The sequence below is a fragment of the Camellia sinensis genome, chromosome 2, assembly GCF_055761805.1.
Source record: "Camellia sinensis isolate YWXY chromosome 2, ASM5576180v1, whole genome shotgun sequence".
NCBI lineage: Eukaryota > Viridiplantae > Streptophyta > Magnoliopsida > Ericales > Theaceae > Camellia > Camellia sinensis.
Genome location: NC_138962.1, coordinates 19,408,793 through 19,480,881, shown reverse-complemented (window position 1 = coordinate 19,480,881; position 72,089 = coordinate 19,408,793). Strand labels below are relative to the sequence as shown.

At 36.0% G+C, this 72,089-nt stretch overlaps 2 protein-coding genes and 2 long non-coding RNA genes across 12 annotated transcripts; 2 read left to right on the top strand and 2 right to left on the bottom strand.

Annotated features, from left to right (window-relative positions):
- Window positions 1–25,334: 25,334 nt before the first annotated feature.
- LOC114320654 (endo-1,3;1,4-beta-D-glucanase-like) lies at window positions 25,335–33,599 on the top strand. Of its 9 annotated transcripts, none has more exons than XM_082913873.1 (9): window positions 25,335–25,512; window positions 25,713–25,932; window positions 26,415–26,591; window positions 26,710–26,832; window positions 32,027–32,153; window positions 32,555–32,645; window positions 32,776–32,865; window positions 32,935–33,035; window positions 33,315–33,599. In XM_082913873.1, exons 4-9 carry the CDS (start codon window positions 26,804–26,806, stop codon window positions 33,453–33,455), a joined length of 579 nt encoding a protein of 192 aa, XP_082769999.1. In that variant the 5' UTR covers window positions 25,335–25,512; window positions 25,713–25,932; window positions 26,415–26,591; window positions 26,710–26,803; the 3' UTR covers window positions 33,456–33,599. The 9 variants fall into 9 exon arrangements, with proteins under 9 accessions (XP_082769999.1, XP_082769998.1, XP_082769996.1 ...); XM_082913872.1 differs by having other exon boundaries at window positions 26,313–26,591; XM_082913870.1 differs by having other exon boundaries at window positions 26,309–26,591.
- A 13,554-nt stretch (window positions 33,600–47,153) lies between these two features.
- LOC145819502 (uncharacterized) lies at window positions 47,154–48,373 on the bottom strand. The gene is made up of 3 exons (XR_014360251.1): window positions 48,274–48,373; window positions 47,971–48,018; window positions 47,154–47,315 (listed from the first exon to the last, which is right to left on the bottom strand). It is a non-coding gene; the product is annotated as an uncharacterized LOC145819502 (long non-coding RNA).
- Window positions 48,374–53,773: 5,400 nt separating this feature from the next.
- Window positions 53,774–57,746, top strand: LOC114320689 (protein FAR-RED IMPAIRED RESPONSE 1). Its single transcript, XM_082913869.1, has 3 exons — window positions 53,774–57,032; window positions 57,122–57,214; window positions 57,308–57,746. The coding sequence occupies exons 1-3, from the start codon at window positions 55,884–55,886 to the stop codon at window positions 57,452–57,454; spliced, it is 1,389 nt and encodes a 462-aa protein (XP_082769995.1). The 5' UTR covers window positions 53,774–55,883; the 3' UTR covers window positions 57,455–57,746.
- Window positions 57,747–59,239: 1,493 nt separating this feature from the next.
- Window positions 59,240–69,169, bottom strand: LOC145819501 (uncharacterized). Its single transcript, XR_014360250.1, has 2 exons — window positions 68,952–69,169; window positions 59,240–59,804 (listed from the first exon to the last, which is right to left on the bottom strand). It is a non-coding gene; the product is annotated as an uncharacterized LOC145819501 (long non-coding RNA).
- Between the last annotated feature and the right edge of the window lie 2,920 nt (window positions 69,170–72,089).

The following is a 72,089-nucleotide window of genomic DNA, read 5'->3' as shown; positions in this document are numbered from 1 at the left end:
AAACAAATAATTTGGTAATACAAATATTAATATTGTTGGTGCAAGTCTTCCACCACCTCCACCTACGAATAATAATAGTAGAAAGCATTAAAGAGAATGAAAGAAAACAGATAATTGTAATTTTTTTTTTACTCTTAAGAAATTGGCATCAAAGCCAGTTGACTAAAAGTGAAGACATATGAAACTAACTGGGTTGCATTTGGATCTGAGATTTAGAAAGAAAATGAAAAGGAAAAGGATTTCAAGAAAAAACAAAAAATCACATTTTGTTTCATTCACAAATTACTTTCTTGATGAAGTCCCATCCACTTGCTCGAAATAATTTATTCAAACCAACAAAAATCAGGCTTTGACAATCGAATTAATTTTGAATAAATCTAAGGCTGATAATGACGCTGGTAATGACACTGAAATTTTCAATATGAAGCTGTTAGCAAGTGGGAATATATCATATGGCCTTCTCTCCTATTTTATTTTCTTACGATTAACTAGTTTGTTTGTTTTTTCCTCAAGAAATTGGCATCAAAAGCCAGTTGACTAAATGTAAAGACGAGATAAAAATATATAAATAAAGGCTCTTCAATGTGTCTTCATTTGTCACACAAACATCATGGGGAAGCTGGTGCGTGCAATTGTGATCCTTTTTTCAATGGTCATGGCCACGGCGGCGGTTCATGGCATAGCCGAAGATCCAAAAGCGGTTGAAAAGTGGTTCGAGAAGCTAACCCATTTAAAACAAAAGTTAACAAAGTTTCACTTCTACTACCACGACATACTCAGCGGGAAGAACCCGACTTCCATTCAAGTCGCTGGATTCAACGTCTCCGCAAAATCACCCTTTTTGTTTGGCCTAATCAACATGTTTGATGATAAATTGACACTCGTGTTGAATTCATCCCATGTGAAGGAGGTGATGCTCTTCCATGGGAACACACCTTGGTCAACAATGGAAGGCCACCAACCATCTTGAAGAGTCAAGGATGGAGGCTGCCCAAAGGCTCTCCCACCTACTCCCTCACCTATAAATGGAGGTTGAGAGGAGAGAGCAAAATGTGAGCAAACCGTGAGACAACAAAGAGAGTGAGAGATGTGAGGCGGAGAGACCGTCTCTCTCGGTGTGAGCGAGGGAGACGGGTGAGTGGCTGAGTGAGGAGAGTGTGAGCTCCTCCTCTATTGTAATCTTTCTGTAATCTCCTCATTGGTATAGTGATAACCGGTTACTCTCCCGTGGACGTAGGCATTGGGCCGAACCACGTAAAATATTGTGTCTCCTTGTGTGTGGGTGTGTTTTTCTGCTTGTTTTGATTTCTATAAGGTCTTGGGCGGGATCCCAGATCCCAACAAGTGGTATCAGAGCCTCGTCGGTGGCGTTTCGGAACAAAAACAGCGTGGTGTTCGAAACTGCCCAGAAATCAAGTTGCTCGAAATCAGGTTTTGAGCATACCAGGAGCAAGGGCTCGAGAAGAGGAGTCCAACCATATAAAGCAGACACCCAGAGGAGGTCCCACGCGCCCTCACGCGCTACCTGAAGAAGGAGAGTGAGTCCCAGTCGCCGCACGCGCCGCCACGCGCCGTTCAGGCAACCGGCGCGTGGTCCCAGTCTCAAGCACGCGCTCCACGCGCGGCTGAAGGAAGAAGGCAAGTGGGGAGAGGCGCGTGTATGGCACGCGCGTGCCACGTCAGCAGCCACGTCAGCAGCCACGTCATCCGCAGGAGGAAGAATCCTGTGTTTCGCGGCGAAGGTGCAGCCGCAGATCTGAGGCGTACAAAATGTTTTGGCTAGATCAGAGCCATTTGGAGTCCGTTTTTGGTGATCCAATAGTGGTTTCCGACTATTTGGAGTATTCCGGACACATCCGTACGGTCAGATTTTGGAGATGGAGTTTCTGTAAAAAGAAGGCAGATTAAAGTGGCAGACGGCGTCAGGGGCAGTGGACGGAATATTCTATTGGTACACGGAATATTCCCTGAACTTCTGAAAATTGCAATTTGGCCCAACATTTTCAGAAAATTGTGGTGTGGCCCAGCTTTCGGGGATAGTTTTCAGTGAGGTCCCTGGAAATGCAGCGAAGGTTGGTTCTAGCTAAACGGACCGCTCCGGACGCAACCGCGAGGTCAGAATAGTGAAATTCTGAACGGTTTTGAAAGATTGTCAAAACATGGGAGTTTGTCATCTTCAATACTCGAAGGAAGGTTGCCGGATATTGTGGAACGCTGCGGATTCACTAAAGAGGTTAGAATGGGCAGATTCTGACCCGATTGGACAACCAGATACAGATTGAGATAGATCATTGAAGACCAGAGGAGATCAGGCTTGATCAAATGGCAGATCGAGGGAGATCAGGATTGGTCAGGGGCGATCAGAGGATTGCAGACATGATTATCTCAAGATCAAAGGTCTAGGAAAGTTCTGTCAAAAAGACACTGTCTAAGGAGACTGGTTCTTAAGTGGGACCGGTTGTGACCCCACCAGTCTTTCCTGGGAACTTTCCTGGTTGTTGAGGTGATCGGAGGATCTGGTTCAATCAAAAGAGAAGACCATTCATCGACGGATAGATGATTTGGCAACCAGTACAGGCTCAGGGAAATACTGTGGCTGTTGGAGCTACTGTATACGAGAAGGTACTAATGGTATGTGGACATGTAGAACAATAGTTGCAGAGGAGCATACTAAGCGCAGAAGTACAATTGCAGACGTGCAACAGTGCAAGGGTACGCTAGAGTGTCGTACAGAGGCGCGAGAAGAGTGTGCAGCAGCGGGTTGTTGACAGTTCACAGGAATTTCCAGACAGAGAAATTGAGACAGGTAAAACGCAAGAGTGCGTGCCAAGGAGTGGCAAGTCTTATTTCTCTATGGTGGTTTCTTTAGTTCCATGGCAGCAGATGATAGAGTTGATGCAGATCTCTCAAGCAAGCTTGACGCAGGGAGACCAGAAGCCATGGGTGCGAGCACTATGCACGGAGTTGCATAGTGGTAACTTGTACAGACCGGTGGAAGTTGTCTTGACAGAAGGGCTAACTGTCAAACATCAGTACGGACAAGTGAGACAGAACCGAACATCAGGGATTGCAGCACAGACAACAAGCGTATGTGGAAACGCCAGGAGGTTGTTCAGAAGTGCAGAAGGGCAAAGGCTGGTTGTTCAGAAATAAGCTCCGAGCAAGGAAACTTGAAGATGTTGATGTGTCAAACTCTGAAGTTTTCTAGTTGCTCCAGTGTTCATCATGTAAGGAGTTGCATGATAGTCAAGGGCATCCAAGCAGGGGGTGCAGGACATCCAATCAGGGGGTGTCGGATATCTTGGTTGCGCAAGTTCAAGCATAGCAGGTGAAGACATCCGAGACAGGAAGCATGGAAGAGATCTGTGGGAGATAGGAGCAGTGGCTCTCTCCAAATCAGAGAGTGGTGTGAGTTGAGTTGAGGATGTCGGATTCCCTCCTCCTCTTGTATCTCTGGTGTTTTATCTCTAGCTTCAGGGGATGCAGCGTCCCAGTGAAGAGATGCAGACTATGTTGAATTTGGGCGTGACAAGATTAGCAGCAGTGTGTGCAGTGGATCACCTCACATGGGTTGAGGGGGTGATTTGTTGAATTCATTCCATGTGAAGGAGGTGATGCTCTTCTATGGGAACACACCTTGGTCAACAATGGAAGGCCACCAACCATCTTGAAGAGTCAAGGATGGAGGCTGCCCAAAGGCTCTCCCACCTACTCCCTCACCTATAAATGGAGGTTGAGAGGAGAGAGCAAAATGTGAGCAAACCGTGAGACAACAAAGAGAGTGAGAGATGTGAGGCGGAGAGACCGTCTCTCTCGGTGTGAGCGAGGGAGACGGGTGAGTGGCTGAGTGAGGAGAGTGTGAGCTCCTCCTCTATTGTAATCTTTCTGTAATCTCCTCATTGGTATAGTGATAACCGGTTACTCTCCCGTGGACGTAGGCATTGGGCCGAACCACGTAAAATATTGTGTCTCCTTGTGTGTGGGTGTGTTTTTCTGCTTGTTTTGATTTCTATAAGGTCTTGGGCGGGATCCCAGATCCCAACAAGTGGTATCAGAGCCTCGTCGGTGGCGTTTCGGAACAAAAACAGCGTGGTGTTCGAAACTGCCCAGAAATCAAGTTGCTCGAAATCAGGTTTTGAGCATACCAGGAGCAAGGGCTCGAGAAGAGGAGTCCAACCATATAAAGCAGACACCCAGAGGAGGTCCCACGCGCCCTCACGCGCTACCTGAAGAAGGAGAGTGAGTCCCAGTCGCCGCACGCGCCGCCACGCGCCGTTCAGGCAACCGGCGCGTGGTCCCAGTCTCAAGCACGCGCTCCACGCGCGGCTGAAGGAAGAAGGCAAGTGGGGAGAGGCGCGTGTATGGCACGCGCGTGCCACGTCAGCAGCCACGTCATCCGCAGGAGGAAGAATCCTGTGTTTCGCGGCGAAGGTGCAGCCGCAGATCTGAGGCGTACAAAATGTTTTGGCTAGATCAGAGCCATTTGGAGTCCGTTTTTGGTGATCCAATAGTGGTTTCCGACTATTTGGAGTATTCCGGACACATCCGTACGGTCAGATTTTGGAGATGGAGTTTCTGTAAAAAGAAGGCAGATTAAAGTGGCAGACGGCGTCAGGGGCAGTGGACGGAATATTCTATTGGTACACGGAATATTCCCTGAACTTCTGAAAATTGCAATTTGGCCCAACATTTTCAGAAAATTGTGGTGTGGCCCAGCTTTCGGGGATAGTTTTCAGTGAGGTCCCTGGAAATGCAGCGAAGGTTGGTTCTAGCTAAACGGACCGCTCCGGACGCAACCGCGAGGTCAGAATAGTGAAATTCTGAACGGTTTTGAAAGATTGTCAAAACATGGGAGTTTGTCATCTTCAATACTCGAAGGAAGGTTGCCGGATATTGTGGAACGCTGCGGATTCACTAAAGAGGTTAGAATGGGCAGATTCTGACCCGATTGGACAACCAGATACAGATTGAGATAGATCATTGAAGACCAGAGGAGATCAGGCTTGATCAAATGGCAGATCGAGGGAGATCAGGATTGGTCAGGGGCGATCAGAGGATTGCAGACATGATTATCTCAAGATCAAAGGTCTAGGAAAGTTCTGTCAAAAAGACACTGTCTAAGGAGACTGGTTCTTAAGTGGGACCGGTTGTGACCCCACCAGTCTTTCCTGGGAACTTTCCTGGTTGTTGAGGTGATCGGAGGATCTGGTTCAATCAAAAGAGAAGACCATTCATCGACGGATAGATGATTTGGCAACCAGTACAGGCTCAGGGAAATACTGTGGCTGTTGGAGCTACTGTATACGAGAAGGTACTAATGGTATGTGGACATGTAGAATAATAGTTGCAGAGGAGCATACTAAGCGCAGAAGTACAATTGCAGACGTGCAACAGTGCAAGGGTACGCTAGAGTGTCGTACAGAGGCGCGAGAAGAGTGTGCAGCAGCGGGTTGTTGACAGTTCACAGGAATTTCCAGACAGAGAAATTGAGACAGGTAAAACGCAAGAGTGCGTGCCAAGGAGTGGCAAGTCTTATTTCTCTATGGTGGTTTCTTTAGTTCCATGGCAGCAGATGATAGAGTTGATGCAGATCTCTCAAGCAAGCTTGACGCAGGGAGACCAGAAGCCATGGGTGCGAGCACTATGCACGGAGTTGCATAGTGGTAACTTGTACAGACCGGTGGAAGTTGTCTTGACAGAAGGGCTAACTGTCAAACATCAGTACGGACAAGTGAGACAGAACCGAACATCAGGGATTGCAGCACAGACAACAAGCGTATGTGGAAACGCCAGGAGGTTGTTCAGAAGTGCAGAAGGGCAAAGGCTGGTTGTTCAGAAATAAGCTCCGAGCAAGGAAACTTGAAGATGTTGATGTGTCAAACTCTGAAGTTTTCTAGTTGCTCCAGTGTTCATCATGTAAGGAGTTGCATGATAGTCAAGGGCATCCAAGCAGGGGGTGCAGGACATCCAATCAGGGGGTGTCGGATATCTTGGTTGCGCAAGTTCAAGCATAGCAGGTGAAGACATCCGAGACAGGAAGCATGGAAGAGATCTGTGGGAGATAGGAGCAGTGGCTCTCTCCAAATCAGAGAGTGGTGTGAGTTGAGTTGAGGATGTCGGATTCCCTCCTCCTCTTGTATCTCTGGTGTTTTATCTCTAGCTTCAGGGGATGCAGCGTCCCAGTGAAGAGATGCAGACTATGTTGAATTTGGGCGTGACAAGATTAGCAGCAGTGTGTGCAGTGGATCACCTCACATGGGTTGAGGGGGTGATTTGTTGAATTCATCCCATGTGAAGGAGGTGATGCTCTTCTATGGGAACACACCTTGGTCAACAATGGAAGGCCACCAACCATCTTGAAGAGTCAAGGATGGAGGCTGCCCAAAGGCTCTCCCACCTACTCCCTCACCTATAAATGGAGGTTGAGAGGAGAGAGCAAAATGTGAGCAAACCGTGAGACAACAAAGAGAGTGAGAGATGTGAGGCGGAGAGACCGTCTCTCTCGGTGTGAGCGAGGGAGACGGGTGAGTGGCTGAGTGAGGAGAGTGTGAGCTCCTCCTCTATTGTAATCTTTCTGTAATCTCCTCATTGGTATAGTGATAACCGGTTACTCTCCCGTGGACGTAGGCATTGGGCCGAACCACGTAAAATATTGTGTCTCCTTGTGTGTGGGTGTGTTTTTCTGCTTGTTTTGATTTCTATAAGGTCTTGGGCGGGATCCCAGATCCCAACAACTCGGGCCTAACATCACTTCAAAACAGCTGGGTCGGGCTCAGGGGATATATGGGGCGTCTTCGTTGGAGGAAGTAAGTAATTTTATAACCATGAATTTGGTTTTCACTGATGAAAAATATAACGGCAGCACTCTGGCTCTTCTAGGCCGCGACCCAGTTTTTGATCGGTATCGTGAGATGTCGATCGTCGGTGGTACCGATTTTTTCCGACTCGCACAAGGAATCGCTACCGCGAGTACTTATTCCTTCAATGCAACCCCGAATAGTGCTGTGCTTGAGTTCCATGTTATAGTTATTCATTACTAAAGCTTAGCTACCTTTGAATAACTAGTTACAATGCACACAAAGTTCTATTATGTGAGTGGACCTCACATTCCATATAAAAGAGATAGTCATTCGAAATTCTTGTATTGTGATAGAATTTTAATAATCATGTACCAATAATATTGTGATAAAATTTTTTTTTTTTGGTGTGCTACTTACGTATAATATTTCTGAAAAGAATTGATAATAAGTCCACTTGTATGGATGTATGATATTAGTTTCAATGATTAATTTGTTTTGATTACACGAACATGATTAATGAAATATATTAGCGAGAATAACAAATTAATTTTAAAGAAATTCGCGGCAAAAGTTACCAACTCCAAAAAAATTATTGGAAGAGTCAATGAGAAATTGGTTGGGGTCGGAAAAGTCACCGATAACTGTGACAAATGACAAACAAATGTGTACGTGGACAAATAAACAGATACATAGAAGTAACTATGCTTGGTTATCATTTTTTAAAAATACTTTTTAGAAAATTTTATTTTTTTATTTTTCGTATTTTTTTATTTTTACTGAATTTTTTTAATATTTTGAGCAATTTTTTTAATTTTTAAACATACCTAATATAAATATACCTAAAAAGTAAAAAAAAATTGAAAAAAACCTTTTAAAAATTCATTAAATATCAAAAATACAAAAAAAATACGAGAATTCAATACATTTTTTATATTTTTATGTATTTATTAATTTTTAAAAATATTTTTTCACAAATTTTTTACTTTTTAGATACATCTAAGTAAGGTGAAAGTAAAAAAAAATGTTTAAAATTTTAAAAATATTCACTAAAAACAAAAAAAACATGAAAATCAAAAAATTCAATTTTTAAAAAATTTAATTCAAAAAACTCAAACCAAACACACTGAATATTATTTTTAAATTGTTGTCTTTTGGTATGAAAATGTTTTGTCCTAAAAATATATGTATTGATGACATTTTAAAAATTTTATCACTAAAGTTTCTTTTTTTGACTTTTCAAAATTTTTTTAGTGACAACTATTGTGATAATTGGAATTGATCTCTTACTATTTTTTGTAACAAAATTTTCATTCTTAAAAATAAAAAAAATAAAAAAAAATTGGATAAATTATGCAAACGGTTTCTATAGTTTACACGATGTGTTAATTTGATCCCTATTGTTTTAATTTGTTCGATTTTGTCCCTTAATTTAATAGATTGTGTCATATTGGTTCAATAAATAACAGTCGTTAAGTTTGGTGGACAGAAAGTCGTCACGTGCTCAAACGATGTGTAAATTTAGTCTTTTTAATTTACACAATGTGTCAATTTAGTCCCTATTATTTTGATTTGCTCGATTTTGATAGAGACCAAATTGACACATCGTGTAAATTATAGGGACTATAAATTGACACATCGTTAAATTGACACATCGTTTGAGTTTCTGTCCATCAAACCTAACGGTTGTTATTTATTGACCAATATGACACAATATGTTAAATTAATGGATAAAATCGAACAAATTAAAATAACAAAGATCAATTTGACACATCGTGTAAATTATAGGGACTATTTACATAATTTACCCGAAAAAATTTTTTTAAGTCCTAAAAGTAGATCCTATAAAATATATAAATCACTCTTTGATTGTCGAATATAATTAATTTTGCATAGGTCCAGGGCAAGTAATGACACTAATTTTTTTTAATATATGAAGCACAAAGCATGTGGGAAGATTATATGCCCTTCTCTTCTTTTTCAAATACTTTATGATTATCTAGTTGGGAATGGTTGTGTATGAGCTGTGCTGCTTCCATGTACAAGCAACAATAATAGGAAGGGATAGTTTTTCCCAAAAAAAAAGCCAATGTCATCATGTTACGAGATCTCTACAAGAGAACTTGAGGAGTCTATAGAACCTATTATAAGTTCCATTTCGATAATCTAAGCTGTTTATCTTGTAAATCTCTTGATGTATAAAATCCATGAAAAAATTTAAATTAATTCGATAATCATAACTTTTTCATTTCATAGCATTTGTCTAAAAAAATATGAATGGTCCATTTCAAAAATATATTTGTCATCTATTTTTTTGAAGACAAATGCAATGAAATGAAAAAGTTACGATTATTGGATCGGACTAATTTTTTTCATAGATATTATACATTGAGGGCTTTACAAAATGAATGGCTCGGACCATCAAAATGGGACTCATAGTGGGCCCTATAGGCCGCTCAAGTTGTCTCATATTGAGATCTTAACATGAGAGAAATCCAACCATTATTTTATTATTTATATTATATCTTTACCATGCTCTTTACATGTGACAAAACTTTGCCAACAAGTGAATTAAATATGTGAAATTATTTTAATTATCAATAGATGGTGAGATTAAATGCATAATTTATTGTCTACGATATTATGTTAAATTATTAATTACAAAATATTAACTTAAACATTATTAATGTGTGATAAAGAAATTTAAAAGTATTATATATTCTATTAGACTCACTTTAATACATAACATACAAACAGACAAATATCTTAATGTTAACAAAACCCTAAACTCATCTCCTAACCAATTAAGTTTTTATATAAATTAATAATCAACAATTCAACAATAATTAATACCACTTGAATTTACCAATGCTACAATAATTATACCCACTCCAAAGAGTGTATAGCATTACCTGTTTTTTTTTGTCTTCTCTTTGTTAAAAATATCATCCTTAGCTGTTACATGTACACTTTATACATAAGTTAAGTAAGGTTTATAATTTTATAGATGTAACAATGATACATCCATCTAAAATTAGAGTTATAATTGAGTTCTAGTGAAATGAAAAATAAAAATTAAAAAAAAAAGACAAGACCAAAACATCACATCAAATAAGCCCTACATATATATTAGAGCTATTAGAGCTCTAAAACATTTTTCTAGTACCAACACACAAATTCAATAGCTCTACTGGGTGAGCTCTAGAAGCTCTAATGAATGAGGCCTATCATGTGACGTGATATTTGGTGCTAATTTTTTTTTTCTCTAACTTTATCACATTATTAGAATTCAAATTAAAAGTCTAAATTTAGAGCTCCGTATCATTTCTCGGTCTTCTTTCTCTGTCGGCCTTTCGTTTTGATCCTCCCCTTTTCTTCTTCTCTTTTTTTAATATTGAACTATCCACTGGTTTAGAATTTTATGCTTATAAGAGTGGAAAAAAAATAAAGATATGTTCTCAAAACAATGATACTGTGTCAAACAGTAGCCCTCTCCTATTGATGTCTTTTGTTGTACTACACATACTGTTTTTATATTAATAAACATTTCTTTAGTGAAAAAAAAATCCTAAGTCCGGCATTTAATACAAGACCCCAAACAAAACGGGTTTTATTAGTGGGCAGAAAGTTATTGTTTGTTAACGTTATTTAAAAATTGAGATCTAAATAAAGAAAAAAAAGAAATGCTTATTTAATCATATTTACTAAAAAGTATTTATCTATATATAAAAAATTTATATAATAAAATAGGATGGTTTTTGAATTTGTCCTACACACATTTGTCTTACTAGGATATTTAGACGGCTTAGATCTATTCAAATTATAAAATAATGACTGAGGTATATTTTTCAAAAAATATTCTACATGTACATTTTCTATTTTTCTACTTCTCTCTTTTACTTTTTTCTTTTCTCACTCATTCTTCCATAATCCCACCTTCCACTCTTTTCTTTTTATTTTTTTTTTATTTTCTCTCAATTTTTTTCTCTCTATTTGTTTTTTTTTTATTTTTTATTTTCTCATTTTTGTACACTTATTTTTATTCATATTATATGGAAAAGTCTGCAATCCTAGAATTAGGAGCCAGATTTTACTGTGTGTAGTGGAAATTAAATTAATGAATTTTATAGTCCACAAATTAAATGAATTTGAACAATTAATTATTATTTTTAAATATTTGAATACCTGATAGAATTCATAAATTTAGACCTTATATTAATCTTCAACGTCTATATAATAAAGCTGGATGATTTTTGAATTTGTCCTACACAGATTTGTCCGACTAGGACATTTGGACGGCTTAAATCTATTCAAATTATAAAACAACGGCTGAGATATATTTTCCAAAAATATAATACATGTACATTTTTTATTTTTTCACTTCTCTCTCTTACTTTTTTCTTTTCCCACCCACCCTTCTATAATCTCATGATCCCACCTTCCTCTATCTTTTTTTTTTTTCTCCCATTTTTATTTTTCTCTCTATTTATTTATTTATTTATTTATTTATTTATTTATTTATTTATTTATTTATTTTCTCCTTTTTGTTCACATATTTTTATTCATATTATATGGAAAAGTCTACGATCCCAGAATTAAGAGCCATATTTTACTGTGTGTAGTGGAGATTATATTAATGAATTTTTTAGTCTACAAATTAAATGAATTTGAACAATTAATTATTATTTTTAAATATATTAAATACCTGATAGACTTCGTAAATTTAGACCTCATATAAATCTTCAACATCTATATAATAAAGCAAGCTGGTTTTTGAATTTGTCCTACTAGGACATTTAGACGGCTTAGATCTATTCAAATTATAAAACAACAGCTGAGATATATTTTTCAAAAAATATCCTACATGTACATTTTCTATTTTCCCGCTTCTCTTTGACTTTTTCATTTTCTCACCCATCCTTCCATTATCCCACCTTCCTCTCTCTTTTCTTTTTATTTTTTTTATTTTCTCTCATTTTAATTTTTCTCTCTATTTGTTTTTTTATTTTCTACTTTTTGTACACTTATTTTTATTCATATTATATGGAAAAGTCTACGTTCTCAGAATTAGGAACCAGATTTTGCTGTGCGTAGTGGAGATTAAATTAATGAATTTTATAGTCCACAAATTAAAAAAATTTTAACAATTAATTATTATTTTTAAATACATTGAGTACCTAATAGACTTCATAAATTTTGATCTTATATGAATCTTCAACATTTATATAATAAAGCAGGATGGTTTTTGAATTTATCCTACACACATTTATCCTATTAAGACATTTGGACGGTTCAGATCTATTCAAATTATAAAACAATGGTTAAAATATATTTTTCAAAAAATATCATACATGTACATTTTCTATTTTCTTGTTTCTCTCTCTTACTTTTTCTTTTTCTCACCCATCCTTCTATGATCTCATGATCCCACCTTCACCTCTCTTTTCTTTTCATTTTTTTTATTTTCTCCCATTTTTATTTTTCTCTCTATTTGTTTATTTTTTTTATTTTCTCATTTTTGTTCACTTATTTTTATTCATATTATATGGAAAAGTCTGCAGTCCCAGAATTATGAGCCAGATTTTACTGTGTGTAGTAGAGATTAAATTAATGAATTTTATAGTTCACAAATTAAATGAATTTGAACAATTAATTATTATTTTAAAATATATTGAATACCTAATAGAATTCATAAATTTAGACCTTGTATTAATCTTCAACATATTTTAATAAAGCATGACGGTTTTTGAATCTTCAACATATTTTTGTCTTATTAGGACATTTGGATGGCTCAGATCTGTTCAAATTATAAAACAATGGCTGAGATATATTTTCCTCAAAAATATCCTACATATACATTTTATACTTTCCCGATTCTCTCTCTCTTGCTTTTCTTTTTCTCACCTATCCTTCTATGATCCCATGATCCCACCTTCTTCTCTTTTTTCTTTTTATTTTTTTATTTTCTCCCATTTTTATTTTTCTCTCTATTTGTTTATTTTTTTTGTTTTCTCCTTTTTGTTCAATATATTTTAGATATATTTCCACACAATGTATGTATGTTTGTAATACACTGAGACATTATGGGCATGCATACAATTTTCATATAATTATATAAGCAAAAACAATATTATATGTATGCCCGTGAAAATTATATGTATGTCAGGCACATCTATCTATCAAGCTATATATTATATAAGCAAAAATCAGTTTTTGTGAGGAGTTTTGTGATAACTCCAAAATTTTATAATAAATTTGTGATTTTATCAAATTAAAAAATAAATTCAAATACTGTTGGGATTACAATTATATTCTAATCTTAACATTATTTATACCGTGTCTTCAGGCACGGGCATACGCTATATATAGAAAAAGTAATTTAATCTCAAGTGAACCCTTGACTTAATTTTATAACTAGAAATGCCAGAATAATAAAATTTAAGTAATACTATGGTGCAGTTGGTTAAATATTTCTTTTGAGAAAACGTCTAGATGTTTGTTTGATATTTTTTTCTTGAGTAAACCATTAAAATAGAAAACAATAAAACCAGATTTTATCTTTTTTAAACTTTTGTACAATATTTTTTTAAAATTTATTTTATTTTTTTGAGTGACATAAAAATGTAAATGTCTTAATATTAAGCAGAAATTATTAAGGGGTTGGCTTGTAACCTCATATCAAGGATTTCTTAGAGTACCTGAAAGCTCAAGTGGCCCCGAACATTCGTAAATGTGACTTCACTGCTTCTTAATAATTATTGAAAAAATTACAAATAAATAAAAAATTATAAAGTTATACAAAAATTATCACTTCAATTATTAAAATTGATAAACTTTATCATTGATCTGAAATTTACTTTAAAAACATACACTGAATTACAATATTTCCATAATTTGTTTACACATTAATTGATCGACACCACCAACTCATATCATTTCAGCTATACCTCTATATATATAAAAATAAGATTCATCTACATTATCATTTGTCACACAATAGGGAGATGGGGAAGCAACTTTGTGCAATCCTGATTCTTTGTTCAATGGTGATATCCATAACTGCGGTTCACGGCATAGCCGAAGATCCAATATCGGTCGAAAAGTGGTTCGACAACCTAACCAATTCAAAACAAAAGGTAACAAAGCTTGAGTTCTACTTCCAGGACATGCGAGGTGGGAAGAACCCAACTTCCATTCAGGTGGCTTGAGCCCACACCACCAATACCTCACCCACTCTCTTCGGGAGAATCAGCATGTCCAATGACAGTAGGGCCTGAGTATTAGAAATAGTTTTGAATTTTTTGGTCTAATTTTTAGGTGGGGCCCATAGGTCAAATTTGGCGGGTCTAAGTGGTAACGCGTTCTATGCCGCGTTGTGATTCACGTAGTATATTTGGTTGCTCAAAACAATTATCGGGTGAATGGGAAATTGAAGCCAAAATAAGCCCCATGGAAATGAAATTTTTGATGGAAATGAAATTTTTGGTGGAAATTCCTTAAGGTTCGAATAAAGGCTTGTCTCACATTGGTTTGGTTGGTAAATTTTTGTGAGTTTATAAGGCATGGGTTTGTAACTTGGAGAGGGCTCCAAGGGCATCTCTAGTTTGTAGAAGGGAGAGGTTATAGGCTAGACCCATTAGACCAAAAAATAAACACACGCGCGCGTGCCGCCGCTGTCAGGCTGGGGCGGGGCTTGGGTGTGTGGTGTGAGGTTGGGCTGGGATTTTGCGGCCCAATACCTATCTTATTGGGCTAAAAATATTTGAATTTAATTTAATTTTTTGGTAAAATAAAATCTGTCCAGAATTCAAAATTAATTCTAAAAATCTATCTAGTTTAATTTCAATTTTGAATTTAAATCTGTTTGCACCTCTTCAGAATTTCTATACAGTTCCATATCTGTCCAACAAATCCGAATTTGTTCAAACCCAAAACAATTTTTTATCTGTTTGAAAATCAAACTAGATTTGTCTGAACAGGTACAATACCTGTTGAATTCAAACTGACAAGCCACCATTCCATCTATAAATAGGTAGTCTCTCATTTGGTTTTTTCACTCCAATTTTCTTCTCAAATTCTACCTGCTCTCTCTGCATTTTGTTGCATTATTTTCTTTGTGAGAAAGAGTGTAAACACTTAGTGTGTTCGTTGTGTGAATAGTGTGTGGTGCTGCTACTATTCACTATTGATCATTTTATCCTGGGAGATAGACGCCCACAATCTGAAAGCACCGTGGTGAGGACGAATCGGTTTTAAGGACATAGTGTTAAACACTGGACTTGATCAAAACTTTGTTCGAGAAATTAATAAAGTAAGCTGTTAATTTATTTTTCTATTTTATTATTTATTTATATTAGATTTTGATTTTGTTTTTGTAACAAAATAAAAAAAAAATTCTTTATTTTTATTTACTGGTTTAATTTTTGTTATCAAATAATCTCTCTCATTTACCTTATTTCTTTTGTATTCCGTTTGTTGTTAAGTATACAAACATAATTTATTTTTTAAATATAGTGAAAATTGTCCAACAATCTTAAGACAGATCATTTTTTTGGTGTCTTTATTGTATTTATTTTTCTATGCTTTCACAAAGTGATATTCTGGTTAGAAAATACAAATAGTAGTGATATATTGTTTGACAAATAGTAGTAATATACTGTTTATTTTCTTTGACAACTAGTAGTAATATACTGGTGTCATTAACAATTGCAGAATATTAATTTGTGTCACAGAAAAGTATTGTGGTATTTTATTTTTCTAGTTTTAGTAACAAGAAAAGTAAAAATTATTTTGTGTTATAATTTATTTTCTGATTTTAGTAACTAGAAAAATAATTTGTGTTTTGATTTTTTTCTAATTTTTGTAATCAGATATTATGGCTACTGAAAGTAGTACTCCAAATCTGATCGTTACAACGACTCCGGTCCCTATCCAGAACCATATTCAAGTTCCGATAAATCATAGAGAAAAACTGAAAAAATTTAATGGCATCGAGTTTAAAAGATGGCAGTAGAAAATACTATTTTATCTTACAACTCTGAATCTTGCCTGGTTTCTCTATGAAGAGGCTCTAGTACTTAGAGAGGATGAAAGTGATCGGCAAATTGTTGCCACTGTAAAAGTTTGGAAACATTCTGATTTTTTGTGCAGAAACTACATCTTCAATGGCCTTGACAACATGCTGTATAATGTTTACAGTCCTCTAAAAACAGCAAAAGAACTGTGGGATTCTTTGGAGAAAAAATACAAGACAGAAGATGCCGGTACAAAGAAATTTGTTGTTGGTAAATTTCTGAACTTCATTATGGTAGACTCTCATACGGTAATTTCTCAAGTTCAAAGTTTTCAATTAATTTTACATGATATTCATTTTGAAGGTATGTCTCTTAGCGAGTCTTTCCAAGTCATTGCTTTAGTAGAAAAGTTACCACCGGCTTGGAAAGATTTTAAAAATTATTTAAAACATAAACGCAAAGAGATAACCATGGATGAATTTATTGTAAGATTGAGAATTGAGGAAGATAACTGGAAAGCTGAAAAGAGGAATGGTAAAAATCTCATTGAGTCCAAGGCTAATGTGGTTGAACAAGTGCACAAGCCGCATAACAAAAAGAGAAAGTTTGCTGGAGATGATCCTAAACAAGGCGACAACAATGACAATAAGAAGTTCAAAGGAAAATGCTATAACTGTGGCAAGATTGAACATAGAGCTTCTGATTGCCGTCGCCCTAAGAAGAATTGCGGAAGTACAAGCAAGAAGACCACCAATGACTAACGGGATAAATGATATCAATCTCTCTACTGTGGTGTCTGAGGCTAATTTGGTTGAAAATCCCAAGGAATGGTGGGTTGACACTAGGGCAACTCGTCACATTTGTGCATAAGAAGATGTTCACTACTTACAATAAGGCTGCAAATGGTGAACAACTTTTTATGAAAAATTCTTCTACTTCTACTGTGGCTGGACAAGGAAAGGTGATCCTGAAGATGACATTAGGGAAGGAACTTAACCTCAAAAACGTACTGCATATACCAGACATATGAAAGAATTTAGTTTCTGGTTCTTTGTTAAGTAAAAATGGTTTTAGGCTTGTATTTGAGTCTGATAAATTTGTATTAACAAAGAGTGGTATGTATGTTGGTAAGGGATACATGAGTGATAGTTTCTTCAAGTTGAATGTAATGACGGTTATACCAAAACTTGCTATTAATAAGAATAGCACATCTTTTGCTTATATTTTAGAGTCAAATTTATGGCATGGTAGATTAGGACATGTGAATTTTGATGCTTTGTGTAGATTAATTGGTTTGAATTATATACTAAAGTTTGAAATTGATCATAATCACAAATGTGAGATTTGTGTAGAAGTGAAACTAACTAAGGCTCCATTTAAATCGACTGAAAGAAAAACCGAACCTCTAGAATTAATTCATACTAATGTATGTGATCTTAAATTTGTTCAAACTAGAGGAGACAAAAAGTATTTCATAACATTTATCGATGATTGCACAATATATTGTTATGTATATTTACTTTGAAGTAAAGATGAAACCTTAGAAATGTTTAAACTCTATAAAATTGAAGTTGAAAATCAACTTGGTAAAACCATTAAAATGGTTAGAAGTGATAGGGGTGGTGAATATGATGCACTATTAAATAAATTTTGTGCACAATATGGCATTATTCACTAAACTATAGCACCTTATTCTTCATAGCAAAATAGAATTACTGAAAGGAAGAATAGAACCTTTAAAGAAATGATAAATGCCATGTTACTAAGTTCAGACTTATCAGAGAACTTGTGGAGGGAAGCAATATTATCTACTAATTATGTTCTTAACAGAATACCCCACAAGAAAACCAACAGCACTCTTTATGAATTGTGGAAAGGTCGACCACCTTCCTACAAATACTTAAAAGTGTGGAGGTGTTTGGTAAAAGTTGAAATTCTTGTTTTGAAAAAGATTAAGATAGGATCAAAAATAGTAAATTATGTGTTTATTGGTTATGTTCATAATAGTAATGCATATCAGTTTCAGACTTATAAATCAAAAATACCTGATATAAATATGAACACTATTATAGAGTCAAGAAATGCTGTATTTTTTGAACATGTCTTTCCTTATAAGAAAGGACAGGAATTAAGTTTACAGAAAAAAAACTTATGATTATACACAAAGTCAAGAGACTAATGACAATAAAATACAAGAGACTATTAATGGTCTCAACTAACAAGATTTAACTGGTGATGAACCAAGACAAAGTAAGAGAGTAAGAACATCAAAATCCTTTGGTCTAGATTTTCCGACATACCTGTTAGAAAATAAATGTCACGACCCCAAACCGCCCCTAGTAGTTTGGTGCCGTGATGGCCAGTAATCTGAGATTACCGAAGGCCAACTTACAAAATTCACACACGATCAGAGTATAAATATATGGGGCTAACATGTGCGGAAGCATTAATTCAAAATACAAGTGGTCCATAAGAGCAGTGCATAAGTTAAATGAAATGACATACATCTTTACATAGCTTTAAAACTTGAATACAAATAAAATGAAGTACAAGATACATGTTACATCTTGATAAAAGGCTTCTCAAGCCGACATGTTCAAAATACATAAGCTTCAAAATTGCCGACCTAAACAAAGTACATGAAATACAAGTCAAGATACATAATATTCAGGATTGCCGACATAAACATTGCCGACATAACATGCATCCAAAACATCTTGCAAAACACTCATCTCGGCGTAGCCGACTTCTTGCTTTTTACCTACATATATACATATGGAGGGTGAGCTTGGATACTCAGTGAATGGTATGAATAATAAAGGGGTTAAATGAATGATACCCGAGATCTTTACAAAACAATACATAGCATATCTTGCCAAAACCATACATAACATAGCTTAGCTTGGCTTGAAATAAAACATCATTCAAAACTTGGTCTTTCAAGACTTACATACTTAACATACGTTAAATCTTATAACATAACCTCGGCATAACCTTGGTTCTTGTTCATCAAACTTGATCTTGCAAAACTTACATACATAACATACGTCAAATCTTATAACATAACCTCGGCATAACCTTGGTTCTTCAAAACTTACTTACTTACAAAACCCACGCGGTAAACTGCCAGTGGCAAAACAAGACCAAGCAAGAGCCCGTAGCCCTTTAACACTTGGGTGCTGCTCAAGTTTAGAGTCCTCCAGCACAAGGGACCTATGTTACAAGAGCCCGTAGCCCTTTAACACTTGGGTGCTGCGCAAGTTTAGAGTCCTCCAGCACAAGGGACCTATGTTACAAGAGCCCGTAGCCCTTTAACACTTGGGTGCTGCTCAAGTTTAGAGTCCTCCAGCACAAGAGACCTATGTTACAAGAGCCCGTAGCCCTTTAACACTTGGGTGCTGCTCAAGTTTAGAGTCCTCCAGCACAAGGGACCTATGTTACAAGAGCCCGTAGCCCTTTAACACTTGGGTGCTGCGCAAAGTTTAGAGTCCTCCAGCACAAGGGACCTATGTTACAAGAGCCCGTAGCCCTTTAACACTTGGGTGCTGCGCAAGTTTAGAGTCCTCTAGCACAAGGGACCTATGTTACAAGAGCCCGTAGCCCTTTAACACTTGGGTATAAATCAAGGGTGCTGCGAAAGTTTAGAGTCCTCCAGCACGAGGGACTTTCCGAGAAGGTCAAAACAAAGCTTACTTGATACATTGCCATTCAAAACAAAGCTTATACTTGATTCATAAAATAGGGATATCATTCATGCTTAACAAATACTTTTATCAAAACAAGGCAAAGCTTTATCAAAACCTTAAGAACATAACTTTATTAAAAATACCACTCACTTAGTTCTTGGGACGTCGGGGTCAAGGCAAAGGTCCAGGTCCTACAAACACATGGCAAAGCATACTGAATGCACTTCTCAAAACAAGTCTCACATGCATGCAAATAATCTCAGGAAAACATGCTGGAAGTCAAAACACTGTTTTACATGTCAGGAAGACATGCTGGGTACCAACCAGGCCTTTGCCGAGGTCCCACACCTCCTGGCCGAGGTGTGGCTACCTAGGCTTCGGCATGCGGCTGCATGCCGAGGTGCGCACAAGACAAACTGAAAGTGTAAGTGATCATGCAAGGTAGGCCAAGGTGAGATACGATGCTTGGCCTAAGTGTGAGGTCTAGGTAAGAGTGATCTCGGCGACTACACTTCGGGAAGTGAGGTCTGGAGATCCGGGTTTCCACCCTTGAAGAACAGGAAGAACATGAGCATGAAGAACATGAATGCCAAAATCCTAACTTCTTTATTACAAAAATCTGGGATTTCATGCTATGAGTTCGAAAACATGGACTTGGGTACCCATACTTGAAAATCATGTGAAAACAAACACAAAAACATGGATCTTGGCATGAGCTTTTGGATCAAAACATAACTTTTCCTCAAGAACACATGAATATCACTTTTTCTTTCTAAAACCGAACTTCAAAGCAATGCATGGTTCATGAAACATGCTAGATCATGCAATGCGATTAGATCAACATAAAGAATAACAAGAGTAGATCACGAATCTAATCTTAAAACACGGATCTAACGGTTCGATCTCTAGGGATCAAGCATGGAAATCTATCTCCTCCCAAGAACTCCTCTCCCTCCTCTAGAGCTTCTCTCTCCTCTTCAAAACAAGGATACAGAAATGATAGGCTTTTCTCTCTCTATCGGCTGACTTAACTCTCAGCTCGGACACGTGGCAACGGATGATTGGTTCTCTTCAAAAAGGTGATAGGTTAACAAGACAAGACCATGACAAAGCGTATCTAACAAGCTACTCGGTAAAGCACTCCGGCAAGTGGTGACATCGGCTAACAACAAGACTTTGGCAACTAAGGTGACAATGACCTCGGCTAGGAAGGACAACACTTGACTAAGCTGTGTCACACCTTGGCCTAGATGTGCCACACCTCGGTCTAGGTCGTACCACTCCTGGACAAGGTCACTCAGGTGCAAAGGTAACATCTCGGCCTAGATAATACACATCTCGGCCTTGGTGATTCACACCTTGGCCTAGATAATGACATCTTGGCCAATATGTCAAGACGAAGATGGAGGTCAACAAAGGGGTTCCAAGACACTTCTAGACTGAAGATGACCTCGACTTGGAATGATCTAGGCTTAACATAACCTATGCTTGGAATGACTTCGACTAAACATAACTTAGGCTTGAGGCACCAAGGAAAGAACAAAGCAGGCACACAACACTTAGACAAATCACATAAACACGAAACAAGGCAAGATTCATGAATGCAAACTTAACAAGACAAAGCTACATAAACGAACTCGAACATGACTACAACATGAATATGGGTTGCTACAGCAATCTTAACATGGAAAAACATATAAATGCATGCAAGCATGACTAAGCCATAAATGTGGGTTGTTACAATAAACCTCAAAGCTTTAAAGAAGTAATGACAGGTCCTGAAACACCTTTGTGGAAAGGGACTGTTAATAATGAAATTGAATCTATTATGCAAAAATCATACTTGGGAATTAGTGGATCTTCTACCTAGTTAGTGGATATTCAAGAGAAAAATGAAAGTAGATAGTTTAATAGACAAGTATAAAGCAAGACTTGTAGTAAAATGTTACAGACAAAATAAAGGTATGGACTATTTTGACACATATTCTCCTGTGACAAGAATAACATCTATCTGCATGCTTATTTCCATAACAACATTGTATAATTTAGAGATACATCAAATGGATGTTAAGACAACTTTCTTTAACAGTGATCTAAATGAACAGATCTATATGGAGCAACCTGAAGGGATTGTAGTGTCAGGGCAAGAAAAGAAAGTTTGTCAGCTTGTAAAATCTTTTTATAGATTAAAACAAGCACCTAAGCAATGGCATGAAAAATTTGATCATGCTATGCTTACTAACGGGTTTAATATAAATGAATGTGACAAACGCGTCTATGTTAAAAACATTGATCTGGGATATGTCATAGTTTGTCTTTATGTGGATGACATGCTTATCATTGGAAGCAGTCAAAATATAATCAAATCAACTAAGCAAATGCTGAATAGAAGATTTGATATGAAAGATATGGGGGTTGCAGATGTAATATTACAAATAAAAATTACTAAAATATCTGACGGATATGCATTATCTCAATCACATTATATTGAGAAAATTCTTGGTAAATTTATCAAGAATGATATGAATATAGTTAGAACATCTGTAGACATCAGTCTTTATTTATCAAAAAATAAAGGTGATGAGGTGTCTCAGTTAAAATACTCCTAAATCATTGTAAGCCTAATGTACCTAATGAATTGTACTCGTCTTGATATAGCTTATGCTGTCAGTAAATTGAGTATGTACACTAGTAATCCCGGAGAAGACCATTGGAAATTGATCATTCGGGTTCTTAGATATTTAAGATTTAACTGTGATCATGGTTTGAACTTTACTCAGTATCCAGCAGTACTCGAAGGTTATTGTGATGCTAATTGGATATCGGATACTACAAATTCAAAATCCATTAGTGGATATGTCTTTACTCTGGGAGGCGCTGCTATTTCTTGGAAATCTACGAAACAAACATGCATCGCACGATCCACAATGGAATCTGAGTTCATTGCTTTAAACAAAGCAGGAGAAGAAGCAGAATGGCTTCGTCACTTCTTAGAAGACATTCCAATGTAACCAAAACATGTGCTAGCTATTTGTATTCATTGTGATAATCAATCTGCAATAGGTAGGGCACAAAATCATATGTATAATGATAAGTCACGACATATTCGTCGTCGACATAATACCATAAGGCAATTGCTTTCAAATGGAATAATCTCAATTGATTATATAAAATCTAAAGAGAATATTATGGATCCGTTAACAAAAAGTTTGACAAAAGAGCGAGTGTATAGTTCACCAAAGGGGATGGGATTAAAGCCTATTACTTAAGAGCCATCATAATGATAACCCTAGTTATATGACTGAAGATCCCAAGAACTAAGTTCAAAGGGACAACTAAGGTATTTGTGGCTCGCCAGAAATCACCAAGGGATTAAAATTCCCTACCCATTCCTATGGTGAAAGTGATATCTGCAACATGTGTTGTATGCAGGGGGTCTAAGGATAAGCTTTGCTTTTGATGATTACTTACATCTTAATTTAGGCATAAAAAATCAAGACGAGTATAAAGAGATACTCACAATAAGAATCAACTATATGAGTGTCGAACTGGGGCCGGTTCTATGAGAATGAAGATGCTAAACTCTCTAGAAGCACTCATGAACAACCAGAAGCGTTCAAGGCCAAAATGAAAACAACCGTGAGAACCACAATGTGTCAGAATATATTTTGTGTGAAATCTTTTGTCTTAGCTTACACAAACGGCTGAACAATTCAAGGCATCGCGTCCATTGGCTAGCTAGTAAGTCCGATAGGTTATCACTAGGGAATGTTCAAGGCCGAAAGCTACCTATCTTGATGTAAGATATTTTCGATTTGTACTCTTTCAACAAATTCTGCATATTGTTACATTTCCGTTGTCATCAAATTCCATTAATGTGTGGAATTGTTAGAAATAGTTTTGGGGGGAAAAAAATAGAATTTTTCCTCAACTTTGGTCTAATTTTTAGGTGGGACCCATGAGCCAAATTTGGCGGGTTTAAGTAGTAACGTGTTTTATGCTGCGTTGTAATTTACGTAGTATATTTGGTTGCTCAAAACCATTATCAGGTGAATAGGAAATTGAAGCCAAAGTGAGCTCTATGAAAATGGAGTTTTTGGTAGAAATTCCTTAATGTTTGAATAAAGGCTTGTCCCATATTGGTTTGGTGGGTAAATTTTTGTGGGTTTATAAGGCATGGGTTTGTAACTTGGGGAGGGCCCTAAGGGGCACCTCCAGTTTGTGGAAGGGGGAGATTATGGGCAAATTGGGGTAGACCCATTGGATCCAAAATAAACACACACATGCGCGCTGCTACTGCCGTCTGTCCGGTCGAGCGGGCTGGGCTTGGGCGCGGGTGCGTAGTGTGAGGTTAGGTTGGGCTTGTTCGGCCCAATACCTATCTTTTTTGGGTCAAAGGAATTTGAATTTAATTTTATTTTTTGATAAAATAAAATCTGTCCAGAATTCAAAATTAATTCTAAAAATCTATCTAGTTTAATTTCAATTTTGAATTCAAATCTATTTGTACCTTTTCAGAATTTCTGTACGGTTCCATATCTGTCCAACAGATCCGAATTTGTTCAAACCTAAAACAATTTTTTATCTGTTTGAAAATCAAACCAGATCTGTCTGAATAGGTACCATACTTGTTGAATTCAAACTGAAAGGCTACCATTCCATCTACAAATAGGAAGTCTCTCACTTGGTTTTTTCATTCCAATTTTCGTCCCAAATTCTGCCTGCTCTCTCTGCATTTTGTTGCATTATTTTCTTTGTGAAAAAGAGTGTAAACACTTAGTGTGTTCGTTATGTGAATAGTGTGTAGTGCTGCTACTATTCACTGTTGATCATTTTATCCTGGGAGATAGACGTCCACAATCTGAAAGCATCGTAGAGAGGACGAATCTGTCTTAAGGACACAGTGTTAAACACTGGACTTGATCAAAACTTTGTTCGAGAAATTAATAAAGTAAGTTGTTAATTTATTTTTCAATTTTATTATTTATTTATATTAGATTTTGATTTTGTTTTTGTAACAAAATAAAAATATGTTTTTTTAAATTTATTTATTTTTATTTACTGGTTTATTTTTGTAATCAAACAATCTTTCTCATTTCCCTTATTTCTTTTGTATTGCGTTTGTTATTAAGTACACAAACAGAATTTATTTTTTAAATACAGTGAAGATTATCCAACACTGAGCTTAGTTCCAACTAGCTCGGTCAAGCTCAGAGAATCTACGGTGCATCTTCAATGGAGGAAATGAGTCTTCTTACATTGGTGAACTTGGCCTTCAAGGATGGAAAGTACGATGGAAGCACTCTGGCTCTTCTCAACTGCAACCCAATACTTTTTTTTTTTTTTTTTTTGAACGAGCTGCAACCCAATACTTGACGAGTACCGTGTTATGTCCATTGTCGGTGGTTCAGGGCTTGTTTCGACTAGCATAAGGAATTGCCACTGCCAAGACTTATTCCATCAATGCTACCTCAGGCTATGGTGTTGTACACTATCACGTTACTACAAAAACAGTTAAAGATCACATTTTCACAAATGAAAATATCTCACTTTTAATAGAAATGTGATAAAAAAAAATTAGATTGATATTTTAATCACACTTAATTTGATTTAAGTGTGATAATATTTATTTTGTATGTCACTTTTCAATTAAATGTGATTATATATAATTTTTTTAATCACAACATCTAAATAAATGTGATTATATATAATTTTTTTATCACAATTTCTAATAAGTGTGATCAAAAGTTTTTTAGGGAATATTTACCGCCTAATTTTATTTTATGTTTAATTTTATTATTTTTTAATTATTTCTCCGTCTGTGTGTATTGAATGATACATCCACCAAAAGGAAATACCAATCAACACCAGTCTCTTTCTCTCACTCTCACTCTCACTCTCACTCTCATCAATTGCCCATCGATCTCCTCTCATCAACTAACCATCGGCTACCGTCGCTCACTTTCTCATTGCCACGATCGGTACACCGTCTCAGGCCCATTGATTTTGAATCAGGTTTTTTTGTTTCTCTCTCTTTGTCTCTCTTCGTCTCTCTACCTTCTTCTATTTCCCTATTTGACTCTAGCTCTAGGATTTATTTGTTTTTGTGTTTTGATGTTGTATGGGTTTGATTTATGGAAAACGAGTAAATGGGTTATCAGTTTTGATATACATTTAGGGTTTTTTTTCCCTCCTCCCCTTCTTTTGATACACAGGCCTTCCAGACCCAATCAAGTTTTAGTCGTTAAAATGATACATGGCTGAGATCATTTACACTTTTGAGGTATTGGGTACCTGCAAATTGGTGTAGTTGAAGATATTCTACAGATGAATGATAAGAGTCCTAGCCATAATGAAATCACTTGTGAAATACCTCAAAGCAGGGGAGAAAGTTCTCTTGATGACGAAGCACCTATTTGCTTGTTTGTTTATGGGGTAAGGTATTGTCATTTTTCAATTTTTTAACTATATATACTATTTACTTTGTTTTCTATTTCTGAAGCTAGGATGAAATGCTTGTCTCAAAATTTCTAATTTTGTATTTTTCTATGATTTCCTATGCAATTGCAATTTAAAAAAAAAAAACTTCTCCTTTCTTAGAGATGAATGGATGAAGTTTCTTGCAATGACTTGCACAATTTAATACTGTATTCTTGGGCTTAGCTTATTAGGTTGTCACTAATTCATGTGAACTGCTAATTTTAACATGAAATTAAATTTATGGGGTCCCTTTCACCTTGATTCTCATTGTATTCCGTGTTTTTAACTTTTTATTAATTATTAACTGATCTTGTTATGACATGGTTTGAAGGAAGACAACTAGGAGTTGAGATTAAGAGTGTTCAACTTCCTTTCATTTTTCCCCGAAATATTGTTTTTATTGCACGTGGAACTTATATGGTGGGCAAGTATTATAGATCCTGGAGACAAGTGTGATACAAGGGATTAAACAATTAGAGATGGATGATGAGATTAAACTTACTGATAACATCAGCGAAGCACATGCACTACTTGCCTTGCAGTCCAAGCTCAAGAAAAATCCTCGAATTCAAGCTGCTGCTAGATCCCATGGCATACCAATTTATGTTACGAAGGTAACTTTCCATAAATTTTACTTAGCCTTGCATATCCCTTGTTAATGAGTTCTTATTGAAAATTTTCCTTTCCATTCTCCTCTTCTTCAATTTACATCACATAATATGTTTTTTGTAGACAAGCTCATTGATGTAGTTGACGAAAGCCATATGGGCATTAGTAGCTGATTATGAAGATAGTTTTAAGGATTTTGAATCAGATGACAAGATAAATGTGCCTTAGAAGATTGAAGCCTTGGAGGTGAAAATGAGTTTTCTTTTTGCCTTCTTCTCTATTTCATCTTTCTCACTGCATGGCTACATGCTATTGACACTCGCTAACTGAAGGGTTTGCATGTGCCAAACTGAAGGAGATTTTCCCAGTTTGGTGTAGTACGTTAATTATGTGTTGGCCTTGGATTCAATTCAAGCACTTCATTAATTTAGCCATTCTGTACTTTTTTTTTTTTTTTAGGGGGGGAACTGGCTTAGCACCCAACTTTTTACGTGGGCCTATTCCTACCCAGAGGCAGTGCCACATGTTTTTCAGGGTATTCAGTTGAATATAGTTCAATACCCTGACTTTGTTTTGCTTTATGTTTACACCTTCAAATTTGAACACCCAAGTTAACATATTTTGAATACCCATTCCACAAATCTTGAATATCCAACTCACCCACTTCAAATTTCGCACTCCTATTTTACAATCCACCTAAAAGAATAACATCCATTGTTGCTTCTAAATTAGAATGAACCCGCAGCTCATTCTTGGAAATTATCTCTACTCCATAACTAAATGTTGAGGGTCCTTTCTTTTCTAGCACTGTTTTCTGAACACGCCGCTTCTTCATCCCCTAGTGTCACATTCTGAGAAATGGATATATTAATGTGACTAGTCAGCATACCAATAAGCCACTCTTTCCTAGAAAATTTTCGTAATTGAAATAAAATAGTCATAAAATACAGTCAGAATGAGTGTTTGAACATAATCTTTGTTTGATATTCATATAATGTGAGAGTAGGACACAAATGAAATATATATAGCAACTTCCATACTTCATAATAAGCAATGTGAACAATGGTAACATTAGCACTAGAAAAGAATAGAAAACAATGAAATAGAACTGGAATAAACTACATTAATATACTCACAGTAAACACCAAGCAAGTTGAAGTCTCAGTTTTTATTAGATTCTACATATTAAAGTGACACTTGATTACACATCAAAAAGCACGTGTTCTCTCACCTGTATTCCTCCAACAAGCATCTCCAATGAAGGATTCATTATTAAATTCTTGATTACCCCATGAGCAGTGGCGACTAGCTGAATGCCACGTTGTGCAATTGTGCCTGCAGCCATTGCTTCAAGTTTTGTGCTAATTTCATCAATTACAATAACTTTACCTTCACCTACTCCACTACACACTCCACTTCACCTACCTCTACTCCACTACACACTCCACTTCACCTAACCCACTATCACCTCCACTACACCTACTACCACATTACCTTCACCTACTCCACTACACACTCCACTTCACCTACCTCTACTCCACTACACACTCCACTTCACCTAACCCACTATCACCTCCACTACACCTACTACCACATTTTCTTCTATATATAGATTGTATAGGAATTGTAATTAAAAAGCTTGTAATCTATCAATCAAGACATCAATCAATAATACATAAATTCTTACATGGTATCAGAGCAAGGTTAAGAATTTAATATTTTTTCGCTTCACCGGCGGGCGGCAACCTCGCCTTGGCCGCCCGCCGGACCTCAACCTAGTCCGCTAGAATTGTCTACTACATACCTACCTCCTCATCATATCTTCATAACATCTCATTCTCTCTCGGCATCATAGTAGCCGTGATACTGCTCATACTTCTGGACAGCGGAGAGAACATCGTCTTTCTCGATCTTTCCGCCGACGCCGGTGGCGAGATCCAAGGCTCCGGCTTTCGACATCACTCTCCCCAAATAGTCCATAGCAGCTTCTCCACCGGAAAGATACTCCTAACAGCAGCGGAAAAAAGGTGTTTCCCTCAGCCAAACAAGGCTCAATAGCTGTGGTCCTTATCAAAATACGTGTAATTGCTACTCCTGAACTTGGTTTCCCTATCCTTGCTAACAAGCTTCTCAAATGCTTCCGGGCCATGTTCTTCTATGTACTTCTCAGCAGCAGTTAGAATGTCATCTGGCTTACTGAAGATGTCCTTCTTCCTTGGGACATACTAGACGTTAACAGTCTGCTGTGGGTTAAGAAAGAAAGGCCTCAAATAATGCTCATAAACATATGCAGCACCACTGATACTCTTTATGATGGTGGATATTTCAATGCCATTACAACACAGCACCTTGAAATTTATTTTATTTTATTTTCTTATCTCTCTTTCTGACCATTACAACACAGCACCAGCACACTTGTTCCCACCTTTCATCATGGTCTCCACTTTCTTTTTCTTTTTTTATATTTATTTTAATCCATCTTTTTGAAAACAAAACCAATATCACTTTTTTTAATTCCTTAATTTATTTTAATAACATGAGTGGCCTCTCTTTTCCACCATCTCCCTCTTTTTCTACACAATATTTTTGTACCACCGCCCACTCCATGATTTCCATATTAATATTATTATTATTATTATTATTATTATTATTATTTTCACAAAAAAAAAAAAAAAAAAAAAATTCATTCCAGTTGATTTTTCTGCCAAACACACTTATTTTATTCATGTCAGGATCAACCCCGATCATAATTTTACACGAGAAAAAAAAAAAAAAAAAAAAAAAAAAAAAAAAACCACCATAACACACCCAACACCCACAGTGAGATTTTTCTTCTCTACTCTGCTGCAGATCTCTTCTTCTTTCCTCCGTCCTGGGCGGCCCTTGACGGTGCTGCCTCCGTGTTTCCTACGCCGCCGAGCACGTTCACTCCTCCATACTCCTCCACTGCAGCATACGGCGGACCTCCAAATCGGAACATCACAGTGGCCTTCCGCTTCAGCTCCTTATTTTCTGCTTTCAGCACACTTATCTCTGCTCGCGCATCCTTATACATGCGTTGGAGCAGAGCCAGCTGGGAATTTAAATGCTGCACCTCATTTGTCCTACTCTGCAGCCGGTTCGACAAATTTGTGACCGCCGTCATGGTTTCCACGCATGACTTCAGAGTATACTGATTAGCCTCAATATCAGTTTGCACCGCCATTTTTTGCTCCACCGACCGCATCGGAAAGTTCAATGGAGCAAAACCAGAGGTGTTTGGTTGAGGTTCACTGGCCACCGCACCAGTTATTTCTCTTGTGGGCTCGTTCAGTTCTGGAAAGAGCGTGAGCAGGTTCTGGGTAGCTGGACGGGAAGAAGAGGCCATGTTTTTTGGGTTGCTAAGTGTTTCAGCGAAATAGCAATTTCAGACTGGTAATGTTCGGAAGGGTTGGTGACAGAATGGCAACAAAGTGTTCCACAGTTTCTCTCTCCGCAGAGGCAGAGTTTTTTCAGCGAAGGGTTGGTTTCAGAGGTTTCAGAATGGTATGCCTCAGCCTCAGCCTTCGTCTTGGTTAAATAGCCGAGGCAGCCACGCGTATCGCGCGCCTCTTGCCGCCCGACAAACTGGCACGCCTTTTCATGGCACATCTTTTGACAAAGTGGACACGCCTTTTGATGGCACGCCTTTTGATGGCACGCCTTTTGATGAATTGGGCACGCCTTTTGATGGCACGCCTTTTGACAAAATTGGGCACACCTTTTGAGGGTGCAACTTTTTAAGAGTCCGACAAGACTCTGTAAACTGTCCCGACATTGATTCCGGTTAGTTTTTACAAGTGTCCGACAAGACTCTGTAAACTGTCCCGACATTGATTCCGGTTAGCTTCTTTATGGGTCCGACAAGACTCTGTAAACTGTCCTTTATGGGTCCGACAAGACTCTGTAAACTGTCCCGACATTGATTCCGGTTAGTTTCTACAAGGGTCCAGCAAGACTCCGTAAACTGTCACAACATTGTCTTCTACAACGGTCCGACATGACCCCATAAACTGTCTTCTACATCGGTCTGACACCACCATACAGTGTCCTCTACAACGTTATGACACCCCATACAGTGTCTTCACCAACGGTCTGACACGACCATACAGTGTCTCCTATCCTTTTTTATTTTTATGTATTTTCTTGTTTTGTTACTCTCTCCAAACTCAAGTTGGTTAGTTTCTCTCCTCCTTGAGTTTGCGGGGGGCTGTTAGAATTTCCCATCTTTACCTTCACCTACTCCACTACACACTCCACTTCACCTACCTCTACTCCACTACACACTCCACTTCACCTAACCCACTATCACCTCCACTACACCTACTACCACATTACCTTCACCTACTCCACTACACACTCCACTTCACCTACCTCTACTCCACTACACACTCCACTTCACCTAACCCACTATCACCTCCACTACACCTACTACCACATTTTCTTCTATATATAGATTGTATAGGAATTGTAATTAAAAAGCTTGTAATCTATCAATCAAGACATCAATCAATAATACATAAATGCTTACACTTGTGCCATATGGTTTTCAACTGCTTCAATCAGCACCTAGACATAAATCCTTTAATCAAATGACAAAATATAACATAAATAAGATGGAGAAAAGAGAATTATACTACTTCAGCATATATCATGTTTTAATTTGATTGGGGGCAATGCCTTGGGCCACTATCGAGGGTTAACTAAAAATGTGAGGAAAACTACACAGTCATTTCGATGAAAATTTAAAAGTTTGCATTATGATATATGTTTTGAGTTCTCAATATTCTTTAACAAACTAAGCTTTAGTTGTTTTGCTTTCTTAAATTGTTTTGCAAGGTATGAAGCTCCAAATCTGAGGTTTGCTAAATTGTTACTATTATCTATTGTTAAATGAGTGTTCTCTCTCTGTCTCTCTGTCATTCAACTGAAAAAAAAAAATTGAATTTTAGAAATGAGGGACCATGATCAATCTTCAATTAATAGTAGTGCATCTATTAGAGTTCTCGCATAGATTGGTTGCCCAGTTATTTGTTTTTCCTTGGTCTCTAGAAACTCCAATCTTGTATGTTATCTTGTGTGAAATATTGAAGAGTAATAACATGTTTCAACCTTGCCCCAAGAGATCAAATACAACAAAAATCCTGCTCTCTATAACTGATATTACTAATGTATAATTTACTCACAGCTAAGACTGTTCATTCATATGCCAAACAATATCACTCAAGAAATGCTGATAACCCAGGTGCAGCAATTGTACAAGGTTGGCCTGCTTTGTTCTGTTGTAACTTGTAACTGCCCTATTTTAGTGTCATTAACTTCAACCAACACAAAGATATATATTCCCAGAGAGCTTTACTAATTGCATCATTATCTCTTGCAATTTAGTTGAAGTAGCATTTTGCATTTTATCATTTTAAAGGAAACTCGCACACAAAGTGGCAGCCGAGGGATTTCTAGTAGTGGTTCCTGATTTCTTCTATGGTGAACTTTTCGATCTTAATAACCCTAATATGGACCGGGAATCATGGAGAAAGGCTCATGGCATGGTTAGTTTCTGGTTTCACTACCCTTATCTAAAAGTCGGTCATCAAAATTGACATGCTAGTTTCAAAGATTAAAGAAGTGATAGCGCACACAGTTTTTCTCTATTTCAACATCAAAAGGTTCCAAATTGTCATCATGCATAATTTTTAAAATTTTCAGGGTCGTCCAGTTGAGATAGGACTAAAAACTAAAATTTTTGACATGATTGAAATAAAATTAAAAAAAAAGTTAAGTAAAGAAAAAAAAAAAGAAAGAATAAAGATCAACTTTAGGTGGATAAATTCATCACTAAAATGTTGTGAGAAACATATTGATTCTATTAGAACACAAGAGGTTTGGAAAGAAAGAATTTTTTTCTTCAACAATTCAATTAGCTATGTTAATGTGAACTTCTGCATTCCAGGATAAAGGGTTTGAAGATGTCAAGCCAGTAATTTCTGCTTTACGAAGCAAAGGAGTCACTTTAATAGGGGCTGCAGGTTTCTGCTGGGGTAGTAAGATATTTCTATTGCTTTTTACATGAAATAAGCTATGAAACTTGACATTTTTGAGCTGGGCTGCTCTTCATCGACGAGTCATGGACTCGCTGCTAAGATTATGGGTTATTTTTTGCGTTTGACTCAGGGGTGGTAGTTGTAAAACTAGCAAGGACCGATGAAATTCAGGCTGCAGTGGTTTTGCATCCCGGTCGCATCACAGAAGATGAAATCAAAGGTAAATTTCACACTTCTCAAGCGCATAACTTGTGTGTGTGTGTGTGACACTGATAGCTTGTTCTTACAGAGGTCAAGTACCCAATTTCAATATTGGGAGTCGAGATTGACCAAGCATCTCCACCTGAACAACTGAAACAGTTTGGGGAGATTCTATCAGCAAAACCCGAGGTAAGAGATTCTCAAAATGTTGCATAGCTGATTTGAGAAAAAATAAAAAATAATTTTAAAGCTGTCTTGTAAAGCTTTGAAAGTTCAGAAAGATAGTTCGTCTTGGCTTCAAGCCCTTTCATCATGTTATTACTCTAATTGATTTTGGTATTCTCATGCAACTTCGATATTATGTACTCAAATTTCAGTACACCTTGTTGACATAACCTTTTGTTATCCTTGCTTAAAGAACTAGAATCCTTTGACTTTCTTCGTTTACATTTTTACCTTATTTTTCAGATCGACAGCTTTGTGAAAATATTCCCTGGTGTATCTCATGGATGGTCGGTAAGATATGATCTTGGTAATGAATCGGCCGTCAAGAGTGCTGAAGAGTCCCATGGAGACATGTTGAGCTGGTTTAAAAGGTACTTCAAGTGAAAAAAAATTCAAATAATTCGAGGAATGATACTGCACTGTTCCAAGGACAAGCGTTGGGTTTTTGTGAGACATCGGGGCAATCTGTGCTTGTAGGGTTTTTGTTAGGCATTTTATGAGACAATAAATTCTCGCATCTTCAAAGACTCCCTCTTTTGGGGGGGGGGGGAGGGGGGGGGGGGAAGAATTTGTTAAGCTTATAATGTGATGGATGCAGATTAAATTAAACAAAGAAAGAAGATTTATAAAGTGACTTATTCTTTAAGCTTATAATATGATAAATGCAGATTAAATTAAACAAAGAAAAAAAGTTCCTATCCATTTATGATAGAGGTATAGGTATGACAAAGGAGGAGTGGATCAAGAACTTGGGAACAATAGCTAAATCTGGAACTTCAGGTATTTTATTTTATTTTATTTTATCAATAAGGCTGAGTGTTTTACTGGTACAATGTGAACTTCTTCCTTGTGGGTAGTTAATAATTAATGGTCTGTAATTGATTTATTTATGATTTTGTAGCAATGTCATGTTATAGCTATTCATTATTAATAAGGTTGTCTTTGAAGGGTTTCATTTTTTTCATTTTGAAATGCGCTTCTTGCAAATACTTTTAATGTTTTTTTCACAGAGACGAGTAGATTCCCACACATGTGGATCTCTCAACCCTTGTGTGTCTTCTACGTCTTATGTTTCCTTGGACCATGCATTCTGGTCTGGTCTTTGTGTGGATAAAAAAATAAAAAATAAAAAAGCCTGTTATTTTACATTTTTTTTTTTCTATCATAGAAAATGATGTTGTAATTATATATACCAAACCAAACCAAGTCTTAAATGTGATCAAATGGGAGGGGTTACATGAATCTTTTTTCTTCACACGGCCCTATCAACGGTCATTTCGTTAGTTAAATTAAGTAGATTCATATCTCTATATATAACGTTAGTCAACGTTAATTTAGGCTTTCTCCATTCCCTAACACTTTCATCTACCGTTGCAGCATCTCATTTTTTCACTACTGCCTCTGTTGGTTTTCGTTAAATATGACCAAATCATCTTAATCGATTCTCTCTCAACTTATCTTTTATCGGTGTTACTTCTACCCATTCTTGAATATATTCATTCCTAATTCTATTTTGTCTAGTCTTGCTACACATCTACCTTAGCATCCTCATCTCAGTCACACTCATCTTATCTATATATTGTTTTTGATTGCCCAGCACTCCGTCCCATACAACATCGTTGGTATGATGTAATTATATATATATATTTTTTAAAAAAAAATTATTACTATATATTTCTGCTTTTCCTTGATGATATAATCAACAAAATGTCCATCATCTAATACACTCAGAATGATTATTTAATTTTTTTTTTTTTACAAATTATTTATAAATTACAATTATCTGAGATATGGCCCATATTTTAGTAATTTTAAATCTAAATTATACAACTTATTTTTGAGGATAAAATTCAAAATAAATTTTCATGATAGATAACACATTTCTATTTTCCAAGTTCTAAAGCAGTGAAGAAGGAGATGGTTGACTGGCTCATCAGTTTCATTGCCACATAAAACACATAAACTAGGCCGTCCTCACTGTCCCATTGGGATGATTCATGTAGTCATGGAATCTTGGTCGTCCATTTGAGATGTGAATATTGATTGATCATGGTAAAAGTCACACTAAATTTGCATTTATAAAACTAATAGATGATAATTATATTTTTAAAAATAAATTATTTATTTTTTCAATGGTGTGGTTCATGCTCATGGTAATGTCATTTTGTTGAAGAGTCTTCTTAACTATTTTTTGGTGCTGAATACCTTGGCTGCGACAATACTCATCAAATGGCCCAATGTATTCACCACCATTGTCTGATCGGATGCACTTCAATTTCTGTCTTATTTCTCTTTCAACCATGGTCTGAAAATGCTTAAATACACCTAAAACTTAATCTTTAGTTTTTAGTATAAAAGTCCAAACTTTCCTTGAATAATCATCAATGAAAGTAACAAAATAAAGTGCACCATTATGTGTTTTAACTTTCAAAGGACCACAAACATCCGAATGAATCAACTCCAAAACATTTTCTTTTCTAGAAGCAACATTCTTATGAAAAGAAACTCTATGTTGTTTACCTGCCAAACAATGAACACAAGTTTTAGAATGTATACTTTTCAAACCGGGTAGAAGCTTTTTCTCGAACAAAATTTATAGCCCTTCATATGGCCAAGCCGCTTGTGCCACAATTCGGTAGAAGTATTATCTTTCAAGTGCATTGATAACATATTTACAAATTTTTCCTTGCATCGAATGAAGTGTATGAGTCTTCTTGCACTTAGCCACCACCAAAGAACTCTTTGTGAGCTTCCATATTCCATCACCAAATTTATTGTTGAAGCCTTCATTATCTAGCTTCCCGATAGAAATCAAATTGAGACGAATGTCAGGAACATGCCTCACATCTTTAAGCAACAACTGCAACCCAAATTTGTTTCCAAGCAAACATCACCCATGCTAATAATCTTGGACAAACCTTCATTACCCATTCAAACACAACCATAATCTCCTTTGGTGTAGGTAGTGAAGAAATCAACTCGAGAAGTCATATGAAACGAAGCACCAGAATCATTCACCTAATTGCTCTTTTGACCCACAAAATTGATACAATCAACTTCACAAACGACCATGAGATCATCGGTAGTAACTGCCGTTGTGCCTTTTTGCTTCTTATCCACACTTTTGTCACGGCTTTTTCTCCTTGTTCTTGAGCTTTCGGTATTCCTGCTTCATGTGCCATTTCTCATGGCAATAATGGCACTCAATGTCTTTCTTTAAAAAAGAACCATCTCTTGATTTGTCACGGCTTTGATCACGATCATGAGGAGTCTTACTCCTTCCTTGTTTTGCTTTGGCCTCTCACAATAAATGCTTCTGAATAAGAGGAACTCATTGATTTTCTTCTAGTTTTTTCATTCAACAAGCTACTAGTGACTTGGCTCATTGTGACAACTCCATCGAGCAACGAATTACTAACTATCACAACCAAAGTCTCCCAACTTTCGGACAAAAAACTAAGTAGCATCAAAGCTTGCAACTCATCATCAAAAATAATTTTCATAGAAGCAAGTTGGTTAACAATACTCTTTATTTCATTCAAATGTTCTGGAATAGGGATGTCATCTTTATATTTTAAATTAACCAACTTTTAAAACAGAAAGGCTTTATTTGTAGATGATTTCCTGTCATAAAGGCCTTCTAATTTTTTCCATAAATCTTGTGCTAAAGTTTCAGTTGCAACATAATGAAACACACTGTCATCAATCCATTGACGGAAAACACCAATGGCTTTTCAATTAAACCTCTTCCATTCATCATCTTTCATACTATCGGGTTTGCCACTGTCACCCTCAATAGACCCATACAAATCTTTACAAAATAATAGGTCCTTCATTTTAGTTTTCCAAGTTACCCAATTACTTCTATTGAAGCTAGACATACGACTTACATTCCCCTCCATTAATTTACACAAATAAATAAACTCAAATAAACCGTAAGCTCTGATACTAGTTATTTGGGAAAATATATGATTTCCCACAAGTAAATCAATCAATGAGAATAAAAACTAATGCGGAAAAATTAAATCAACAGCGACACAAGAATTTTACGTGATTCCCTCAATGTGAGGTACGTCCACGGGATCAAAATTTGATTCTACTATCAATCAAAGAGTTTCCAAACAATTACAAATAAGACACGAATGATCTCACAAAATCATCCTTAGGTAAATTCTAAATAATCATAAAGAAATAAGAGGAAAGTCCTCACCAAATAGATGAATAAAAGTTTTCGAAATAGAGTTGTAGAAAATACAAAATAACAACACAAATCAACCTCCAAGCACCAGTCAAAAATACATTGACAATGCTTCAAAGCAACCAAAGATTCAAAACCAAGAAAAACTTCCAAGCATCAGTCCGAAATAGCACCCACCGAAGAGGACAAATAAGATAGCTGCCGCAACACACCGGCGGGAAAAGCAAAACAATACCAATCAAATATGGTTAATTCTTGAGTTTTATATTAAAACCTTAGTTGCTATCAAATTGATTATAAAATACTGATTGGGCCTTCAAAAGTTAGGTATAATATAACTTATACCAAATCAAACTAAATATTTTAATAAACTAATTGAGTTCTATACTAGACTAAGGAGGTATACCCTACACTCAATGGGTACCGTGAGATGGCTATTGTTAGTTGGTATGGTGTTTTCTAACTGCCACATGGAGATGTTATGTTGAAGTTCTATATACCTAATCATATGTAAATGAAATGATTAGTGAATAATTAAAAATTCTATGAGTGAAATATTGGCCTAAAATATTTTAATACATTACTATATCATTAAGTTTGAAAAATGAGTATAACTTTTAGATTTAAATAAAACTACTATTCTTCAATAGTACCGCTGGTAGTGTTAACAGTTGAGGTCAATTTTCAATTCACAATAGTGGCTTCTCAAATTTTCAATTTCTTTTCCACAAATTCTTACAGAGACTTAAAATTTAAACAACGTTATATATTGCTTTATGGAGAATGACACGTAACAAAAGACATCTGAATTTCTTTAATGAGCCCCATCCACTTGTTCAATATAATTTATGTAAACCAACAAAAAAAAATTAAAAATGATAGAGATTCCTTTTTTTCTTAACTCCCATAATCCCCACAGACACATCTCAGTGAATAATAGGAGGGAAAAAAAAAAAAAGGTAAAAAGTTAGTCAACCCCAATATATTGGGGGTGATAGAGGTCAAGAAAAAAAAGGGTCTTAACCTTTTTTCCAAAAAAATAGGCTTTGACAGTCGAATTAATTTTGCAATTATTGACATTAAATTTTTTAAAATGAAGCATTTAGCCGCGGGAATTTTTTCTTTTTTAAAATGCAATTCAAGTGTTTGTTGAATAATGTGACAAATATTAAACAGCTAATTTGATAGAACGAATATTAATATTAATAATATTAATGTTATAAGTTTTCTAATTTCACCATTGTTTAATACATATTCAAATTGACACCATTGTTTAATAATATTATGAAAATAATGATAAAGAAAGAAAAGAGAGAATTCTGATTTTTTATTTTTGGTTTAAGAAATTTGGCATAGCAGTCGGTTGACTAAATATGCGATATTAGATTGAGTTTGGATCTCAATAAATTTGTGTGAAAGGAAAATAAAATGAAACAAAACTCACTTTTTATTTAATTCACAAATCTTTTTTCAATTTTTTTATTTATTTATATATATTTTAACACAAATTTATGATTCAATCACAATCCTGTAAATCACCTTATATAACATGGGAGGCTAGTGGAGACGTTTGACTTTCTTGATGAAGAAGCCACACAGGGACGGATTCTGAATTTCTTTAATGAGCCCATCCACTTGTTTCAATATAATTTAGGATAAATTATAAATATACTTTTTAAGATTTGATTAAATATGAATCGATTCTCATAATTTTAAAAATTATATTTTATCCTTTGAAATTTTTAATTTTATAACAAATAATCTTTTTTATTAATAAATTGTCAAGTCAATTAATAATTTTTAATGATGTTAGAAATATGTTTCAATTAATAATTTAAGTAATTTTATTATTTTGTATATAGGAGAGCAATTACGAATTTCATTTTTTTTTTGTTAATTTTGTTAAATAAAAAATTATAACAAGGGAGTATTTGTAATTTTTTAAACTGTAGGAATAATCTGTATTTTAAGTAAATCTCAAAAGATGTATTCAATTGTTTTAATGAATGCAATGGGGACTTTTTTTTTTCTTTTTCTTTTTTTCTTTTTGAGGAATATTTAATGGGGACTTGAGTATATAAGAAAATTGGTGACCCTTTGAATAATCGTGATGACTTTTTGATGAAGAGAGGCAGTTCTTTCAATGAATAGATGTAATAGATGTTCAAATTTTATATCAAATTTGGTTTAATTTTGACAAAAATAAATAACAAATTTGTTTAAATAGAAATTAATTTTAAATTAAATTAATTTTATCTTAAAATCATTCTTAAATAGTGCACGTTGGAGTCAATTCCTCATTCACCTATTAATGGTTTCTGTAAGAAATCAATGTAAATAGAGAATTGTATATATGATTGTATTATTTATTGATTTGTGTATATGTATATTACAAGGATTCCTATTATATAGGAGAGGATTTGGGAGTAGGTGAGGAGTAGGTGTAGGTGGTAGTGGAGGTGGTAGGTGGAGTGGGTGGTAGTGGAGGTGGTAGGTGGAGTGAGTGGTAGTGGTAATTTACATTTACACAATTTACATTAACAGCCCCCCTCAAACTCAAGGAGGATAGGTACTAGCCAACTTGAGTTTGGAGAGAGTAACAAAACAGAAAAATAAGCTGACAAATAAAATTAAAAATGGGATAGGAGACACTGTATGGTTGTGTCAGACCGTTGTAGAAGACACGGTATGGTCGTGTCGGACCGTTGTAGCAGACAGTTTACGGGGTCATGTCGGACCGTTGTAGCAGACACTGTGTGGTCGTGTCAGACCGATGTAGAAGACAGTTTATGGGGTCATGTCGGACCGTTGTAGCAGGACAGTTTACGGGGTCATGTCGGACCGTTGTAGAAGACAGTTTACGAGGTCATGTCGGACCGATGTAGCAGGACACTGTGTGGTCGTGTCAGACCGATGTAGAAGACAGTTTATGGGGTCATGTCGGACCGTTGTAGAAGCTGACCGGAATCAAATGTCGGGACAGTTTACGGGGTCATGTCGGACCGTAGTAGAAGCTGACCGGAATCAATGTCGGGACAGTTTACGGGGTCATGTCGGACCGTAGTAGAAGCTGACCGGAATCAATGTCGGGACAGTTTATGGGGTCATGTCGGACCGTTGTAGCAGCTGGTGGTGGTGCACCAAGGGGGTGACTTAGGGAGTTCGCCATGAGCGACTCATACATGATACTGTGTATAACCCCACCTCAAACTCAAATAGGTGTGAAGAGAGAAACCTATTTGAGGTTGAAACAAAGGGATTGATAAAGCTGACCGGTGTAGAAGACACTGTATGAGTGTGTAGATAGGCTGCCCAAAAAAAATATACATGTAGATATATATCGAGCCCTCAAAAGGCGTGCCCTCACAAGGCATGCCCACTTTATCAAAAGATGTGCCATGAAAAGGCGTGCCAGTTTGTCGGGCGTCAAGAGGCGCGCGATGCGCGTGGCTGCCTCGGCTATTTAACCAAGACGGAGCCTGAGGCCGAGGCAGAGGCAAAAAAAAACCTGCGAAATCCTCTGAAAAATTCTGCCGTTTCTGAGAGAGAGACTCTGTAACACTCTGTTGCCCAGAAAATGGCTTCGTCGTCCCGTGGTCTGCTCACTCTCTTTCCCGACCTCAACCAGTCAACAAGAGAGATAACGGGTGCGGTGGCCCCTGAACCTCAACCAAGCGCCCCAGGGTTTGCTCCATTGAACTTTTCGATGCGGTCTGTGGAGCAAAGAATGGCAGTGCAGTCAGATGTGGAAGCCAATCAGTATACATTGAAGTCATGTGTGGAAACCATGACTGCGGTGACAAACTTGTCGAACCGGCTGCAGAGTAGGGCAAATGAGGTGCAGCAGTTAAACTCCCAGCTGGCTCTGCTCCAACGCATGTATAAGGATGCGCGAGCAGAGATAAGTGTGCTAAAGGCGGAAAACAAGGAGCTGAAGCGGAAGGCCACCGTGATGTTCCGATTTGGAGGGCCGCCATATGCTGCAGTGGAGGAGCAGGGAGTAGTGATCATGCCCAGTGGAGTGGGAAACACGGAGGCAACACCGTCAAGGGCCGGCCAGGACGGAGGCAAGAAGAAGAGACCGGCGGCAGAGTAGAGAAGAAAAAGCCCGCCTGTGGTGGTTGTGGTGTTGGTTGTTGTTTTTTTTTTTTGGTGTAAAATGGTGATCGGGGTTGATCCCGGTATGAAGAAATGACAAGTTTGTGGAATGAAAACGAGTTGGTTGTGAATGGAATTTTTTTTTTTTTTTTTTTGGTATTGGAATAAAAATAAAATAAAATAAATAATAAGAGAATGGAAAAAAGATGATACTCACCAACTGAGTTGGAGAATATTGAAATATTGATGAAAAAGAAAGATAGAAAAAATAAAAATAAAATAAAAGAAAGGTTTGTGAAAAAATCATTATATATATATTGATAAATCAGTAGATATAGGGTGAGTGAAGGATAATAGTGTGGGTAATATATTATAATAATAAAAGATATATAGGCTTTGTCCCTGAATCGGTAGATATATGGTGAGTGGAGTGCAAAAGGTGAAGGAAGGGGTTGGAAAGTGGACAAAGTGGTGGATCCTTGAGTAGAGAGAGAAAAAGGGACCAGAGAGAGAGATAGTGGATTGATTAAAAAAAAAGATTGTTGAGATATTTGCTTCCGTATCAACTTTGACATCAATTAGAGTGTTCTTGAATTTGTATTGTGCTCCCACATCCCCAGTAGAGAGTCCCCCTTTCTTCACTGCAGTTGATGTGATGGCCACACCGGTGTCACTGTAAGTCGAGACGGTGATTTTCTGATCGGAGACATAGTCCTTCGTCAGCAGATCTTTGGCTTTCTTGCCAATATCAGAGAAAAGTCCTGGTCCCTTGCTCATATTTGCAGATATGAGAGAGATGCTCTAAATTTGTTAATCGCGTTTGGGAAAAGAGAAAATTAGGAGGGGGTTTCTGTCTGTCGTGTACGACGAGGTTGGTCACGAGAAATTGCTCGGCGGGGACGGAGTGGTGGAGGAAGAGACCAGGGAACTCAAGGTTGACGCCGACGAAGATCCGACCGTCGGATCCTAATCCGACGGCGCCGACGTGTGTCTCAGTCTCATCCATCATGAATAGAAGATGCCACGGCTGAGATCATCATCTTTGAGAGTAAGGTGGATGAGATCCAAGGACAATTTGAGAGTAAACTTTTGCATCATCATCTTTCCGGCTGCTGAGGAGCTCGTGCCATGGGCGGCGCGTGGGTGCGTGTTGGCTCTGACTTGGCTAACTCGGGCAATGGCACAGGAGGCCACTGGTTTTGATTGATGAGAGGAAAAGTGGGATCCAACGGTTGTGATCGGATCTGGTGTTGCGGTGGTGAAAGTGTTGTTGAAGAATCTGCCATTGAAGAAGAAATTAGGGAAATTTGGGTTTGTCCGGCGGGTGGCCAAGGCGAGGTTGCCGCCCGCCGGTGAAACAAAATTATTAGGTTCTTAACCTAGCTCTGATACCATGTAAGAAATCAATGTAAATAGAGAATTGTATATATGATTGTATTATTTATTGATTTGTGTATATGTATATTACAAGGATTCCTATTATATAGGAGAGGATTTGGGAGTAGGTGAGGAGTAGGTGTAGGTGGTAGTGGAGGTGGTAGGTGGAGTGAGTGGTAGTGGTAATTTACATTTACACAATTTACATTAACAGTTTCCAAACCACTTTTCCAAAGTGAGAAAGTTGATTTGATTGGAGTTTTGAAATGAAAACGAATTTGAAGAAAAAATAATTAAAATTTGGAGAAAAAGATAAAGAGATTTGAATATTTAAAATACATATAAGTAATTAGGAGGAACCATGAGAAAAAAATAATATTTTGTTTTAAGATTTAATATGTATTGTTCTTCTTCATAAATTTACATTACGATATAATAGAAATCAAATTTTTAAAATTTTACTTAAGCGTATTGAGTTATTATTTTGGTATAAATAGAATCACCTACATTTACTGGGAGTACAAATCCACAACCCAAAATGCATGAGTATTACTGTGTTCGGTTCATTGAAATGAAATGGAATGATCATTCTATTAAAATATTTATTTTTATTTTTGGTTAGACCAAAAATATAATAACAAATGTGTTTGCAAATGGAATCATCTTTAAGAGAATGACCATTCCATAGTAAAACCTAAGGGATCAACATTCCATTCCATCCCATCTAGGGCAATTCTTAAGTGTGCAAATGCATACCATATATGTTTGTATAAGTTCTCACAAATATATGCAAGTTACCTCACAAAATTATTTAAGTTTTCACAAACATACGTGAATTAACTCATAAAAATTTTAAAAATCACAATTTACGTATATTTGTGAGAATTTATACGATTTTGTGAGGTAGTTATATATATTTATGAGAATTTACACAAGTACATAAGTTACACACCTTACACACTCAAACACTTCTCTTTCGTCTAATTCCAACGAACCAGTGGAGACATTACCTTGAAGTAGGGGTGTAAATCTATCCCGGCCTGGCCCATGTCAGGCCTCGCGGGCTCCTGCCAGAATTCAGGCCTGACCGGACCGACTTACGGGCTAAAAAATTAGATTTTTTTTTTCTTTTTTAAAGTTTTTCTATCAAAATTTTATTATTTTTCACAAAAAAAGACACTGGGCCTCGGGCAAGCCAGGCTTTGGGCCGGGCCTTGAACAGGACTTAAGCGGGCCGATGGGCGGGGCTACAAAATGATGGCCTAGGGTCACGAGTTGGGCTTGGGCCAGGGCCCAAACGGGCCTAAATGGGCCGGGCCCACCCTGGGCTGCGGGCCATTTTTTTACTCCTACATTGAAGTACCTATTTCTTCAATATTACCGCTGGTAATGCTAACAGTTTAGGTCAATTTTCAATTCACAAGTCTCTTCTCAATTTTCTTTCTCTTTTACAAATGTTTATAAGAATTCAAGAGTAAATTATAAATACATCTTATGATATTTATTTAAGATACAAATTATCTTTTGTGATTTTAAAAATGACATCTCGTCCCTTTAAATTTATACTTGCATAGCAAACAGTTCTTTTTATTAACAAATTATCAAGTCAATTAACAATTTTAATAATGTCATAAATATTTTTTAATTAATAATTCAAATAATTTTTAAAATTATAGGAAATAATCTATATTTTAAGCAAAGCGAAAAAAATATATTTATATTTTATTCAAAATTCAAAATATAAACACAATTTTCTAAATCGCCTTGTAGCAGGATGGCACATTGCCAAAGTCATTTGAGTTTCTTTAATGAAGCCCCATCCACTTGTTCAATATAATTTATGTAACCAACAAAAATTACGCTTTGAAAATCGAATTAATTTTGCAATCATTGTCACTAAATTTTTTAAAATGAAGCATTTAGCCTAAATCGCCTTATAGCAGGATGGCACATTGCCAAAGTCATTTGAGCTTCTTTAATGAAGCCCTAACCACTTGTTCAATATAATTTAATGTAAACTAACCAAAATTACGCACTACAAGAAATGTCACTTTTGGCTACCAAAATATTGGTAGCCAAAAGTCACTTATTTAGTCGCCGAAACGATTTAGCGACCAAAATTTTTCGTCGCTAAACTCGTCGCCTTTACCCTGTCGACGATAGTATTAGCGAATAAAATTTGTTTAGTCGTTGAAAGTGTACACATTTGGCTACTAATCTTAGTTTAGTCGGCAAAAGGTATGTTTCCGCCACTAAAGTATTAGTCGCTGAAAGTACACATTTGGCTACTAACTTGTTGTGGTCGGGGAAGGTATCACTTTTAGCTAGTAAATAATTGGTCGCCGAAAGTACACATTTAGCTACTAATTTGTTGTGGTCGGGGAAGGTATCACTTTTAGCTACTAAATAATTGGTTGCTGAAAGTACACATTTGGCTACTAATCTTAGTTTAGTCGGCAAAAGGTATGTTTTGGCCACTAAAGTATTAGTCACCAATAGTTTCTTCCTCTCATTCTCAAATCTTTTAGCTACTAATTATTTGGTGGCAAAAATGTTTTGGGTTATGTTTTTGCTACTAAATTATTAGTAGCCAAAACTTTTGATTACCTATTTGGCTACCAAAACATTTGGTAGCCAAATATTTTTTTTTTTGTTTTTTTTAAAAAAAAAAAATTTGTAAACAACCTGTATTCATTTATATTACAACTTTCATTTGTTTGTCTAACGTACAATGTGAGATATCAGACAAGTTCCTTGAACATTCAAATCTACAAGTTTCATTCAATCTCAGGTAGATATAGCTATGCAAATTGGGAGCTCAAATCTCACATTTGCAAGAAGAAAAAAAATTACACATTAAGCGCAATTTCTAAGTTATAACTCAAAAATTAAAGTAAAATCCAATATAATGGCCAAAGGGACCATTTAGAAAATACATGTACATTAAAGTGACAAAAATTGGACCATCCACTTAATTAGCAACGTGTCTAAGTAATACAAGGCATGCTACACAGCCATTACTAGCACACATTTGTTAACAGTTAACTACAAAACCAAAAGAAAGAATTGTGCTCATTTTCAGAATTGTGCTCTGTTCCCAGCAGAAGGAAAGGTGGAAATGGCATGAAAGATAGATTCCATTGGGCATTTTGTTAAAGACCATATAATGTCAAAAGGGTTAGAATTTCAATACACAATTCATATATTTTTATACACTTTCTACATATTCGAATCTACTTTTTACACATATACCCCATTAGATGGGGTGGTTAGCATTTCCTTTTTTGGGAATTACTTTTCCTAAAAGAAGATACCTTCAAAAGCTCGACGAAATGCCATTGCTTCTGCCTTCTGCACTAGATCTCCAAAAATTGCATCGTTTACAGGAACAGTACCTGTTGACTCCTTATATATCTTATCAAAAACACAAAACAAAAGTGAAGAGCAACCAAGGTCAGTTCCCTCACACACACATATATTTTCCTATTGAGATTCATAAAAATTAAAAAAAGAAAAAAAAAAGAAAAGAAAGGAAAAGAAACAGGAAGGAGTGAGAGAGAGAATTGGCACATATTAAAAAAAAAAATAGTAATAATGTTGAACAATCTTATCCATGAAAAAGAATTAAATAAATTTATATTACCACGTTATATATATAATAGTTTTTATATAAAGATGTAGTTACAATATCTAAAAGCCACCAACGATAAATTATTTAAAACCCACTACATTCTTTCTTGACATTAGAAAAATGGACATAACAACCCTAAATAGGGTAATATAATAAATAAATAAATGAAAATCTGTCAGAAAGTTCCTAGAACACATGCATTTTACACAAATCTGTCAGACAGTTCATAAAGCACAGGTGCATCTTACATAAAGATGCATTTCAGTTCCTTGAGCCCTTGACCTAAGATGAGTTTTTTAACTGATTATATATGCCCCTTCATGTTTCTCTCCTCTCATTCCTTCTGTCTACTGAGAACAGGCACAAACTGTTAATAAAGGATAGATGGATAGAAAGACAAGGATTCCAAAAACAGCCCACTTAAAGCCCATCATTAGCCAATAAAGGAGCTCTTGCATAGAAAGTCATGTTTGTTAGGAATTTTAATTTTTAGGAGTTTCTACTTTGGTTATAATTTCCCTAAATTTTAAGTAAAGATAGGAGTCCTTTCCAGGGCTACTGTCTAGCCTGTTATTAGTTTATAAAATTTATATTGCAAGAAATGCTATTGGTTAAATGTATAAGAGAGAGTTTGATAAAAGTAGGATATGTCTATACTTTTGACAATCATGTTAAACCAATCAATCAATTTCAATCTCCCCTTCAACTATATGCAAGACTTTGTAATGAATGAGATAAAATTCAATAAAAAGGGACTACCACCTCCAGCAATCCTTGGTCTTCTCCTCCAGTTCATAATGAATGAGACTTTTGACAATCATGTTAAACCAATCAATCCTTGGTCTTCTCGTCCACCACCTCCAGCAATCCTTAGCCATTGAAGTGTTTGCTATCTTCCCAGAGGTCCACAACCAACCACCACATATACCTAATACCTACACTAATGTAGTAAGCAAAATATATATTGTTAATAGTCAACCTGTTCCTAATTGTGCTTGTTCAACATATTGAGGAGTTTAGAAAGCAACAGGAACAAAAATACAACCTGTTTTGGATAAATTAAGACATGCACACTACATGCTTTTAATATAAGTTAGTATTATACAAACACTGAAATATCACTTTCAGGCCCACAAACAAGGTCTATAATATAACTCACCACTCCCATTTCCCAACCACCTTTACAAAGTACCTCATTTGAAGTTAAAACAATAACACATGTTCACAACTCATTGTAAACTCATATCTCAACACAGTCTGTATGTTCCCCAAATCAATTTGCCGGTAATAAACTTTAGGTAGAAGCAACAAGGCTATAAACAAACAAATAAATAAATAACTTAATTAAGTTGGAGTTCAATTAGATTTTAATCAGGAACATGTAATTGGTTGTTAATGATCATCAAAAAATTGAGATTTTCGAGGCCATGATTTCAGCAATCCGAACATGTTCTCGTGGAAGATGAATTGGTGAATTACAAATTTGAGACCTAAAAGGGACAAAACAAAAACTTTTCACATCTCTCAATTTCCCACATACCAAAAACTAAAATTAGTAAGTAAATTTTGACAAACATTGGAGAGAGTAAACAAACCTGAGCTAGAGAAAGTGCGTCCTTGGTACCTCGGATCACTTCCTGTATCTGCAAAACACCGAACACCATCACACATTTCTCAGGAAACAAACACAACCAAATGAGGGGGAAAAAAAGAGTAGATGAAAACTTAATGGATGAAAATGAAAACTTACCATCATATACATATACACATCAGTTATGATAATTTCAGAGTAAAACCAAATGTTAATGACTGAGGAACAACCAACAAGGATCAAAACACATTAATAATTAAGAGGAAGCCACAAGGGCATATGCGCTTCTGTGTTTTGTTGAACTTACCTATGATTAATAAACCTTGCAACATTTCCATAATGTGTTGCATCTAAACAAAGAGCCTCTTCATCCTTTAAGACTCTTTCTGAACCCCAATCATCTCTAATTTTTTCTCAAATCCCCTCCAAAATCCTATATCCATATACATCAAAAAAAAAATAAAAAATAAAAACATATATACTCAATAGATATATGTATGATGATATATCCCATGGTATCTTTTGAAAGATTAGGACAGCTTTACAGATGGACAATGTATTCTCAACTCAAACACTATATACTATTTCTCTGAAATGGATCTGGCTCGAGCGGTTACGAAAGCGAGAAAGATTAGGAATGATTTTGTTTGAATTACCTTAGGAAAAGGAGAGAGAGGAGGATTAGAGTCGCTGAAGAGGTAGTGAAAGAAGGCTTCGAGATGGAGACCTTTGCGATGGAAGATATTGAGGTGTTTGAGTTCATTGAGAGACTCCATGATCAACTCTGCGTCTTCTTTTATGGCTTTATCTTCTCCCTCAACCTCGATCAAGAACCTGTGAAGGTGATCGACGGTCATGATTCCATTTTCGGAGTAACGGTCGAAAAGGTCTCTGATCTCGGCTGGCGCTTCGGCTACTGTCGGCTGGCCCTCGTCTGCCGCCGCTCGCCGTCGATCTCGAGAGAGAGAGAGAGAGAGAGAGGGGGGGGAAGAAGAGATTAGGGATTTTTTTGGGTTTGAGATTAGGGATTTTTTTTTTTTTTTTTTGGAAGGGGGTGTGGAAGCGGGAATGGGAAAAAAATAAAGAGGGGAGCGGGAATGGAAATCAATTTAGGGGCGGGGATGAAAAATAAAAATAAAAATAAAAAATAATTAAATAAATTTATTTTTTGTTAAAATATATATATTTTTTGTAGTTAATGATTTTTTTTTAATTTTTTTTTTGTTTAGTTATTAAGATTGAAAATTTATTTGTTTCATTTTTATTTTAATGAAAAAAAATATTATTATTTTTTATTTTGTAGAAGTAGGGGTAATATATATTTTAATGAAAAATATTTTTCACTAAAATAAAAGTTAATTTTCTGTAGTCAATGAAAAATATTTTTCTGCGGCCTTTTTTTTTATTACTAAATATCATGAACTAATTTTTTGTGGTAGAGGAAAAGGAGCGGCAACAGTAGTGAAGGTGGTGGATAAGAGATGATGGTGGTGGTGGTGGTGATGGTGATGGTGAAAGAGATTAGTGGTGAAGCTGTGGTAGTGGTAGTGTAAATGGAGTGGCAGGGGTGAAAGAGAGGTAATGGTAGTAGTAGTAGCAGTAGTAGTAGTGGTGGTAATGGAGTGGTGGTGATAGTAGTAGTAATGGTAGTCGTAGAGGTGAAGTGGCGACAGTAGAAGTAATAGTGGTGGTGGAATGGTGTTTGCAGTAGTGGTGAAGGTGGTAGAGGAGATGGGTGGTGAGAGAGAGTGATAGACAGAAAAGAAACATAGAGAGAAGAGAGCTGGACGAGAGAGACAGAGAGAGATAGAGAGAAGAGAGATGGGCAAGAGAGAAGAGAGATGAGCAAGAGAGACATAAAGAGAAGAGAGATGAACGAGAGAGACAGAGAGAAAGATAGAGAGAAGAGAGATGAGCGAAAGAGACAGAGAGAGAAAAGAGATGAGAAAAGAGATGAAAGAAGAGATAGATGAGTGAGAGACACAGAGAGACACAGAGATGAGGGAGAAAGTGAGCAATGTGAACACAATGGGGGAGAGAGATAAACAGATAGATAGACACATAGAAAGAAAGAGAGAGAGAGAGAGAGAGAGAGAAGAGTGAGAGACAGACAAACAGACACAGAGAGAGAAAGAAAGAGAGAAGAGTGGTAAGTGAGAGAGAGATAAAGAGATAAAGAGATATAGAGAGAGAAAGACAGAGAGAGAAAGAGATAGGGAGAGACATATAGAAAAATAGAGAGAACAAGAGATGAGAGAGATATATAGAAAGAGAGATGAGTGAGAGAGATAGAGATAGAAAAGAGATGAGCGAGATAGAGAGAAGAGAGATGAGCGAGAGAGACATAGAAAGAAGACAAATGAGAGAGATAGAGAGAAGAAAGATGAACGAAAGACACACAGACAGATAGACAAACAGACAAAGAAATAAGAGTGATGAGTAAAAGAGAGAAAGAAAAGAGTGGTGGTAGTTGAATGGCATTTGCAGTAGTGGTAAATGTGGCAGAGAATATGGGTAGTGAGAGAGAGAGATGAATGAGAGACGAATAGAGAAAAGAGATAGAGAGATAGAGAAAAAAACAGAGTGATGAGCGACAAAGTGTGCCGTCGCAAATAGTTCCGTCTCATATACCCACTTTTCTTGTAGTGAGGAATGAGAAAGAGTTGTGTGTGAGAGTGAGATGAGAAACAGAGAAGGGTTAGGGCAAAATTTTGGGGGGAATCCCCAATTTGAGAGGGAATTTCAAATTAAGATAAAATTTTGTGAAAATATTTGCTGCTAATTTTTTTAGAGATGTGAAAAATAGATCAGGCTTGTTAAATTAATATTTTTTAATTTTATTTATTGTTTATACTTTTTACTTTATTGGAGTTTTATGACTCAGTTTGTGAAAAAAAAATTACAAAATTTAGAAATATTTAGAAAGTATAAATTTAAAAATAAGTCTTACTAATCAGATTTATTTACTCATAAGTCATGAGTGAATTTTTTTTACACACTTAGCCTTCGTTTTGATAATGAAATTTTTTTAAAACTTTTTAAATATATGTTTTGTGTCCGTAAAATGATTATTTCATTAGTACTGGTAATAATATTGAAAAATTTATTAAAATGATAAATAATTGGGATATTTTGTCTTTTATTTGTGAATTTTGATTTATTCTTAATTTATTAGTGTTATTGAAATATGATGATGTAAAAAGTATAAATAGTTTAATTGTACTTTTTAAAAATAATAAATTTATTATTAAAAATTAAATTCATCAGACTGACCTGTAACTATGCCTTTAAATTTTTGCAATGTAAAACTATCGACAAACAGCCAATAACAAGTTGCCCATTTTAGCATACCTTTCGCGTGAGGGCCCAATTATTAAAAGATGTGTTCAACCCATCAAATGAAAGCCGACAACTTCTTCCATCTAAAAATAATAGTCTATTTTCAGAATTTAATTTCTTTTTATAATACAATTATTATATTTTAAAAATATTAATTTTTCAAAATTACCTTTTGATAGTATATTTTTTTAGAAATATCAATTGTCATAATTGTACTTTTTGTATTATTAATGGATTTAAAAAAGGACAAAATAAGAAATTCATATTATTTTAATAATTAATTTTTTTTAAAAATTAAATATTTTGAGATAATAAAAAATAAAATAAGATATTAATAATTTTGGATGGTGGGTGTACAACCTAAAAATAAAAATAAAAATAAAAATAACTATTTTGTTTAGTCAAATTTTCAAGTGGAGACTAATGGTATTGTTATTAATAAAATAAAATAACTATTTTGTTAATTTTTTTATTTTCATTCAGCTACCAAAAAATGTAGTAGCCAAAAGTAGGTCTTTGGCGACTAAAAGGAATTTTGTCGCCGAAACTTAACATTTGGCAACCACAATTTTGGTTGGCAAAGATTAAAAATTAATTTTTTTATTTTCATTCGGCTACCAAATAATTTAGTAGCTAAAGGTAGGTCTTTGGCGACTAAAAGTAATTTTGTCGCTGAAAGTTAACATTTGGCGACCAAAATTTTGGTCGGCAAAGATTAAAAATTAATTTTTTTATTTTCATTCGGCTACCAAAAAATGTAGTAGCCAAAGGTAGGTCTTTGGCGACTAAAAGGAATTTTGTCGCCGAAAGTTAACATTTGGCGACCAAAATTTTGGTCGGCAAAGATTAAAAATTAATTTTTTTATTTTCATTCGGCTACCAAATAATTTAGTAGCTAAAGGTAGGTCTTTGGTGACTAAAAGGAATTTTGTCGCCGAATGTTAACATTTGGCGACCAAAATTTTGGTCGGCAAAGATTAAAAATTAATTTTTTTATTTTCATTCGGCTACCAAATAATTTAGTAGCTAAAGGTAGGTCTTTGGTGACTAAAAGGAATTTTGCCGCCGAAAGTTAACATTTGGCGACCAAAATTTTGGTCGGCAAAGATTAAAAATTAATTTTTTTATTTTCATTCGGCTACCAAATAATTTAGTAGCTAAAGGTACCTCTACGACTACTAAATTTTCTTTTAGTCGCCAATTGGATATGTTTAGCTACTAAAATTTTTTTTAGTCGCCAATTGTAATATTTTTAGCTACTAAATTTTTTTTAGTCGCTAATAATCAACATTATCCTACTAAAAAAAATTAGTAGCTAAAAAGTTGACTTTTGCCGACTAATATTATTTTTGGTAGCCAATTCCATGACTTTTGGCGACTAAATTATTTTTGGTAGCTAAAAATGATCGGCAAAAATGCATTTTCTTGTAGTGACGCTTTGACAATCGAATTAATTTTGCAATCATTGAAACTGAATTTTTTTAAATGAAGCATTAAACCGCCGGGAATGTTTCCTATTTTAAAATGCAATTCAAGTGTTTGTTGAATGATGTGACAAATATTAAACAGCTAATTTGGTAGAGCGATTATTACTAGAAATATGTGGTAAGTCTTCTAATTTCACCATTGTGTAATACATATTTATACTCAGGATTGCTTTCAAGTAGAGCTCATGTTACCCATCAACAATTGGGGGTTGGTTTAGTGGATAAAATTTTCGAATTCCTGGCTCTCAAAGCTTGAGTTCAAGTCTCCATAACTTCTTGTTGGGGTTAAACATATTTTTTTGCGCCTAGAGCATGTGAGGGCCTAAGCTTCGGCCCGGACGACGACATAAGTTTAGGTGCTAAGGGACAATACTCCTTGATGAATATGTTAAAATAGTCTATCTGAATATCCATTTAATGAATCAAAAAAAAAAAAAAAAAGTCCATGTTCCCATCACCCCACCATATAATAATAATAAGAAGAAGAAAAAATGAATTTTTGTTTCTTCTTTGGATAAATTACAAATAAACTCTCTGAAATTTATTTAAAATACAAATTGTCCTTCTAGTTTTAAAAATTACAAATATCTCATTATTAAAATTTTTTATTTAATAGAATTAACAGAAAAAATAAATTCCTAACTACTCCTCTATTTGACAATAATATTATCTGAATTGTTAATCAAAATTTATTTTTGACATCATTAAAAATTGTTAATTGACTAGATAATTTTCTATGTAATTGAAAATTTAAAAGAACGAGATATAATTTCTAAAATACAGTTCCGATTCAGACCCCCTTCAAATTCGACCCCTAGAACCCCCACTGACGTGGCAACTGGTTTAGCAATGGTGAAGAATACTTGCACTGTGATGGGTGTGATACACGCACCTGTGGGAAAAAAAAAAGACAAAACAAAACAAAACAAAAAAAACAAAAACATTGGCGCCCCAACTTTCACTCTTCCCTCGTTTACTTTCACTCTTCCCTCTCCGTCCGCCATAGCTCATAGCTCTGTCCCTCTTCCGTCTTCCGTCTTCCCTCCTCCGTCCGCCATAGCTGTATTTCTCAGAAATCGACGGCCATATCCGCTTCGTCTATATCTCTCGCTCTTCTAATTCGTCCCTAGTCCGTCTACCCGCCATTCATCATCAATCTCTCGGTCTCCTAATCTTTGATCGCATTTTGTCAGGTAATATTTTTCCCCCATTCTATCTCTATGTCTCTCTCGCTTTCATACATACATACATACATTTAGCAATCTCTGTGTATGTCTGCAATGCCGAGTGTGAACACATTAGAGAGACAGTAGAAGTATGGCAACACTGATTTGTTCTATATTACACAGTAGAAGTATAACAAAAATAATTGGTTCTATAGCCTCACAACATTATACATTCAATACTGATTTGTTCTGTAGAAGTATGGCAACACTGATTTGTTCTGTATTGTAGAGTAGAAGTATAACAGAAATAATTTGTTCTGTAGCCTCACAACATTATACATTCAACACTGATTTGTTCTGTAGAAGTATGGCAACACTGATTTGTTCTGTATTATAGAGTAGAAGTATAACAGAAATAATTTGTTCTGTAGCCTCACAACATTATGCATTCAACACTGATTTGTTCTGTAGAAGTATGGCAACACTGATTTGTTCTGTATTATACAGTAGAAGTATAACAGAACTAATTTGTTCTGTAGCCTCACAACATTATACATTTAACACTGATTTTCAGAAATAATTTGTTCAGTGTGGCAACACTGATTTTCTGAAACAAAGTTATCAGAAATAGTACACTCTGTCAAATACTATGATCTGTATAGCTTACTTGTTTTGTGATCTGCATAGCAGATTGAGGCTTGGAGAACACTAATTTGTTCAGTGTGGCAACACTAATTTGTTCTATGATCTGCATATCAGAAATAATATATTCATTCTAATTTGTTCTATGATCTGCATAGCAGAAAAATGGCAAATTTTCAGTGATGTTTGGGTTATTTGGACAATTTAATGATCTGTTGTATTGAAATCATTCTAAAATCATTCTATTTCAATTTCATTTTTCAAAGTGGAAGAATGGAGGTTGATTCAAATGGTGGTAACAATCCTTCAGTAAATGAGGGTGAACAAGTTGAAGAACCTAAGAAGGGTATGTATTTTAGCTCAAAGGAAGAAGTGTACACATTTTATGGAAAATATGCTAAGCATGTTGGATTTTCTATAGCTTGTAGAGCACAACATTTTGGAGATGATGAGCAATTAAAAAACTTTGCAATTGAATGTTCTCGAGCGGGGGAGAGGAAAAAAAAATCAAAAGTGAACCCTTTGAAGCCATCTTTGTCAACAAAAATTGGTTGCAAAGCAAGGGTACAAGGTAGTCTACAAAAGGATGGGAGATATATGTTAACCACAGTTAACCTTGAGCATAATCATGATTTGATTCCCACTGATTCACGTCATTTTGCAATGAATAAGAAAATTCTTACTCCTATGAAGAGACGATTAGAAATTAATGATGAAGCGGGGATTGGGGTGTCTAGGAACTATCATTCAATGGTTGTTGAAGCGGGGGGGAGGGGGGGTACGAGTCATTGACATTTGATGAGCGAGATGCAAGGAATTACATTGATAGAGCTAGAAGATTGAGGCTTGGGGAAGGTGATGCCCAATCACTTCAAAGTTATTATATGAGAATGCAACCACATAGTGAGAAATTCTTTTATGTGATTGATGTTGATGACGAGTGTCGCATTAGAAACTTGTTTTGGGCTAATGCAAGGAGTCGGGCTACTTATGAAGCATTTGGAGACGTTGTTTCATTTGACAAGACTTATCTGACCAACAAATATGACATGTCATGTGCTCCATTTGTAGGAGTTAATCACCATGGACAGTCCATTTTACTTGGGTGTGGATTGTTATCTAGTGAAGACACTGACACATTTGTTTGGCTATTTAAGTCGTGGTTAAGTTGCATGTCAAATCGTCTTCCAAAAGCTATCATAACTGATCAGTGCAGAGCTATGCAAAATGCTATAGATATTGTATTTCCACAGGCTCGACATCGATAGTGCTTATGGCATATAATGAAGAAAATCTTAGAGAAGTTGAAAGGATATGCTGAGTATGAGCGCATAAAGTTGGCTATGCAAAATGCAATTTATGACTGTTTGACAAGAGATGAATTTGAGAATCAATGGGAACAGATGCTTACAAGATTCAATCTTTATGATAATGACTGGTTGGGGGTACTATATGATGAGCGGCATCGATGGGTTCTTGTATATGTTAAAGACATATTTTGGGTTGGCATGTCAACTACACAACGAAGTGAAAGCATGAATGCATTTTTTGATGGATATGTCAACCCGAAGACTACATTAAAACAATTTGTTGAACAATATGGCAATACATTGAGAAGCAAGGTAGAGAAAGAGAAGAAATCAGACTTCAAGTCTCGACACAAATTGTTTGATTACCTAACTATACATGGCTTTGAGAAGCAATTTCAGCAAGCATACACTAATGCAAAATTCAAAGAAGTTCAAGGAGAGTTGAAGAGATTAGTTTACTGTCAGGCGGTGATTGTCAAAGAGGAGGGATCAATTTGTACATATAATGTCCAAGAAGCGATGGTAGTTTGTGAGAAGATGAAGCATGTGGACTTTGTTGTATATTTTAATTCAATCGAATGTGAAGTTCAATGTATGTGTCGGTTGTTTGAGTTTAGAGGCATTGTGTGTGCTTACTCACTCGCTGTGCTTGTGAGAAGGTGCATAAATGAGGTGCCAAACAAATACATTCTGCCACAGTGGAGAAAAGATTTGGTTCGAGAGTACACATCCATTAAAACCACATACAGTGACTTTGGAGGTGATTTCAATGCAAGTTGTTATGAGAGAATGAACAAGAAATTGACTGGCATTTTACAACTTGCTAGTAACTGTGATGGGAAAATTAAAATGATAGACGTTGGGTTGGATCAAATTAAGGATAGAGTCATGAAAGATGAATCTGGTGATGGGAGTAATTTACAAGCTTGTACTACTTTCATACCATCTTGTACAAAAAGTCTGATTGCCACCAGTTCTGCAATTGTGTTTACTACAAGGAAGGTGATTAGTCCTTTGGTTGCTCGGCGAAGAGGCCGTCCAATTACAAAACGAAAGGTTGCCAAAGTAGATCAAATAGTCAATCGGTTCAAGGCAACGGCAAAAAAACAAACAAAAGCAAAGGTAAAGTGTATATTCAATTGAACTTGTTATTTATTTTTGTTTTTTACATTATAGCAATTCAATCATTAATCATTCTTGCGAAAATGTAGGCTGCTAAGGAGCTTCGATTTGAAGCTCAAGCTCAAGCTTATGCATTGTATTATCCTTATGTGGGTGGCATGGAAAATAGTATGTATGTACCGGTACGTATTGATAAGACGACCTTATATGAATTGCTTGTTTTCATTTTAAATTTTATTTTTGTAACATCTACTTTTTAACTTCAATTATCATAGGCGGTAAATGCTATTGGAGGCACATCTGTTACCCCATCAGAGTTAATAAGAGGCACACCGGGAAGTTTGATGAGTGCACCAACTCAAATTTTTGGTTCTAATGCATGCACACCGGGAATGAATGATGTACATTATAGACATGTTTGATTTGTTTATTGAACTTTTCAATTAGTTTTTGAGATTAGAACTTATTATGTTAAGTCCCACATTAGATGTGTAAAAGATGTTACGTATTAATTACCAATGAATACTAAGACTAATCATTATTCTGTTTGATTTGTATTGATACAACATTGCCAGCTGTGATGTTGAAACTTTATTTAAAGTCAAGGATAATGCTGTTGAAAAGTAGCAGACATGAGTACAATATAGTTGAAATCAGGGAAAGTTTGTAAATCTGCTGGAAATGTTGATGAATTACTACATTCTTTTTCCAAAATCTGGCTCTGTTGTTGATCTATTACTACATTCTGTTTGAGGGCCTGACTTCACTGTTGTTGCCTCTGGACCAGACTTGTGTTTCTCTCTCTGCAGCATTGACAACAAATTGGGTCCTGCAATTTCAGTTTGTAGTGGAGACATTCCTGCTGAGATGATTGGGTCCTGCAAGTTGGGACATTTTTTGAGATGATTCCTGTGTTCCACAACAGTTTAAGCACTTTTTTGATGACTTATATACTTACATGCATGTTCTCTGCTCTTACATTAAAATTCTGTTGAAACACCTTTTCTGTTGAAAGCAGCTCTCATATGTATGCGCATATAGGATTTGGGTGTTTGTGATGACCTTCTCTATTTAGAGTCTGGGGATATGATAGATCCAATTTCAATTGAATCGGTTTAACAATTTATTTGTGAATTCTGCATTGCATGCCTGTATTCGAATGCATAGTGTAACAGTTGTTGACCCTTTGTCTCATCATATTGGGCAATGGTCTTTATTTTATTGTTCCTGTTCATGGAGTAAAAAGTTAATGAAATTAAGTTTATATTTTGCTGAAGTATTTTTTAATTGGGCAGTGGTCTTTAAGCTGCGTCTTCTTTGAAGCTAGATGGAAATATGGTGGTAAAGTAGGGTTGGTTTGTCTAGAGCTTTACCCTAGTGTTATTGATAATAATGCTCTTGTATTGAGCATGTTACATCACTGGCTGTTAAATTGTGAAATATGGCTTCTGTGAGAGGAATTTTATGTCCATTCTGGTTGATGCTTAGAGGGAGCATAGCATCTGTGGTTTTGCTGCATTAAGGTATAATGATAACTGATGTGGGAGCATAGCACGACTATGCTTAGAAGGAGATGATTCTGCTAACCTGAAATAAGATAGATTCTTAGCGATTACTGATGTGGAGCATGTGGTTCTTGATGATAACAAAATTAAAATTTCCATGTCCAAATTCTGAAATATGTGCCATTTCGAAGAAATGTTCCACTTTATAGATATGAAGATAGAGTTCCAGATTATCTTTTAGTTTGGTATTGGATGAGATTTATATGGATGATACAAACTCATTGAATTCATGAATTTTCCTAGTATGACTCACATTTGCCCAGAGGAACAACACATTCAGCTTTGATACTCCAGATGGTATAGAACCAATAAGGAAAAGAAAGAGTTGCAGGGAAGGAAAACTAATCCTAAGAAAACTATAATAGATAAAATCATAAACAAATTAAAATTTGTCTTCTTTTAAGCTCTCAAATTATTACTTCCTTCAAGATCTCTATCATTCTCCCAGGCTTGGAATTACTCTGCGAGGAGTAAAGGCAGTGATGCTACTCAAATAAATGAGCATCTCAAACGGCAAACACGTGTTCAATATCAATCTGTTAACATCAAAGATTCAAGAGCATCTCAAATGGCTAACACGTGTTCAACATCAATCTGTTGACATCAAAGATTCAAGAGCATCTCAAATGGCAAACACATGCAATACATAACCAATATTGGAAGCCAACAAAACTCAAAAAAGGTACAATACATATTGAGTGTAAAACAGTAGTGTTCACTCTACTTCTACTTTTACTTCTACCTCTACTTCTACTTCTTCTAATGCTACTACTTCTAGTTCTACTTCTAAGTTGCATATATATATATATATATATTATTACATCTTCATAAGTACTAACGCAGCAATTACAATCAACACAAACAACACATATTGCATTTTTGAGCTTTGAATTCGAAGTTGTTCTGTCATTGATCTTTGGTGTTTGGTAATAGATCGTAATTGTTCGGTCATAAATTGAAGTTGTTCGTTGACAGTTGGCATTTCTCCTTGTGCTTGTCTTGGAATTTCATGGCCTTTACATTCTGAATTGATAGGAAGGCACCATCCAATAAAACTACCACAATCAATGCAAGAGTAAAATAACTTATTTTTATTTCGATCGGTCTTGGAAATTCGAATGGTGGCCTTCTTATTACATCTCGGACAATTTTTGTTCAAGTATGTCAACCGATCTGAACTACTACCATTGACACTTGAACTTGACATCTGCAAAAATAATTTCTCGTCATTAAACTATTACAATCAGTGTTGATGTTGGCCAATTTTTTAAATGTTCACAATGTAAATAACAGGTACAAAAACCAATTTTTTAAATGTCCACAATGATACAGACCATAAATATCCTACTATAATTTAAAAAGGAAAAACAAACAACATAAGAATAGCAAATATCAAATGCACAAGTATGAGTATTTTAAGCCAATTCTCCTCATGACCTGCATAATGTGAATAATGTGAATCCATTCCTAGAGGCACCATTCATGGAACTACTAAAGTGGTGTTTGGGAACTTGGTTCCCAAATTTTTTTCTCATTTTTTCCACAAAAAGACAAAAGTTTTGCAAAACCAAAAAAAGCAGATCCAAACAAAATATCACATCCAACCCCATAATCATTTCACTTTTTCTCTCACAAACATCACATCCAACCACAAAAAAATCCAACTATCTTTCCAAACACTAAAAATTTTTTATCCAATAATATCCTACAACTAAAAAAACCTACATAAAAACCCACTTCCCAAACACCTACTAAGTTTAACCAAACTTTTCAGTGGTTAACATAATGGGGAAAATAAAATCAGTAATATACAATACAGTCAAATACACCCAAAAATCAGTAAGATATGGCACAGGACAAAATGGGATGGGAGGATTATTTTTTATTGTTAGATAGAAGGGGTGGCTAATCCCATGGTGGGGCAAAATGAATATCATAGGGGGTGTTTGTAGCGATTCCGGTTTTGACCATTCTTTCATGTTTTTCCACTTCGACTGAGCAGGTCGGGGATTGATTTTGACGCGGTCAACTTACGGGGTCGATTTTGACCCGAAAGCAAAAATGCAAAATGCATTCGAAATTGCTTACAGAAAAGTGTATTTGACGATCGAGCGGGACTTTCCACGTGCGAACGGACCATGTTATATCAGTCCATAAAATTAGGGTTTCATATCACTTCTTATAGCCCCCTCTCTCTCTATCCTGATCTAGAGCTTCTCTCTCTAAAAGTCACCTTCTCTCTTTGATTTCTCCAAATCTTTTGGGACTTAAGCCTAAGTTTTTCACCAAAGTTGGTCATCACCTTGAGGGCTTCATTCTGTGCGGTGAAGATTGAGTTTCGACACCGTTAATTTTAGGGGTTTCATCTCATTTCTTCTTCAAAACTTGAGGTAGGGATTTTTTTTGAGTTATATATATATATTTGCAAGATCTAGATGGCTTTCGAAATCATCCTTTGATAGCTTCTGAAAATTTATTTTGATTTAAGAAGTTGAGCGATTTTGAAAGTGGGTTTGTCTCTTGTTCTTTTAAAATAATCTCATGGGTTTTGATCTTTGTTGATTGAAGAAAAGATGATTTTCGAGAGTTGTCTTTCAAAAGATTTGAGCTGTGTAGTTTGGTGAGAAAACTTAGAAATTGGGGATTTTAAAAGAGATTGAAAGTCCATGAGTAATATTGTTATATTTAATTTTGTGTGCCAAAATAAATACTATTTAGAAAATTTCTTATTTATATTTGTATAAATGATTAATTTTGTGGATTATGAGAATTGTTGTTCATTTTAGAAATGGTTATTCAGAATGTTGATATAGTCTTGAAATGACTAAACTGTTGAAAATACTTGAGAAGAGGAAATTGTGTTATTCCTTGGATGATGAATTGAAATAAAAGTATTTATGTTTATCTTGTGAAATTGGCATATCATTTCATTTTATTACATTAGACTTTGAAGGTTGATTTGAAAACTTGCATTGTGAAAAGAATGTTGAGAAATAAGTTTTCATGAAATGGTTTTGGGGTAAATATGTTGGTAAGTCTTGATAGGTGGTGTAGAATAAGTTGGCCTTCGGGTCCGGAGTGAAAGACCGAAAAATCCACGCGGATAGGTGTTGAGCCTTCCGGTTAATACCAGTAAAAATAACAATTTGGTAGTACTCATATAGTCTACTTGTAGACACCGGCCTAGGGATTACCAGAGACGTATTTACCGCCCTTGAAATAAATTGTTAAGTTTTGAACAATTGAAATTGTATGATATCATTGAGCATGATGGTTTTCAAAAGATGAAAAATGTAATTTATCTTCAAAAAGGGCATAGCCTGGCATGTGCATTTCATCTCTTGAGACTTGTATAAAATGTATATACTTTGTTAAGAATTTTCTACTGGGCTTTATGCTCACCCTACAGGATTTTTGTGTAGGAAAAGATATGGTGATTCCACCCAACTAGTGGCGTGGAAGTATGTGTGTTGGGAGTACAATGCTCTCATTTTGCGTGACTCTGTTTTGTAAGCCAAGGGCTGTATTTGTGTTGAGTTGAAACTCTATTTTGTGTAACCAAGAATGTTCTTGGATAAATTTGTAAGCCTGTAGGGCACTTATTATCTGTTTGGCTTCCATTTCATATTTGTTGTAAAATGCATGTTTGGGATTAGAACTGAAGCATTGAGATGAGAACAACATGTATTTGGCATTTGGGATTTAATAGAAATAAGTGTATGGATTAGTTTGCTATATACATGTGTGTATGTGTGTGTCTATCAGGTGGGTTTTGTTGCATAAATAGATATATCATGCCCAATTTTTTTTTTGGGCATTACAACTTGGTATCAGAGCTACTGGGTTTGAATATTGGAGCTCGTGAGAAGTGGTTGTTTAACCACAATGAGTTCATATAGCATGCTTAGGAAGTGTTATGCATTTTGTGACTATGTGATAACATGCTTATATGACTAAATGGGTATGGGATTGAACTTTTGGGATGTTGTTTGCGCCTGTTAAATTCCTTGAGGTCTTATTAGAAGGGTACTTGATCAATACTCATTCTACTAAGAATTCTTGGTTTTTCGTGGGACGAACCTCATCATAAGAGTATAATCCGTATGTGTTTACATGACTAAGTGCTTATGTGGGGTGAAATTTAATTGTTATATGGTAGAGGAATATATAGCATTATTTTGATCAAACATGTAAGGCAAGCTGAGGGCACGTATAGGTTAATGTGCTAAATTATTTCTCTTGTGTCCTTTGTTAGGATGTCAAGAAGGGGTCAAGTCCGTGGTGGTAGAGGCGGGAGGCGTGGTAAGGCTCGCCGAGGTGTGCATGAGGTACCGGTCCATAGGGTTCTAGTGCAAGAAGAAGGGTTCGGCCAAGCTAATATGGCCGAGCAAGAAGGCCAAGCTAATGTAGCCGAGCAGGTGGAACAAGCAGATCAAGCCGCAATGGGGCCCTAGCTTGAGAAATGGCAGGGGCTTTAAGAGAGTCTATCAACTTGTTAAGGGCAGAGAATCAAGCCCGAGAGAACACCGTGGAGTCAAGGACAAGTTTCCTTACTAGAGAGTTTTTACGGGCCAAACCAAATGAATTCCATGGTGACCCCGATTCCAAGAAAGTGGATGAGTGGCTCGAACAAACTGTGAAGACGTTCGAGATGCTTCATATAGATGATAGCGAGTTGAGGGTGACCCTAGCGAGTTACTACCTCAAAGGGGATGCGGGTCAGTGGTGGAAGTATGCCAAGGGTAGGGTGGAGCCATCATGGGAAGCCTTTATGGTAACTTTCCAAGATAAGTATTTACCTCCCGTTGCTAGGGAGAGATTGAGGCAAGAGTTCAAAGACCTTAAACAGCTCGACATGACCGTGGTCGAGTTCGAGGCAGTCTTCTCTAGTTTATCTAGGTTTGCACCAGAGTTGGTGGCAACGGAAGAGCGTCGTTGCATTGAATTCGAGAAAAAGTTGAAAACCAAAATTTTCTTTAAGATTATTGAGAACATGATTCGGAACTATGACCATCTTGTAGAGTCGGCAGCATACGTTGAGATTTCTGTACAAGCCGAGGAGGAGAGGCTTCGGAGTTTGAGGCCTAGGGGCCAAGAGTCTCAAGGAGACTATAGGCAGAATAAGAGAAGCAGGGGTAACTTCTCATCCCAGTCTCAACCACAACAGTCTAGATCTACTTTTCCTTTGCCTAGTTCGAGCTCGGGAAAGAGTACACAGAGTGGCTTCTCTTGTTTCAAGTGTGGCCAACAGGGTCACAAATCCTATGACTGCCGACAGAAGGAAGGAGGACAGTTGATGTTACCACCACCACCTAACCGATCTCAAAGCCAATCTCAGTCTCAAAATAAAGGTCAAGGGTTTAATTATTATCAGTGTGGTCAACCGGGGCATATGAAGAGAACTTGCCCTCAGTTGGGAGACGCATCTAGCGCATCAAGATCGAAGCAGACTTAGAGCCACCAGCAGGCTCATTCAGCTCGGGCTTCACGAGCTAATTAGGAAGCCACTTCGGCTCAGTCAGTACATCAGGCCTATGCTTTGAGAGAGGAGCAAGTTCATCAGGGGCCACAGGGGCGTGTGTATGCTGTTACCGCACTAGAGCAGTTACCAGGAACCTCAGTTGTGAGAGGTATTTTTGTTGTGTGTAATACTTTGGCTAATGTATTGATAGACACGAGTGCATCTCATACATTTATATCTACTTGTTTCTGCATTGGGGTTAGATGTGGCACAGTTAGCGTCTCTGCTCCAAGTAAAGTCACCTGTTGGGGGTATAATTGATTTAGACCGGGGGTGTCATGATTGTGAGATAGAAGTTGTAGGGCATCGACTTCCATTTGCTTTTATATTGCTAGACATGTTAAGTTTTGATATCATTCTAGGCATGGACTGGTTATGTTCGTACGAAGCTGTGATAGATTGTTACCGTCAGAGAGTTACAGTTTGCACCTCAGGTGGTGATCGTTTCTATTTTCTGAGGAACCAAGTTAATAGAGCCTTGTCGCCAATTATTGACCCTCGTAGCAGGAGCAAGCTTAGTGGCCTTCTTGCAACTCTCTTGGATAGTGAAAGTGACGGGGTTCGTGTTGAGTTACCAAGGGTAGTTTGTGAATACCCAGATGTCTTTCCAGGAGATCTTACTAGTTTACCACCTTACCGGGGGATCGAGTTCTCCATTGAATTAGTGCCTGGCACGGCACCGATTTTCATGTCACCGTATAGATTTGCACCCGCCGAATTGCATGAGTTGAAGATTCAACTCCAAGAACTTTTAGACAAGGGCTTCGTTTGCCCTAGTACATCGCCTTGGGGAGCGCCGGCTCTCTTTGCGAAGAAGAAGGATGGGTCATTACGGTTGTGTATTGATTACCGCAAGTTGAATAGAGTTACAATTAAGAACAAGTATCCTCTATCCAGAATAGATGATTTGTTTGACCAACTTAGAGGGTCTTGTTGCTTCTCAAAAATAGATTTGAGGTCGGGATACCATCAGTTGAGAGTCCGAGAGGAGGACATTCAGAAAATAGCCTTTCGTACGCATTATGGCCACTATGAATTCCTTGTAATGCCCTTTGTGTTAACCAATGCGCCTGCTTCCTTTATGGATTTGATGAACAGAATTTTTCAGGAATACTTGGGCCGTTTTGTGGTCGTTTTTGTGGACAACATCTTAATTTATTCGACCTCTGAGGAGGAACATGAGGCTCAATTACAGGTAGTGCTTGAATTGCTCAAGAAACGCCAATTACATGCCAAATTTGAGAAATGTGAATTTTGGTTAACCGAGGTGAAGTTTTTGGGGCATGTAGTGTCTAGAGAGGGAGTAACAGTAGACTCCTCAAAGATAGATGTCGTACATGATTGGGAACAACCCAAGAATGTTTTTGAGATTCAGAGTTTCTTGGAATTAGCGGGGTATTATCGACGATTTGTAAGAGACTTCTCTAGACTGGCCGCACCTTTGACTAGATTGACTAGAAAGGGTATCAAATTTGTATGGAGTGAGGCTTGTGAAAAGTCATCCTAAGAACTTAAGACTAGATTGACCACCGCACCGGTCTTGATAATTTCGGAAAGGGGTTTGAATTACACTGTCTATTGTGATGCATCCGGGGATGGGCTTGGTTGTGTCTTGATGCAAGAGGGAAAAGTTGTGGCCTACGGATCACGACAATTGAAAACTCATGAGAAAAATTACCCCATCCATGATCTAGAATTAGCAGCGGTGATTTTTGCTTTAAAAATTTGGAGGCATTACTTGCATGATGAGAAGTTTGAGGTTTTCTCTGATCATAAGAGTCTAAAATATTTGTTTTCTCAAAAAGACTTGAATTTATGACAACGAAGGTGAATGGAATTTATGGAGGATTATGACTTTGAGTTACACTATCATCCAGGGAAAGCCAATGTGGCAGCTAATGCTTTGAGTCGAAAATCTGTGAGTAGTTTAGCATGATTGACAGGTATTTGATCAACAACTGAACTATGAATTTTTTTCTTTTCTTTTCTTGGGGTCAATTTGAAATCTTGGTCTACATTTGACATATGGTTTTTGTCTTGCTTCGTGACACATGGAATGGATGTTTACATCGTTATGTTTAGGAGATAGGTAGCATGCGTAGTTTGGTTGACCATGTGTGGTGTTTTTGGTGTCATGTCAGACATGGCAGTCTCATGTTATTTAAATAAAAAATGTGGCCATTTTAGTTTTGTAATGTGCGTTGAGCTAATGATTGTGTGTTGTGTACTGGGTTTGCATTTGTAATGTAAGAATTATTTGTGTGTGAGTGGTATGCTCTGCCGATGTATGTGTGATTAGTTGTTAGGGCGCGTGGTGTGACAGAGTATGCAGTTGCATATTTGATAGTAATGTATGACACTTTAAGTGGTAATGTGGCAGTTGATATGGACGTGTGCACGTTTATACCGCGAATTAGTGATTGATAAGGCATTCATAAGTGTCACGCCTTGTATTTTATTACTCGAATAACATTACTAAGATTCATTAATTAAGTCTATTTACAAATGATAATTCATCATTTGATGAAGTGATGAATAAATAAATGTACATATTCCCTCTCGTTATACAACAGTGTCATTTATATACAAATAAAAGAAATGCCCTAAAGCTTACAATAAATAAGAGCGTGTTTCCCTTTACAAAGCATAGAACTCAGTCAAAGAAACAATTAAAAAGCTTTACGACTCATCACCACTTTATAACCATGTCAAGGTAAAACCTGTTGTTTGATCCTTAAGTCTGAAACATTCCATGTACACATGTACAGGTAAGGGGTGAGCAAACCACTAGCTCACCAAACAATCTCATATTATAACGTTAAAACACATGCGGGTCTAGCCATACAGTGATACCAAATAGATATATATATAAAGTAATACCATGCCATAACCTTATGATTTTATTACCTAATTCCTTAAATTCAAGTTTAATAAATTAACCACACTTATTAACTTAAATAAATTAACATACTTCAATATCAACAAGATATTTTTTTCAAAAACCAATGCGATGCCATGCTCAATTTATATCACAATTCATTTTATCTCAATTCATTAGTCATGTCCATTTCATTCAATCAACCAAACTAAGAATATAACTCAGTGGGTCTCTAACCAATATAGCTATCACACAAATACATCTATTGCCATTTTACGAAAATTTCGTCCACGAGATCGGCACTCATGTATACGCGCGGTTTTGGGACTTTTACCCTGGACACACAGGCCAACTTAATTTCAATGGAGTCCATCTCCTATCTCCTCCCAAACAATGGAGTACATCCCCTTTTTCCTCCCAAAAAATCATACATGTACAATGTATTTAAAACGTAGTCATATTCAATGACAACCAACCAGAGATTAGTTTCAATTCACCTAATTCTCATATAATTTTTACAACAATCAATACTATCCTCCACCGATAGCTAAAAATAGTTTTCTCTAATGCATTAATTAAAAGATAACAACATGGATATACAATCCAACATGCAACCATAACTTGGAATCCCTCATGATTCCCAACACTTGAAAACAATCCATATTTTACTTTTTAAAGCCAAACTTCTAAACAATAGGTTCAATAACATATAACACAAAAGCGAGCACAAGGTTTCATCAATTCCTAACTCACACACTTTATCAATGAAATGTAATTACAATCTTTCCAAAACTCATTACCATCCCAATATTAAATAGAATCAAATTCCCATTTTTCTCATGCAAGTAAAATCTCGGGATCTTCAAGTTAAATCATAATTCTCAATAAACATAAGTGAATATTTTAACACTTAATCAATTATATCAAAATCTTCTCTTGACTATAATTGTAACATATAACACGAGTGTTCACTTTCCAATTATCAACATCAACCTCATCAAATTAAACCAAGAAAAATAATAAATAAAATAAAAGTTTTGATAACGCATTCTTGCTTTAATCCAACTCATCCATTTGCTCCAAACGAGCTGAAATCACATTATTTTATTTTCTTGTTAAAGACCGTCAAAATCATTCAAATATCTCATATATGAACTTGAGGTAATATTAAAATAACATAACTTAACTAGTAAAACTAGGGACCAAATACTATACCTCATGAACTTAATCTCGTTTATTTCTCCAAATCTCATATATGGTCACTTTATCACTTTTAGTCTCATATATTAAAAGTTAGGAATCAAACCCAATAACACCCCTTTAATTACGAAGGATTTAAAATATTAATCAAACTGATTTAATTCATCAAATTTGTAAGTTCATTATATTCACCATCTTCCAAATTAATAACACCAAACATAACTTCACGTCTCATCTCTCAAATATACCCACATTTCATGCCTAGCCAATTTTCCCCAAGTCTCTACAAATAATAATTTCACAACTTTTCTAAAATTAACTAATCAACATGATATTTACATCAAAAAATCTAAAAATATACCCAAGAGTACACCTTTTAAAGTTTCAAGTTCAAAAGCTCAAATCTTATATTTTCCTTTCCATAAAAAATAAATAAATAAATAAACAAAGATGACAATTTATATATTAATATTCATCAAATGTCACGAACATAACACCCTCTAGAGGTTTTAAATCCCAAAATCACTCTCTAATTCCAACTTGATAGTTCTTACTTGTGTTCATGAACATAAACTGATTTTCTCAAATAAATTTCAAAATCAAATATGGAATAACATTTTAACATGGTTTTTGACAAATAAAATAACCAATCATAATCATAAACAATATACACACGATTTAACTCCTATCATGATATATTTTTCCAAAATAACCCTAATATGGATTTTAAAGTAATAATATGGAGAAAACCCTACCTTAAATAATGAAGAAGAGCAGATCTGGTAGGCAAATCTTACCCAATCATGAATCTAAAACTACCATTGCGAAGATTACGACGAGCTCTCCGACTTTTATTTACAAAGTTTTTGCAAAATCTCACTCTAAGGACTCCCATTTGAAGCTCAAATGTTGAGCCAACAATGGGGGCCAAAAGGGGGGAGAGAGAGAGAGAGAGAGAGGGAGGGAAAGAGAGTAGGAGCTCTCTGTTCAAGAAAATAAAGGAAGAGCAAAAGAAAAGAGTAGCAAGCAAGTCAAGTAAAGGGGCGTGGGGAAGGGTAGCGCCACATGGGTTGTCATCAACTTTGATAATTGTATTATTTAAAATTTTGTAATAATATCTTAAAATTTTATAATATAAAATGATATAATTTTTTTCACCATAAAAATATAATATTTTTGTATACCACAAAATGTAATATTTTGCTCACTATAAAATATATACACATTTTCATTCACTACAAAATATATAATTTTTCATCGTATGATACACATTATAAATTCAACTTTCAAATATATATTATAATCATATATAATAAATAATTACAACTCCCAATATGGTCACTACCAATCACATAATAATAATAAAAAAAACCAAACAGTTATATATGAGTCATAAACAAACTCAAATTAAATTGAATCTAAGCTATGGGTCTTGAATTAAATTCTCACACATAAGCCAAACATGGCCTAATTATATACCAAAATAGACACAATTAAATAAAAAAATAACAAAATTTCAATTTAATTTGAACATTAAAAATTAAATAACAAAATTTTGATATAAATTAAACCGAATGCCAATCAGTCCGCAAATTTTCATAAAATAAATACTCATCATTTAATTCTGAAATTTTTTATCCAACATGCTAGACTCATATGGGAACAACATATAGAAATTTCAACAAATTTCAAGAATGAGAACTATTTAAAAAAAAAACAAAACCGAACTATTTTTACACAGAATTTTACACAGCACTCCAAATCCAAAAATTTGTTCAATTAAATTATGCACTGACTATTTAAAAAAAAAACTCCTGGGTCATTACAATAAGTGGGTGTGCATAGATGTTACGTTGAACCGTAACATGTACCCCAGTTTGTTATTGTCTTTTTGAAGGACTTTATATGATGTTGTTAACAAACGTTGAGTGTTGAGAACTATGTAAGCATTGTATGTTTGCAAATTGTAGTTGGACATGTGTAAGAAAAATAATCTTTCGTGCATATTAACTTTTATGTTAGGCAGAATTGTGCTGAAAATGTGTTCCATTTGTGAGGGTGTTAGTTGATGTCCTGATGGGTAACAATGCAAACACATTCGCAGAAACTAGTTTGGATAGGTATAGTCATATCAAACTGTGTATTAACATGCTCGGAATGGCCATATTAGCATGAAAGAAAAACAAATCAAATTTGAAAGGAAAAATGATGGATCTTATGAATCCCGCAATATGAAGCATAATAAGTAGTGCAAAACAATGGGTTGTACAAATTGCAGTAGTTATTGTTTTATTTCAAATGATGGAAACTAATAAAGTTTGTAGTCTGAATGGTTGGTTATGTGGCGGAGTAGTAGGCGTCATGTGGACCTAAATTTGTTCTTTACACGTCTTGCGGTTTTGATTCCCCATCCGGCCACACCTGCTGCAACGTATTCGTTGCACTTCTTTACCGCACGATGGGATCATTTTTTTCTTGGGTCGCCCTGGTGGTCGTTTCATAGTGGGGGGTCGTATGATGTAGTCCTCTGTGGTAAATGGTGGTTGCGCGATTGTTGGGATTGAGAAAATGTTGGTAACGTAAGACTGCTGGAATCCGAAAACATGGAAGAATGGTTCTACGAGGTCTGAAAGATCGCGACCACTTTTGTGGATTGTAGTGACCGTGTGTAGGCATGGGAACCCATTGATTTGCCATTGGAAGCATGAACATGTCTGCCTGCCGATGTCCACAACTACTGACGGGTGTGAATGGACCTCATAAACATCGATATTTGACTGGCTTACTACCCATGATCTCCCTTTATGATACGTCTTCTGCAGGCGAGACTCCACTTTCAGACATATCTTCCCAGCCCATTTGTGTGATTTGGCAAGCCGGTTTGATCTTTTTTGCATTATCTAGGTTCATATATTGTCAACCAAACGCGCGATCGGTAGGTGTCGTGCCACATTAATCCAATTGTTGAACGACTTTGCAGCGTTGGAGCACATCTCACAGTACCGGTTACCTCTGTGTTGGGGAAAACAACGAACATCAGATGTGAAAAATTGATTCGGAGTGTGGACATTTTTCGATGTCGTCCTACGAACTAGTTGTGCAGGAAACAAATGGACTCATCTGAAATATGCATTAGCTTAATGCTTTGAATCTAAGTCTTGCAGGAATGCCATAGCCACCGTTTTCCCAAAATTAATGAAAATTTCAACCTTCGCGTAATTTACACACTAACCTAACCCGATGAAGGTTATGAACATACTTTAGTCTGTCACGCAGATTGCGTTGAAGATGTTGCAGAAAAAAGGCATGGTGTGCCGTAGGGAAGATGTTAGGCATGGATTCAGTAAGTTCGACATGGCGATCGGACACGAATGTAAGCGTGCGGTCGTTGCCGACAACGTTCCGTAAATGTTACAGAAGCCAAGACCAGTTTGTCTCGTTTTCAGAGTCGACAATCGCAATGGCTAGCGGGAACAAGCCTACATGACAATAAGTTATTATTAAACTTCTTGTTGCATATTCGGATAACCACAAGTGTGAAGTATCTGTAATAAAACGATGCACACTTTTTGGCAATTATACTGAATGCAGTGCATGGTAAAGTCATTGTAAGTTTGTGAGCCACGTACCTTGGTTACCATCCTTAGTAGTGACAGCTAGCAAATTTCCTTTAAACCTCCCATTCAAGAATGTACCATCCAGAAACAGTAGTAGACAACAGCGTTTGAAACCGTCAATGCATGCCTTGAATGATATGAAATATTTTTGGAAACGGTGGGTGTGTTCGTCGTAATCAATATTGATATAACTCCCGGGTTTATGTTCCACGATGGGATTGCTATACTAACATAGTTGGTCGAACGAAATAGAATGTGCACCAAATAGGTCGCATC

Bases quoted from the DNA above. Each gene is read 5' to 3' on its own strand.
- LOC114320654 (XM_082913873.1), top strand. From the start codon at position 26,804: ATGTGCCTTAGAAGATTGAAGCCTTGGAG. The intron at 26,833-32,026 runs GTGAAAATGAGT...ATCATTTTAAAG, and splicing joins AGAAGATTGAAGCCTTGGAG to GAAACTCGCACACAAAGTGG. The intron at 33,036-33,314 runs GTAAGAGATTCT...CTTATTTTTCAG, and splicing joins TTCTATCAGCAAAACCCGAG to ATCGACAGCTTTGTGAAAAT.
- LOC114320689 (XM_082913869.1), top strand. From the start codon at position 55,884: ATGAAGAAAATCTTAGAGAAGTTGAAAGGATATGCTGAGTATGAGCGC. The intron at 57,033-57,121 runs GTAAAGTGTATA...GCGAAAATGTAG, and splicing joins AAAAACAAACAAAAGCAAAG to GCTGCTAAGGAGCTTCGATT. The intron at 57,215-57,307 runs GTACGTATTGAT...CAATTATCATAG, and splicing joins AAAATAGTATGTATGTACCG to GCGGTAAATGCTATTGGAGG.